The 72,089-nt window shown below is 44.3% G+C and overlaps 1 protein-coding gene and 2 long non-coding RNA genes across 3 annotated transcripts; all 3 read right to left on the bottom strand.

Moving 5' to 3' along the window:
* Nucleotides 1-40,704: 40,704 nt before the first annotated feature.
* On the bottom strand, nucleotides 40,705-45,844 carry LOC143142202 (uncharacterized). The gene is made up of 5 exons (XR_012990906.1): nucleotides 45,664-45,844; nucleotides 44,879-45,322; nucleotides 42,359-43,679; nucleotides 41,878-42,180; nucleotides 40,705-41,699 (listed from the first exon to the last, which is right to left on the bottom strand). It is a non-coding gene; the product is annotated as an uncharacterized LOC143142202 (long non-coding RNA).
* Nucleotides 45,845-52,281: 6,437 nt separating this feature from the next.
* Nucleotides 52,282-54,923, bottom strand: LOC143141870 (uncharacterized). The gene is made up of 4 exons (XR_012990811.1): nucleotides 54,857-54,923; nucleotides 54,420-54,449; nucleotides 53,358-53,447; nucleotides 52,282-52,790 (listed from the first exon to the last, which is right to left on the bottom strand). It is a non-coding gene; the product is annotated as an uncharacterized LOC143141870 (long non-coding RNA).
* A 4,430-nt stretch (nucleotides 54,924-59,353) lies between these two features.
* On the bottom strand, nucleotides 59,354-60,620 carry LOC143141706 (uncharacterized). Its single transcript, XM_076302437.1, has 3 exons — nucleotides 60,383-60,620; nucleotides 60,145-60,293; nucleotides 59,354-60,046 (listed from the first exon to the last, which is right to left on the bottom strand). Exons 1-3 carry the CDS (start codon nucleotides 60,618-60,620, stop codon nucleotides 59,354-59,356), a joined length of 1,080 nt encoding a protein of 359 aa, XP_076158552.1.
* Between the last annotated feature and the right edge of the window lie 11,469 nt (nucleotides 60,621-72,089).

Here is a 72,089-nt window from a genome sequence, read left to right as displayed (position 1 = left end):
GTCACAAATTTCAGCTGATCCTCACCAAAATTGGCAGAGACCATCTTCAGACCATGCCTTATCAGTGTATTTTTTTCTGGAACAATTGATAGAAGCGTTCGCCTGTAACAGCCAATCGAAATTTGCGGCGAAGCCGCCAAACAGGAAGTGAGCTCATATCTCAGCAACGCTTTCATGTATCAAAACCAAACTTAGTACATGGTCCTCAGGACCCACCAGGAGGACGCTCAAGAAATTTGGTGACCTTTGACCTCTAGGGGGCTCTGTAATTGGCAAAAATGTATTTTGGCCTGTAGTTGCTGCATTATTCTGCAATGGAGGTCAATGGCAGCCCATAGAACCGTCTGGTTCATCCTGATGATGCACAAATAATTTGGTGACCTTTGACCTCTATGGGCATTGAAATCATAGCAAGCATGATCATATCTCAATCAATCTTTTATTTTTGATGTGAAACTGATGACGGCGAGTTCAATCCAGTTAATTCTAAAGCGTGCGTGCAAGGTTGGGGCAGGGTGGGACGGGCACGGGCGATTGCGGCGGTGGGTTGCCTGGCTGAGGGGGCGGCGACACTCAGCCCTGGTTCAGCCGCACAAAATCAGTTATGTTTTGATGTGAAACTTGACCTTGTAACTCAGCCAATCTTGGGTTGTTTGACATGGAACTTGCTGTGACTGCTTAATGCTATATGCCTGATGCCACGGCATTGAGTTGCATGGCAAATCTGGACTGCTGAGCTGTCTGCTTGGCCCCCACATTGCTGCTTGCAGCTATATTTATTATTATTACGCTTCCGTCATTGAAGTCAATGGCAGCCCATAGAACCGTCTGGTGAAAAGTTGTGAAATTTGGCACACTGATTAGGGACAGTCCCATGATTAATGTCACCAAGTTTCATGATGGCACCTAGAGCACTCTAGCGCCACCAACAGGCCAAAGTTGGACGTGCGTTCACGTACGTAACTTTTGACCCGTATTGCCGATTGTCAAAAATGAGATATCATTGGAATCCTTGGACCAAGCCGAGTTCAACGCACCCTATGACGTCAATTTCCGCCATGATGGATTTTCCGCCATATTGGATTTCATCAAAAACACTAAAAAGTCTTCAAAGGTCACAAATTTTGTCCGATCGACACCAAACTTCACAGATATCATCTACAGACCACGACTCATTAATGCATTGCTTTTTGTCTTCGGAACTAAAACCGTTTGCGAGTAACCGCCAATCGAAATTTGCGGCGAAGCCGCAAAACAGGAAGTGAGCTCATATCTCAGCAACCCATTCATCTATCATAACCAAACTTAGGACATGGACTCAGGACCCAATCAGGAGGACGCTGGAGAAATCTGGTGACCTTTGACCTCTAGGGGGCGCTGTAATTGAGAAACATGCCTTTTGGCCTGTAGCTGCTGTTGTGCTTAGAATTCAAATGCACTACTGGTGTCTGGTAATAATGTTGGAGGTCCTTAGGCCGACCCAAGCCAATTTGTGATGTCATCGTAATTGATTCGGCCGCCATATTGGATTTAATCAAAAACACGTACAAGTTTTCGCAGGTCACACATTTCAGCGGATCCTCACCAAAATTGGCAGAGACCATCTTCAGACCATGCCTTATCAGTGCCATGCTTTCTGGAACAATTGACAGAAGCATCCGGCTGTAACAGCCAATCGAAATTTGCGGCGAAGCCGCCAAACAGGAAGTGAGCTCATATCTCAGCAACCTTTGCATGTATCAAAGCCAAACTGGGTGCATGGACTCAGGACCCAATCAGGGGGACACTAAATAAATCTGGTGACCTTTGACCTCTAGGGGGCGCTGTAATTAAGAAACATGCCTTTTGGCCTGTAGCTGCTGTTCTGTTTGGAATTAAAATGTACTAGTGGTGTCTGGTAATACTGTTGGAGGTCCTTAGGCCGACCCAGGCCAAGAAAAGCATTCGCCCGTAACAGCCAATCGAAATTGGTGGCGAAGCCGCCAAACAGGAAGTGAGCTCATATCTCAGCAACCCTGCCATGTATCATAACCAAACTTACTACATATATTCATGACCCCATTAGGAGGACGCTCAAACAATTTGGTGACCTTTGACCTGTAGGGGGTGCTGCAATTAGCAATATTGCATTTTGATGTGTAGTTGCTGATGTGTTATATCAATCTTTTATTTTTTGATGTGAAACTGATGACAACATGTTCCATCCAGTTAATTCTAATGCGTGCGTGCAAAGGCAGGGCAGGGAAGGACGGGGTGGGACGGGCTGGGGTGATTAGGTGGGGGGGGGGGCTGGCTTGCGGAGGCAGTGGCAATACTCAGCCCTGTTTCAGCCCTGTTTATCCCGGGTGTCTGCTGAGTTCTATCTAGTCACCGTGGCTACTCCGGCCTATACTGCTTGGCCCCCTCATTGCTGCTTGCAGCTATATTTGGGGGCCAAGCAGCGAAGCTGCGAAGGCACCCATTGTGTTTGTTAGTTTTCTTATTATTATTATTACGCTTCCGCCATTGAAGTCAATGGCAGCCCATAGAACCGTCTGGTGAAAAGTTGTGAAATTTGGCACACTGATTAGGGACAGTCCCATGATTAATGTCACCAAGTTTCATGATGGCACCTCAAGCACTCTAGCGCCACCAACAGGCCAAAGTTGGACGTGCGTTCACATACGTAACTTTTGACCCGTATGGCCGATTGTCAAAAATGATGTATCGTTGGAATCCTTGGACCAAGCCGAGTTCAACGCACCCTATGACGTCAATTTCCGCCATGATGGATTTTCCGCCATTTTGGATTTCATCAAAAACACTAAAAAGTCTTCACAGGTCACAAATTTTGTCCGATTGACACCAAACTTCACAGATATCATCTATAGACCATCCCTCATTAATGCATTGCTTTTTGTCTTCGGAACTAAAACCATTCGCGCGTAACAGCCAATCAAAATTTGCGGCGAAGCCGCCAAACAGGAAGTGAGCTCATATCTCAGCAACCCTTGCATGTATCAAAGCCAAACTTGGTGCATGGACTCAGGACCCAATCAGGAGGACGCTCAAGGAATCTGGTGACCTTTGACCTCTAGGGGGCGCTGTAATTAAGAAACATGCCTTTTGGGCTGTAGCTGCTGTTGTGCTTAGAATTAAAATGCACTAGTGGTGTCTGATAATACTGTTGGAGGTCCTTAGGCCGACACAAGCCAACTTGTGATGTCATCGTATTTTATTCGGCCGCCATATTGAATTTAATAAAAAACATCAAAAAGTTTCCGCAGGTCACAAATTTCAGCGGATCCTCACCAAAATTGGCAGAGACCATCTTCAGACCATGCCTGATCAGTGCCTTTCTTTTGGGAACAATTGACAGCAGCATTCGGCTGTAACAGCCAATCAAAATTTGCGGCGAAGCCGCCAAACAGGAAGTGAGCTCATATCTCAGCAACCCTTTCATCTGTCATAACCAAACTTAGTACATGGACTTATAACCCCATCATTAGGGCACTCAAAAAATCTGGTGACCTTTGACCTCTAGGGGGCGCTGTAATTAAGAAATATGCCTATTGGCCTGTAGCTGCTGTTGTGCTTAGAATTAAAACGCACTAGTGGTGTCTGACAATACTGTGGAAGGTCCTTAGGCCGACCCAAGCCAACTTGTGATGTCATCGTAATTGATTTGGTCGCCATATTGAATTTAATCAAAAACATGAATAAGTATTCGCAAGTCACAAATTTCAGCTGATCCTCACCAAAATTGGCAGAGACCATCCTCAGACCATGCCTTATCAGTGTATTTTTTTCTGGAACAATTGACCAAAGCGTTTGCTTGTAACAGCCAATTGAAATTTGCGGCGAAGCCGCCAAACAGGAAGTGAGCTCATATCTCAGCAATGCTTTCATGTATCAAAACCAAACTTAGTACATGGTCCTCAGGACCCACCAGGAGGATGCTCAAGAAATTTGGTGACCTTTGACCTCTAGGGGGCTCTGTAATTGGCAAAAATGTATTTTGGCCTGTAGTTGCTGCATTATTCTGCAATTGAGGTCAATGGCAGCCCATAAAACCGTCTGGTTCATCCTGATGATGCACTGAAATTACAGCAAGCATGATCATATCTCAATCGATCTTTTATTTTTGATGTGAAACTGATGACAGCGAGTTCCATCAAGTTCATTCTAATGCGTGCGTGCAAGGGTGGGGCGGGGTGGGACGGGCAGTGGCGGTGGGTTGGCTGGGTGAGGGGGGAACTCAGCCCTGGTTCAGCCCCACAAAATCAGTTATGTTTTGATGTGAAACTTGACCTTGTAACTCAGCCATTCTTGGGTTGTTTGACATGGAACTTGCTGTGACTGCTTGATGCTATATGCCTGATGCCACGGCATTGAGTTTCATGCCAAATCTGGCCTGCTGAACTGCCTGCTTGGCCCCCACATTGCTGCTTGCAGCTATATTTTCTTATTATTATTATACCTTCTTCCGCCATGGAAGTCAATGGCAGCCCATAGAACCGTCTGGCAAAAAGTTCTGAAATTTGGCACACTGATTGGAGACAGTCCAATGATTCATGTCACCAAGTTTCATGTCGGCACCTCCCGCGCTATAGCGCCACCAACAGGCCAAAGTTGGACTTGCGTTCACGCACGTAACTTCTGACCTGTTGACCCGATTGTCAAAAATGAGGTATCGTTGGAATCCTTGGACCAAGCCGAGTTCAACGCACCCTATGACGTCATTTTCCGCCATGATGGATTTTCCGCCATATTGGATTTTAGTGAAAGTGAAACTAAAACTTCACAGGTCACAAATTTTGTCCGATCGTCACCAAACTTGACTCACATGATCTTCAGACCAAGCCTCACAAAAGTTGTGGTGTTTTGTCTTCGGAACTATAACCGTTCACCCGTAATATCCAATCGAAATTTGCGGCGAAGCCGCCAAACAGGAAGTGAGCTCATATCTCAGCAACCCATTCATCTATCATAACCAAACTAAGTACTTAGACTCAGGACCCAATCAAGGGGACAATCAAAAAATCTGGTGACCTTTGACCTCTAGGGGGCGCTGTAATTTAGGAACATGCCTTTTAGCCTGTAGCTGCTGTTGTGCTTAGAATTAAAACGCACTAGTGATGTCTGGTAATACTGTTGGAGTTCCTTAGGCCGACCCAAGCCAACTTGTGATGTCATCGTAATTGATTCGGCCGCCATATTGGATTTAATCAAAAACACGTACAATTTTTCGCAGGTCACAAATTTCAGCGGATCCTGAACAAATTTGGCAGAGACCATCTTCAGACCATGCCTGATGAGTGCATTGATTTCTGGAACAATTGAAAGAAGCATTGGCCTGTACCAGCCAATCGAAATTTGTGGCGAAGCCGCCAAACAGGAAGTGATTTCATATCTCAGCAACGCTTTCATGCATCAAAACCAAACTTAGTACATGTACCTCGGACCCCATCGGAAGGACGCTCAAGAAATTTGGTGACATTTGACCTCTAGGGGGCTACGTAATTGACAAAAATGCATTTTGGCCAGTAGTTGCTGATGCGCATTATTTTGCAATGGAAGTCAATGGCAGCCCATAGAACCGTCTGGTAAAAAGTTATAAAATTTTGCACACTAATTGGGGACAGTCCAATAATTCATTTAACCAAGTTTCATGCCGGCACCTCAAGCGCTCTAGCGCCACCAACAGGCCAAAGTTGGATTTGTGTTCACGGACGTAACTTTTGACCTGTTGACCCGAATGGCAAAATGAGGTATCATTGGAATCCTTGGGCCAAGCTGAGTTCAACACACCCTATGACGTCAATTTTTGACCTCTCTGTTTAAATCACAGCAAGTGTGATCATATCTCAGTCAATCTTTTATTTTTGATGTGAAACTGATGACAGCAAGTTCCATCCAGTTCATTCTAAAGCGTGCGTGCAAGGGCGGGGTGGGATGGGCAGGGGTGGTTGCGGCGGTGGGCTGGCTGGGGGAGGGGGTGGCGACACTCAGCCCTGGTTCAGCTCCACAAAATCAGTTATGTTTTGATGTGAAACTTGACCTTGTAACTCAGCCAATCTTGGGTTGTATGGCATGGAACTTGCTGTGACTGCTTAAGGCTATTTGTCTGATGCAACGGCATTGACTTACATGGCAAATCTGGCCTGCTGAACTACTGCTTGGCCCCCACATTGCTGCTTGCAGCTATATTTGGGGGCCAAGCAGCGAAGCTGCGAAGGCACCCATTGTGTTTCTATGTTTTCTTATTATTGGGGGCCAAGCAGCGAAGCTGCGAAGGCACCCATTGTGTTTCTATCTTTTCTTATTATTATTATACCTTCTTCCGCCATGGAAGTCAATGGCAGCCCATAGAACCGTCTGGTAAAAAGTTGTGAAATTTGGCACACTGATTGAGGACAGTCTCATGATTAATTTCACCAAGTTTCATACCGGCACCTTGAGCGCTCTAGCGCCACCAACAGGCCAAAGTTGGACGTGCGTTCATGCACGTAACTTTTGACCCGTTGACCCGATTGTCAAAAATGATGTATTGTTAGAATCCTTGGACCAAGCCGAGTTCAACGCACCCTATGACGTCATTTTCCGCCATGATGGATTTTCCGCCATTTTGAATTTAATCAAAAACACTAAAACGTTTTCACAGGTCACAAATTTTGTCCGATCGTCACCAAACTTGACACACATGATCTTCAGACCAAGCCTCACAAAAGATACTCCTTTTCGTCTTCGGAACTCAAACCGTTCGCCCGTAACAGCCAATCGAAATATGCGGCGAAGCCGCCAAACAGGAAGTGAGCTCATATCTCAGCAACCCATTCATCTATCATAACCAAACTTAGTACATGGACTCAGGACCCCATCAGGGGGAAGCTCAAGAAATCTGGTGACCTTTGACCTCTAGGGGGCGCTGTAATAAAGAAACATGCTTTTTGGCCTGTAGCTGCTGTTGTGCTTAGAATTAAAACGCACTAGTGGTGTCTGGTAATACTGTTTGAGGTCCTTAGGCCAATTCAAGCCAATTTGTGATGTCATCATAATTAATTCGGCCGCCATATTGGATTTAATCAAAAACACGTACAAGTTATCGCAGGGCACAAATTTCAGCGGATCCTTACCAAAATTGGCAGAGACTATCTTCAGACCATGCCTTATCAGTGCATTGCTTTCTGGACCAATTGACAGAAGCATTCGGCTGTAACAGCCAATCGAAATTTGCGGCGAGGCCGCCAAACAGGAAGTGAGCTCATATCTCAGCAACCTATTGATCTATCATAACCAAACTTTGTACATGGACTCAGGACCCCATCAGGGGGACGCTCAAGAAATCTGGTGACCTTTGACCTGTAGGGGGTGCTGCAATTAGCAATTGCCTTTTGATCAGTAGTTGCTGATGTGTTTTATCAATCTTTTATTTTTTGATGTGAAACTGATGACAACATGTTCCATCCAGTTCATTCTAATGTGTCCGTGCAACGGTGGGACGGGCAGGGGTGATTAGGTGGGGGGGCTGGCTGGCGGAGGCGGCAGCGGCATTACTCAGCCCTGTTTCAGCCCTACAAAGTCAGTTGTATTTTGATGTGACACTTGTTGAAAGTGTTGATGGCGGGTATCTGCTGAGTTTAATCTTGTCACCGTGGCTACTCTGGCCTATTCTGCTTGGCCCCCTCATTGCTGCTTGCAGCTATATTTATTATTATTACGCTTCCGTCATTGAAGTCAATGGCAGCCCATAGAACCGTCTGGTGAAAAGTTGTGAAATTTGGCACACTGATTTGGGACAGTCCCATGATTAATGTCACCAAGTTTCATGATGGCACCTAGAGCACTCTAGCGCCACCAACAGGCCAAAGTTGGACGTGCGTTCACGCACGTAACCTTTGACCCGTATGGCCGATTGTCAAAAATGAGGTATCGTTGGAATCCTTGGACCAAGCCGAGTTCAACGCACCCTATGACGTCATTTTCCGCCATGATGGATTTTCCGCCATTTTGGATTTCATCAAAAACACTTAAAAGTCTTCACAGGTCACAAATTTTGTCTGATCGACACCAAACCTGACACACTTGATCTTCACATCAAGCCGCACAAAAGTTATTCCTTTTCGTCTTCGGAACTCAAACCGTTTGCCCGTAACAGCCAATCGAAATATGCGGCGAAGCCGCCAAACAGGAAGTGAGCTCATATCTCAGCAACCCATTCATCTGTCATAACCAAACTTAGTGCATGGACTCAGGACCCAATCAGGGGGACGCTCAAGAAATCTGGTGACCTTTGACCTGTAGGGGGCGCTGTATTTAAGAAACATGCCTTTTGGCCTGTAGCTGCAGTTGTGCTTAGAATTAAAACGCACTAGTGGTGTCTGGTAATACTGTTGGAGGTCCTTAGGCCGACCCAAGTCAACTTGTGATGTCATCGTAATTGATTCGGCCGCCATATTGGATTTTATCAAAAACACGTACAAATTTTCGCAGGTCACAAATTTCAGCGGATCCTCACCAAAATTGGCAGAGACCATCTTCAGACCATGCCTTATCAGTGCTTTGCTTTTTGGAACAATTGACAGTAGCATTCGGCTGTAACAGCCAATCGAAACTTGCGGCGAAGCCGCCAAACAGGAAGTGAGCTCATATCTCAGCAACCCTTGCATGTATCAAAGCCAAACTTGGTGCATGGACTCGGGACCCAATCAGGGGGACGCTCAAGAAATCTGGTGACCTTTGACCTCTAGGGGGCGCTGTAATAATGAAACATGCTTTTTGGCCTGTAGCTGCTGTTGTGCTTAGAATTAAAACGCACTAGTGGTGTCTGGTAATACTGTTTGAGGTCCTTAGGCCAACCCAAGCCAACTTGTGATGTCATCTTAATTGATTCGGCCGCCATATTTGATTAATCAAAAATACGTACAAGTTATCGCAGGGCACAAATTTCAGCGGAACCTCGCCAAAATTGGCAGAAACCATCTTCAGACCATGCCTTTTCAGTGCATTGCTTCCTGGAACAATTGACAGAAGCATTTGGCTGAAACAGCCAATCGAAATTTGCGGCGAAGCCGCCAAACAGGAAGTGAACTCATATCTCAGCAACCCTGCCATGTATCATAACCAAACTTACTACATAGATTCATGACCCCATTAGGAGGATGCTTAAAAAATATGTTGACCTTTGACCTGTAGGGGGTGCTGCAATTAGCAATATTGCATTTTGATCTGTAGTTGCTGATGTGTTTTTATCAATCTTTTATTTTTGGATGTGAAACTGATGACAACATGTTCCATCCAGTTCATTCTAATGCGTGCGTGGAAGGGCGGGGTGGGACGGGCAGGGGTGATTAGGTGGGGGGGCTGGCTGGTGGAGGCTGTGGCAATACTCAGCCTTGTTTCAGCCCTACAAAATCAGATATGTTTGATGTGACACTTGTTGAAAGTGTTAATCGCGAGTGTCTGCTGAGTTCTATCTTGTCGCCGTGGCTACTCCGGCCTATTCTGCTTGGCCCCCTCATTGCTGCTTGCAGCTATATTTATACTTTCTTCCGCCATGGAAGTCAATGGCAGCCCATAGAACCGTCTGGTGAAAAGTTGTGAAATTTGGTACACTGATTGGGGACAGTCCAATAATTAATCTCACCAAGTTTCATGCCGGCACCTCCAGCGCTCTAGCGCCACCAACAGGCCAAAGTTGGACTTGCGTTCATGCACGTAACTTCTGACCTGTTGACCCGATTGTCAAAAATGAGGTATCGTTGGAATCCTTGGACCAAGCCGAGTTCAACGCACCCTATGACGTCATTTTCCGCCATGATGGATTTTCCGCCATTTTGGATTTCATCAAAATCACTTAAAACGTATCAGAGGTCACACATTTTGTCCGATCGACACCAAACTTCACAGATATCATCTACAGACCATGCCTCATTAATGCATTGCTTTTTGTCTTCGGAACTAAAACCGTTCGCGCGTAACAGCCAATCGAAATTTGCGGCGAAGCCGCCAAAAAGGAAGTGAGCTCATATCTCAGCAATCCATTGATCTATCATAACCAAACTTAGTCCATGGACTCAGGACCCAATCAGGGGGACGCTCAAGAAATCTGGTGACCTTTGACCTCTAGGGGGCGCTGTAATTAAGAAACATGCCTTTTGGCCTGTAGCAGCAGTTGTGCTTAGAATTAAAACGCACTAGTGGTGTCTGGTACTACTGTTGAAGTTCCTTAGGCCGACCCAAGCCAACTTGTGATATCATCATAATTGATTCGGCCGCCATATTGAATTTAATCAAAAACATGAATAATTATTCGCAAGTCACAAATTTCAGCTGATCCACACCAAAATTGGCAGAGACCATCTTCAGACCATGCCTTATCAGTGTATTTTTTTCTGGAACAATTGACAGAAGCGTTCGCCTGTAACAGCCAATCGAAATTTGCGGCGAAGCCGCCAAACAGGAAGTGAGCTCATATCTCTGCAACGCTTTCATGTATCAAAACCAAACTTAGTACATCGTCCTCTGGACCCACCAGGAGGACGCTCAAGAAATTTGGTGACCTTTGACCTCTAGGGGGCTCTGTAATTGGCAAAAATGTATTTTGGCCTGTAGTTGCTGCATTATTCTGCAATGGAGGTCAATGGCAGCCCATAGAACCATCTGGTTCATCCTGATGATGCACAAATAATTTGGTGACCTTTGACCTCTATCGGGGCATTGAAATCACAGCAAGCATGATCATATCTCAATCGAACTTTTATTTTTGATGTGAAACTGTTGACAGCGAGTTCCATCCAGTTAATTCTAATGCGTGCGTGCAAGGGTGGGGCGGGGTGGGACGGGCAGGGGCGATTGCGGCGGTGGGCTGGCTGGGTGAGGGGGCGGCGACACTCAGCCCTGGTTCAGCCACACAAAATCAGTTATGTTTTGATGTGAAACTTGACCTTGTAACTCAGCCAATCTTGGGTTGTTTGACATGGAACTTGTTGTGACTGCTTAATGCTATATGCCTGATGCCACGGCATTGAGTTGCATGTCAAATCTGGACTTCTGGACTGCTGAACTGACTGCTTGGCCCCCTCATTGCTGCTTGCAGCTATATTTATTGGGGGCCAAGCAGCGAAGCTGCGAGGCAACCATAGTGATTGTTAGTTTTCTTATTATTATTGGGGGCCAAGCAGCGAAGCTGCGAGGCAACCATTGTGTTTCTATGATTTCTTATTATTATTATTTAACATCTTTCTTCCGCCATTGGAGTCTATGGCAGCCCATAGAACCGTCTGGTGAAAAGTTGTGAAATTTGGCACACTGATTGAGGACAGTCTCATGGTCAATTTCACCAAGTTTCATGTTGGCACCTTGACCGCTCTAGCGCCACCAACAGGCCAAAGTTGGACGTGCGTTCACGCACGTAACTTCGGACCCGTATGACCGATTGTCAAAAATTAGGTATCGTTGGATTCCTTGGGCCAAGACGAGTTCAACGCACCTTATGACGTCATTTTCCGCCATGATGGATTTTCCGCCATTTTGGATTTTATCAAAAACACTAAAACGGCTTCTCTGGTCACAAATTTTGTCCAATCGACACCAAACTTCACACACATCATCTACAGAACACGCTACTTTAGCGAATTACTTTTTGTCTTCGGAAATAAAACCGTTCGCCCATAACAGCCAATCAAATTTTGCGGCGAAGCCGCCAAACAGGAAGTGAACTCATATCTCAGCAACCCTTTCATGTATCATAACGAAACGTAGTATATAGACTACTGACCCCATCAAGAGGACGCTCAAAAATTTTGGTAACCTTTGACCTCTAGGGGGCGCTGCAATTAAGACACATGCCTTTTGGCCTGTAGCTGCTGTTGTGTTTAGAATTAAAACGCACTAGTGGTGTCTGACAATACTGTGGAAGGTCCTTTGGTCAACAGAGGACAACTTGTGACATCAACATAATTGATTTGGCCGCCATATTGGATTTAATCAAAAACACGAATAAGTATTCGCAAGTCACAAATTTCAGCTGATCCTCACCAAAATTGGCAGAGACCATCTTCAGACCATGCCTTATCAGTGTATTTTTTTCTGGAACAATTGATAGAAGCGTTCGCCTGTAACAGCCAATCGAAATTTGCGGCGAAGCCGCCAAACAGGAAGTGAGCTCATATCTCAGCAACGCTTTCATGTATCAAAACCAAACTTAGTACATGGTCCTCAGGACCCACCAGGAGGACGCTCAAGAAATTTGGTGACCTTTGACCTCTAGGGGGCTCTGTAATTGGCAAAAATGTATTTTGGCCTGTAGTTGCTGCATTATTCTGCAATGGAGGTCAATGGCAGCCCATAGAACCGTATGGTTCATCCTGATGATGCACAAATAATTTGGTGACCTTTGACCTCTATGGGCATTGAAATCATAGCAAGCATGATCATATCTCAATCAATCTTTTATTTTTGATGTGAAACTGATGACGGCAAGTTCAATCCAGTTAATTCTAAAGCGTGCGTGCAAGGTTGGGGCAGGGTGGGACGGGCACGGGCGATTGCGGCGGTGGGTTGCCTGGCTGAGGGGGCGGCGACACTCAGCCCTGGTTCAGCCGCACAAAATCAGTTATGTTTTGATGTGAAACTTGACCTTGTAACTCAGCCAATCTTGGGTTGTTTGACATGGAACTTGCTGTGACTGCTTAATGCTATATGCCTGATGCCACGGCATTGAGTTGCATGGCAAATCTGGACTGCTGAGCTGTCTGCTTGGCCCCCACATTGCTGCTTGCAGCTATATTTATTTAACATCTTTCTTCCGCCATTGGAGTCTATGGCAGCCCATAGAACCGTCTGGTGAAAAGTTGTGAAATTTGGCACACTGATTGAGGACAGTCTCATGGTCAATTTCACCAAGTTTCATGTTGGCACCTTGACCGCTCTAGCGCCACCAACAGGCCAAAGTTGGACGTGCGTTCACGCACGTAACTTCTGACCCGTATGACCGATTGTCAAAAATTAGGTATCGTTGGATTCCTTGGGCCAAGACGAGTTCAACGCACCCTATGACGTCATTTTCCGCCATGATGGATTTTCCGCCATTTTGGATTTTATCAAAAACACTAAAACGGCTTCTCTGGTCACAAATTTTGTCCAATCGACACCAAACTTCACACACATCATCTACAGAACACGCTACTTTAGCGAATTACTTTTTGTCTTCGGAAATAAAACCGTTCGCCCGTAACAGCCAATCAAATTTTGCGGCGAAGCCGCCAAACAGGAAGTGAACTCATATCTCAGCAACCCTTTCATGTATCATAACCAAACGTAGTATATAGACTACTGACCCAATCAGGAGGACGCTCAAAAATTTTGGTAACCTTTGACCTCTAGGGGGCGCTGCAATTAAGACACATGCCTTTTGGCCTTTAGCTGCTGTTGTGCTTAGAATTAACATGCACTAGTGGTGTCTGACAATATTGTGGATGGTCCTTAGGTCAACAGAGGACAACTTGTGACATCAACATAATTGATTTGGCCGCCATATTGGATTTAATCAAAAACATGAATAAGTATTCGCAAGTCACAAATTTCAGCTGATCCTCGCCAAAATTGGCAGAGACCATCTTCAGACCATGCCTTATCAGTGTATTTTTTTCTGGAACAATTGACTGAAGCGTTCGCCTGTAACAGCCAATCGAAATTTGCGGCGAAGCCGCCAAACAGGAAGTGAGCTCATATCTCAGCAACGCTTTCATGTATCAAAACCAAACTTAGTACATGGTCCTCAGGACCCACCAGGAGGACGCTCAAGAAATTTGGTGACCTTTGACCTCTAGGGGGCTCTGTAATTGGCAAAAATGTATTTTGGCCTGTAGTTGCTGCATTATTCTGCAATGGAGGTCAATGGCAGCCCATAGAACCGTCTGGTTCATCCTGATGATGCACAAATAATTTGGTGACCTTTGACCTCTATGGGGGCATTGAAATCACAGCAAGCATGATCATATCTCAATCTATCTTTTATTTTTGATGTGAAACTGATGACAGCGAGTTCCATCCAGTTAATTCTAATGCGTGCGTGCAAGGGTGGGGCAGGGTGGGACGGGCAGGGGCAATTGCGGCGGTGGGATGGCTGGGTGAGGGGGCGGCGACACTCAGCCCTGGTTCAGCCACACAAAATCAGTTATGTTTTGATGTGAAACTTGACCTTGTAACTCAGCCAATCTTGGGTTGTTTGACATGGAACTTGCTGTGACTGCTTAATGCTATATGCCTGATGCCACGGCATTGAGTTGCATGGCAAATCTGGCCTGCTGAACTGCCTGCTTGGCCCCCACATTGCTGCTTGCAGCTATATTTGGGGGCCAAGCAGCGAAGCTGCGAAGGCACCCATTGTGTTTCTATTTGTTCTTATTATTATTATTATTGGGGGCCAAGCAGCGAAGCTGCGAAGGCACCCATTGTGTTTCTATCTTTTCTTATTATTATTATACCTTCTTCCGCCATGGAAGTCAATGGCAGCCCATAGAACCGTCTGGCAAAAAGTTCTGAAATTTGGCACACTGATTGGAGACAGTCCAATGATTCATGACACCAAGTTTCATGTCGGCACCTCCCGCGCTCTAGCGCCACCAACAGGCCAAAGTTGGACTTGCGTTCACGCACGTAATTTCTGACCTGTTGACCCGATTGTCAAAAATGAGGTATCGTTGGATTCCGTGGACCAAGCCGAGTTCAACGCACTCTATGACGTCAATTTCCGCCATGATGGATTTTCCGCCATATTGGATTTTAGTGAAAGTGAAACTAAAACTTCACAGGTCACAAATTTTGTCCGATCGTCACCAAACTTGACTCACATGATCTTCAGACCAAGCCTCACAAAAGTTGTGGTGTTTTGTCTTCGGAACTATAACCGTTCACCCGTAATATCCAATCGAAATTTGCGGCGAAGCCGCCAAACAGGAAGTGAGCTCATATCTCAGCAACCCATTCATCTATCATAACCAAACTAAGTACATAGACTTAGGACCCAATCAAGGGGACGCTCAAAAAATCTGGTGACCTTTGACCTCTAGGGGGCGCTGTAATTTAGGAACATGCCTTTTAGCCTGTAGCTGCTGTTGTGCTTAGAATTAAAACGCACTAGTGATGTCTGGTAATACTGTTGGAGTTCCTTAGGCCGACCCAAGCCAACTTGTGATGTCATCGTAATTGATTTAGCCGCCATATTGGATTTAATCAAAAACACGTACAAGTTTTCGCAGGTCACAAATTTCAGCGGATCCTGACCAAAATTGGCAGAGGCCATCTTCAGACCATGCCTGATAAGTGCATTGATTTCTGGAACAATTGAAAGAAGCATTGGCCTGTACCAGCCAATCGAAATTTGTGGCGAAGCCGCCAAACAGGAAGTGATTTCATATCTCAGCAACGCTTTCATGCATCAAAACCAAACTTAGTACATGTACCTCCGACCCCATCGGAAGGACGCTCAAGAAATTTGGTGACATTTGACCTCTAGGGGGCTACGTAATTGACAAAAATGCATTTTGGCCAGTAGTTGCTGATGCGCATTATTTTGCAATGGAAGTCAATGGCAGCCCATAGAACCGTCTGGTAAAAAGTTATAAAATTTTGCACACTATGTCCAATAATTCATTTAACCAAGTTTCATGCCGGCACCTCAAGCGCTCTAGCGCCACCAACAGGCCAAAGTTGGATTTGTGTTCACGGACGTAACTTTTGACCTGTTGACCCGAATGGCAAAATGAGGTATCATTGGAATCCTTGGGCCAAGCTGAGTTCAACACACCCTATGACGTCAATTTTTGACCTCTCTGTTTAAATCACAGCAAGTGTGATCATATCTCAGTCAATCTTTTATTTTTGATGTGAAACTGATGACAGCAAGTTCCATCCAGTTCATTCTAAAGCGTGTGTGCAAGGGCGGGGTGGGATGGGCAGGGGCGGTTGCGGCGGTGGGCTGGCTGGGGGAGGGGGTGGCGACACTCAGCCCTGGTTCAGCTCCACAAAATCAGTTATGTTTTGATGTGAAACTTGACCTTGTAACTCAGCCAATCTTGGGTTGTATGGCATGGAACTTGCTGTGACTGCTTAAGGCTATTTGTCTGATGCAACGGCATTGACTTACATGGCAAATCTGGCCTGCTGAACTACTGCTTGGCCCCCACATTGCTGCTTGCAGCTATATTTATTATTATTATTCCGCCATTGAAGTCAATGGCAGCCCATAGAACCGTCTGGTGAAAAGTTGTGAAATTTAGCACACTGATTAGGGACAGTCCAATGATTAATGTCACCAAGTTTCATGATGGCACCTAGAGCACTCTAGCGCCACCAACAGGCCAAAGTTGGACGTGCGTTCACGCACGTAACTTTTGACCCGTATTGCCGATTGTCAACAATGAGATATCGTTGGAATCCTTGGACCAAGCCGAGTTCAACGCATCCTATGACGTCGATTTCCGCCATGATGGATTTTCCGCCATATTGGATTTCATCAAAAACACTAAAAAGTCTTCAAAGGTCACAAATTTTGTCTGATCGACACCAAACCTGACACACTTGATCTTCAGACCAAGTCTCACAAAAGTTATTCCTTTTCGTCTTCGGAACTCAAACCGTTCGCCCGTAACAGCCAATCGAAGTTTGCGGCGAAGCCGCCAAACAGGAAGTGAGCACATATCTCAGCAACCCATTCACCTATTATAACCAAACTTAGTACATGGACTCAGGACCCAATCAGGGGGACGCTCAAGAAATCTGGTGACCTTTGACCTCTAGGGGGCGCTGTAATTAAGAAACATGCCTTTTGGCCTGTAGCTGCAGTTGTGCTTAGAATTAAAACGCACTAGTGGTGTCTGGTAATACTGTTGGAGGTCCTTAGGCCGACCCAAGTCAACTTGTGATGTCATAATTGATTCGGCCGCCATATTGGATTTCATCAAAAACACGTACAAATTTTCGCAGGTCACAAATTTCAGCGGATCCTCACCAAAATAGGCAGAGACCATCTTCAGACCATGCCTTATCAGTGCTTTGCTTTTTGGAACAATTGACAGTAGCATTCGGCTGTAACAGCCAATCGAAACTTGCGGCGAAGCCGCCAAACAGGAAGTGAGCTCATATCTCAGCAACCCTTGCATGTATCAAAGCCAAACTTGGTGCATTGACTCGGGACCCAATCAGGGGGACGCTCAAGAAATCTGGTGACCTTTGACCTCTAGGGGGCGCTGTAATAAAGAAACATGCTTTTTGGCCTGTAGCTGCTGTTGTGCTTAGAATTAAAACGCACTAGTGGTGTCTGGTAATACTGTTTGAGGTCCTTAGGCCAACCCAAGCCAACTTGTGATGTCATCTTAATTGATTCGGCCGCCATATTGGATTAATCAAAAATACGTACAAGTTATCGCAGGGCACAAATTTCAGCGGATCCTCGCCAAAATTGGCAGAAACCATCTTCAGACCAAGCCTTATCAGTGCATTGCTTCCTGGAACAATTGACAGAAGCATTTGGCTGAAACAGCCAATCGAAATTTGCGGCGAAGCCGCCAAACAGGAAGTGAACTCCTATCTCAGCAACCCTGCCATGTATCATAACCAAACTTACTACATAGATTCATGACCCCATTAGGAGGATGCTTAAAAAATTTGTTGACCTTTGACCTGTAGGGGGTGCTGCAATTAGCAATATTGCATTTTGATCTGTAGTTGCTGATGTGTTTTTATCAATCTTTTATTTTTGGATGTGAAACTGATGACAACATGTTCCATCCAGTTCATTCTAATGCGTGCGTGGAAGGGCGGGGTGGGACGGGCAGGGGTGATTAGGTGGGGGGGCTGGCTGGTGGAGGCTGTGGCAATACTCAGCCTTGTTTCAGCCCTACAAAATCAGATATGTTTGATGTGACACTTGTTGAAAGTGTTAATCGCGAGTGTCTGCTGAGTTCTATCTTGTCGCCGTGGCTACTCCGGCCTATTCTGCTTGGCCCCCTCATTGCTGCTTGCAGCTATATTTGGGGGCCAAGCAGCGAAGCTGCGAAGCCCCATTGTGTTTCTATGATTTCTTATTGGGGGCCAAGCAGCGAAGCTGCGAAGCCCCATTGTGTTTCTATGATTTCTTATTATTATTATTATTTAACATCTTTCCTCTGCCATTGGAGTCTATGGCAGCCTATAGAACCGTCTGGTAAAAAGTTGTGAAATTTGGCACACTGATTGGGGACAGTGCCATGATTAATTTCACCAAGTTTCATGTTGGCACCTTGACCGCTCTAGCGCCACCAACAGGCCAAAGTTGGACGTGCGTTCACGCACGTAACTTTTGACCCGTATGTCCGATTGTCACAAATGAGGTATCGTTGGAATCCTTGGACCAAGCCGAGTTCAACGCACCCTATGACGTCATTTTCCGCCATGATGGATTTTCCGCCATATTGGATTTTAGTGAAAGTGAAACTAAAACTTCACAGGTCACAAATTTTGTCCGATCGTCACCAAACTTGACTCACATGATCTTCAGACCAAGCCTCACAAAAGTTGTGGTGTTTTGTCTTCGGAACTATAACCGTTCACCCGTAATATCCAATCGAAATTTGCGGCGAAGCCGCCAAACAGGAAGTGAGCTCATATCTCAGCAACCCATTCATCTATCATAACCAAACTAAGTACTTAGACTCAGGACCCAATCAAGGGGACAATCAAAAAATCTGGTGACCTTTGACCTCTAGGGGGCGCTGTAATTTAGGAACATGCCTTTTAGCCTGTAGCTGCTGTTGTACTTAGAATTAAAACGCACTAGTGATGTCTGGTAATACTGTTAGAGTTCCTTAGGCCGACCCAAGCCAACTTGTGATGTCATCGTAATTGATTCGGCCGCCATATTGGATTTAATCAAAAACACGTACAAGTTTTCGCAGGTCACAAATTTCAGCGGATCCTGACCAAAATTGGCAGAGACCATCTTCAGACCATGCCTGATGAGTGCATTGATTTCTGGAACAATTGAAAGAAGTATTGGCCTGTACCAGCCAATAGAAATTTGTGGCGAAGCCGCCAAACAGGATGTGATTTCATATCTCAGCAACGCTTTCAGGTATCAAAACCAAACTTAGTACATGTACCTCCGACCCCATCGGGAGGACGCTCAAGAAATTTTGTGACATTTGATCTCTAGGGGGCTCCATAATTGACAAAAATGCATTTTGGCCAGTAGTTGCTGATGCGCATTATTTTGCAATGGAAGTCAATGGCAGCCCATAGAACCGTCTGGTAAAAAGTTATACAATTTTGCACACTAATTGGGGACAGTCCAATAATTCATTTCACCAAGTTTCATGCCGGCACCTCAAGCGCTCTAGCGCCACCAACCGGCCAAAGTTGGATTTGTGTTCACGGACGTAACTTTTGACCTGTTGACCCGAATGGCAAAATGAGGTATTATTGGAATCCTTGGGCCAAGCCGAGTTCAACACACCCTATGACGTAAATGTTTGACCTCTCTGTTTAAATCACAGCAAGTGTGATCATATCTCAGTCAATCTTTTATTTTTGATGTGAAACTGATGACAGCAAGTTCCATCCAGTTCATTCTAAAGCGTGCGTGCAAGGGTGGGGCGGGGTGGGATGGGCAGGGGCGGTTGCGGCAGTGGGCTGGCTGGGGGAGGGGGTGGCGACACTCAGCCCTGGTTCAGCTCCACAAAATCAGTTTTGTTTTGATGTGAAACTTGACCTTGTAACTCAGCCAATCTTGGGTTGTATGGCATGGAACTTGCTGTGACTGCTTAAGGCTATATGTCTGATGCAACGGCATTGACTTACATGGCTGATCTGGCCTGCTGAACTGACTGCTTGGCCCCCACATTGCTGCTTGCAGCTATATTTGGGGGCCAAGCAGCGAAGCTGCGAAGGCACCCATTGTGTTTCTTAGTTTTCTTATTATTATAAATCCTCTGCCATTGAAGTCTATGGCAGCCCATAGAACCGTCTGGTGAAAAGTTGTGAAATTTGGCACACTAATTAGGCAGTACTCCATGATTAATTTCACCAAGTTTCAAGTCCGCACCCCGAGCGCTCTAGCGCCACCAACAGGCCAAAGTTGGACATGCTTTCACGCACGTAACTTCTGACCCGTTGCCTCGATTTTGAAAAATGACCTATCCTTGGAATCCTTGGACCAAGCCGAGTTCAACGCACCCTATGACGTCATTTTCCGCCATGATGGATTTTCCGCCATATTGGATTTTAGTGAAAGTGAAACTAATCTTTCACAGGTCACAAATTTTGTCCGATCGTCACCAAACTTGACACACATGATCATCAGGCCATGCCCCATTAATGCATTGCTTTTTGTCTTCGGAACTAAAACCGTTCGCGCGTAACAGCCAATCGAAAATTGCGGCGACGCCGCCAAACAGGAAGTGAGCTCATATCTCAGCAACCCATAAATCTATCATAACCAAACTTAGTACAAGGACTCAGGACCCAATCAGGGGGACGCTCAAGAAATCTGGTGACCATTGACCTCTAGGGGGCGCTGTAATTAAAAAACATGCCTTTTGGCCTGTAGCTGCAGTTGTGCTTAGAATTAAAACGCACTAGTGGTATCTGGTAATGCTGTTGGAGGCCCTTAGGCCGACCCAAGCCAACTTGTGATGTCATCGTAATTGATTCGGCCGCCATATTGGATTTAATCAAAAACACGTACAAGTTTTCGCAGGTCACAAATTTCAACGGATGCTCACCAAAACTGGCAGAGACCATCTTGAGACCATGCCTTATCAGTGCATTGCTTTCTGGAGCAATTGACAGAAGCATTCGGCTGTAACAGCCAATCGAAATTTGCGGCGAAGCCGCCAAACAGGAAGTGAGCTCATATCTCAGCAACGCTTTCATGTATCTAAACCAAATTTAGTACATGTACCTCAGACCCCATCGGGAGGACGCTCAAGAAATTTGGTGACATTTGACCTCTAGGGGGCACCGTAATTGACAAAAATGCATTTTGGCCAGTAGTTGATGATGCGCATTATTTTGCAATGGAAGTCAATGGCAGCCCATAGAACCGTCTGGTAAAAAGTTATACAATTTTGCACACTAATTGGGGACAGTCCAATGATTCATGTCACCAAGTTTCATGTCGGCACCTCCCGCGCTCTAGCGCCACCATCAGGCCAAAGTTGGAGTTGCGTTCACGCACGTAACTTCTGACCCGTTGACCCAATTGTCAAACATGAGGTATCGTTGGAATCCTTGGACCAAGCCGAGTTCAACGCACCCTATGACGTCATTTTCCGCCATGATGGATTTTCCGCCATATTGGATTTTAGTGAAAGTGAAACTAAAACTTCACAGGTCACAAATTTTGTCCGATCGTCACCAAACTTGACATACATGATCTTCAGACCAAGCCTAACAAAAGTTGTGGTGTTTTGTCTTCGGAACTATAACCGTTCACCCGTAATATCCAATCGAAATTTGCGGCGAAGCCGCCAAAAAGGAAGTGAGCTCATATCTCAGCAACCCATTCATCCATCATAACCAAACTTAGTCCATGGACTCAGGACTCCATCAGGGGGAAGCTCAAGAATTTTGGTGACCTTTGACCTCTAGGGGGCGCTTTAATTAAGAAACATGCCTTTTGGCCTGTAGATGCTGTTGTGCTTAGAATTAAAACGCACTAGTGGTGTCTGATAATACTGTTGGAGTTCCTTAGGCCGACACAAGCCAACTTGTGATGTCATCGTAATTTATTCGGCCGCCATATTGGATTTAATCAAAAACATCAAAAAGTTTTCGCAGGTCACACATTTCAGCGGATCCTCACCAAAATTGGCGGAGACCATCTTCAGACCATGCCTTATCAGTGCCTTGCTTTTTGTAACAATTGACAAAAGCATTCACCCGTAACAGCCAATCGAAATTGGTGGCGAAGCCGCCAAACAGGAAGTGAGCTCATATCTCAGCAACCCTTTCATGTATCATAACCAAACTTACTACATATATTCATGACCCCAATAGGAGGACGCTCAAAAAAATTGGTGACCTTTGACCTGTAGGGGGTGCTGCAATTAGCAATATTGCATTTTGATGTGTAGTTGTGCTTTATCAATCTTTTATTTTTTGATGTGAAACTGATGACAACATGTTCCATCCAGTTAATTCTAATGCGTGCGTGCAAGAGCAGGGCAGGGCAGGACGGGGTGGGACGGGCTGGGGTGATTAGGTGGGGGGGGGCTGGCTGGCGGAGGCGGTGGCAAAACTCAGCCCTGTTTCAGCCCTACAAAGTCAGTTATGTTTTGATGTGAAAGTTGTTGAAAGTGTTAATCGCGGATGCCTGCTGAGTTCTATCTTGTCGCCGTAGCTACTCCGGCCTATTCTGCTTGGCCCCCTCATTGCTGCTTGCAGCTATATTTGGGGGCCAAGCAGCGAAGCTGCGAAGCCCCATTGTGTTTCTATGATTTCTTATTGGGGGCCAAGCAGCGAAGCTGCGAAGGCACCCATTGTGTTTGTTAGTTTTCTTATTATTATTATTACTCCTCTGCCATTGAAGTCTATGGCAGCCCATAGAACCGTCTGGTGAAAAGTTGTGAAATTTGGCACACTAATTAGGCTGAGTCCCATGATTAATGTCACCAAGTTTCATGTCGGCACCTTAAGCGCTCTAGCGCCACCAACAGGCCAAAGTTGGATGTGCGTTCATGCACGTAACTTTTGACCCGTATGGCCGATTGTCAAAAATGAGGTATCGTTGGAATCCTTGGACCAAGCCGAGTTCAACGCACCCTATGACGTCATTTTCCGCCATGATGGATTTTCCGCCATTTTGAATTTCATCAAAAACACTAAAAAGTTTTCACAGGTCACAAATTTTGTCCGATCGTCACCAAACTTGACACACATGATCTTCAGACCAAGCCTCACAAAAGTTGTGGTGTTTTGTCTTCGGAACTATAACCGTTCACCCGTAATATCCAATCGAAATTTGCGGCGAAGCCGCCAAACAGGAAGTGAGCTCATATCTCAGCAACCCTTGCATGTATCAACGCCAAACTTGGTGCATGGACTCAGGACCCAATCGGGGGGACGCTCAAGAAATTTGGTGACCTTTGACCTCTAGGGGGCGCTGTAATTAAGAAACATGCTTTTTGGCCTGTAGCTGCAGTTGTGCTTAGAATTAAAACGCACTAGTGGTGTCTGGTAATACTGTTGGAGGTCCTTAGGCCGACCCAAGCCAACTTGTGATGTCATCGTAATTGATTCGGCCGCCATATTGGATTTAATCAAAAACACGTACAAGTTTTCGCAGGTCACAAATTTCATCTGTTCTTCACCAAAATTGGCAGAGACCATCTTCAGACCATGCCTTATCAGTGCGTTGCTTTCTGGAACAATTGACAGAAGCATTCGGCTGTAACAGCCAATCGAAATTTGCGGCGAAGCCGCCTAACAGGAAGTGATTTCATATCTCAGCAACGCTTTCATGTATCAAAACCAAACTTAGTACATGTACCTCCGACCCCATCGGGAGGACGCTCAAGAAATTTGGTGACATTTGACCTCTAGGGGGCTCCGTAATTGACAAAAATGCATTTTGGCCAGTAGTTGCTGATGCGCATTATTTTGCAATGGCAGCCCATAGAACCGTCTGGTAAAAAGTTATACAATTTTGCACACTAATTGGGGATAGTCCAATAATTCATTTCACCAAGTTTCATGCCGGCACCTCAAGCGCTCTAGCACCACCAACAGGCCAAAGTTGGACTTGTGTTCACGGACGTAACTTTTGACCTGTTGACCCGAATGGCAAAATGAGGTATCATTGGAATCCTTGGGCCAAGCCGAGTTCAACACACCCTATGACGTCAATTTTTGACCTCTCTGTTTAGATCACAGCAAGTGTGATCATATCTCAGTCAATCTTTTATTTTTGATGTGAAACTGATGACGGCAAGTTCCATCCATTTCATTCTAAAGCGTGCGTGCAAGGGTGGGGCGGGGTGGGATGGGCAGGGGCGGTTGCGGTGGTGGGCTGGCTGGGGGAGGGGGTGGCGACACTCAGCCCTGGTTCAGCTCCACAAAATCAGTTATGTTTTGATGTGAAACTTGACCTTGTAACTCAGCCAATCTTGGGTTGTATGGCATGGAACTTGCTGTGACTGCTTAAGGCTATATGTCTGATGCAACGGCATTAACTTACATGGCAAATCTGGCCTGCTGAACTGCCTGCTTGGCCCCCACATTGCTGCTTGCAGCTATATTTGGGGGCCAAGCAGCGAAGCTGCGAGGCAACCATTGTGTTTCTATGATTTCTTATTGGGGGCCAAGCAGCGAAGCTGCGAAGGCACCCATTGTGTTTCTATCTTTTCTTATTATTATTATACCTTCTTCCGCCATGGAAGTCAATGGCAGCCCATAGAACCGTCTGGCAAAAAGTTCTGAAATTTGGCACACTGATTGGAGACAGTCCAATGATTCATGTCACCAAGTTTCATGTCGGCACCTCCCGCGCTCTAGCGCCACCAACAGGCCAAAGTTGGACTTGCGTTCACGCACGTAACTTCTGACCTGTTGACCCGATTGTCAAAAATGAGGTATCGTTGGATTCCTTGGACCAAGCCGAGTTCAACGCACCCTATGACGTCATTTTCCGCCATGATGGATTTTCCGCCATATTGGATTTTAGTGAAAGTGAAACTAAAACTTCACAGGTCACAAATTTTGTCCGATCGTCACCAAACTTGACTCACATGATCTTCAGACCAAGCCTCACAAAAGTTGTGGTGTTTTGTCTTCGGAACTATAACCGTTCACCCGTAATATCCAATCGAAATTTGCGGCGAAGCCGCCAAACAGGAAGTGAGCTCATATCTCAGCAACCCATTCATCTATCATAACCAAACTAAGTACATAGACTCAGGACCCAATCAAGGGGACATTCAAAAAATCTGGTGACCTTTGACCTCTAGGGGGCGCTGTAATTTAGGAACATGCCTTTTAGCCTGTAGCTGCTGTTGTGCTTAGAATTAAAACGCACTAGTGATGTCTGGTAATACTGTTGGAGTTCCTTAGGCCGACCCAAGCCAACTTGTGATGTCATCGTAATTGATTCGGCCGCCATATTGGATTTAATCAAAAACACGTACAAGTTTTCGCAGGTCACAAATTTCAGCGGATTCTGACCAAAATTGGCAGACACCATCTTCAGACCATGCCTGATGAGTGCATTGATTTCTGGAACAATTGAAAGAAGCATTGGCCTGTACCAGCCAATCGAAATTTACGGCGAAGCCGCCAAACAGGAAGTGATTTCATATCTCAGCAACGCTTTCATCTATCAAAACCAAACTTAGTACATGTACCTCCGACCCCATCGGGAGGACGCTCAAGAAATTTGGTGACATTTGACCTATAGGGGGCTCCGTAATTGACAAAAATGCATTTTGGCCAGTGATGCGCATTATTTTGCAATGGAAGTCAATGGCAGCCCATAGAACCGTCTGGTAAAAAGTTATACAATTTTGCACACTAATTGGGGACAGTCCAATAATTCATTTCACCAAGTTTCATGACGGCACCTCAAGCGCTCTAGCGCCACCAACCGGCCAAAGTTGGATTTGTGTTCACGGACGTAACTTTTGACCTTTTGACCCGAATGGCAAAATGAGGTATCATTGGAATCCTTGGGCCAAGCCGAGTTCAACACACGCTATGACGTCAATTTTTGACCTCTCTGTTTAAATCACAGCAAGTGTGATCATATCTCAGTCAATCTTTTATTTTTGATGTGAAACTGATGACAGCAAGTTCCATCCAGTTCATTCTAAAGCGTGCGTGCAAGGGCGGGGTGGGATGGGCAGGGGTGGTTGCGGCGGTGGGCTGGCTGGGGGAGGGGGTGGCGACACTCAGCCCTGGTTCAGCTCCACAAAATCAGTTATGTTTTGATGTGAAACTTGACCTTGTAACTCAGCCAATCTTGGGTTGTATGGCATGGAACTTGCTGTGACTGCTTAAGGCTATTTGTCTGATGCAACGGCATTGACTTACATGGCAAATCTGGCCTGCTGAACTACTGCTTGGCCCCCACATTGCTGCTTGCAGCTATATTTGGGGGCCAAGCAGCGAAGCTGCGAAGCCCCATTGTGTTTCTATGATTTCTTACTATTATTATTATTATTTAACATCTTTCTTCCGCCATTGGAGTCTATGGCAGCCCATAGAACCGTCTCGTAAAAAGTTGTGAAATTTGGCACACCGATTGGGGACAGTCCAAAAATTAATTTCACCAAGTTTTAGTCCGGCACCTCGAGCACTCTAGCGCCACCAACAGGCCAAAGTTGGACGTGCATTCACGTACGTAACTTTTGACCCGTAAGGCCAATTGTCAAAAATTAGGTATCGTTGGAATCCTTGGACCAAGCCGAGTTCAACGCACCCTATGACGTCATTTTCCGCCATGATGGATTTTCCGCCATATTGGATTTTAGTGAAAGTGAAACTAAAACTTCACAGGTCACAAATTTTGTCTGATCGACACCAAACTTGACATACATGATCTTCAGACTAAGCCTCACAAAAGTTGTGGTGTTTTGTCTCCGGAACTAAAACCGTTCTTCCATAATATCCAATCGAAATTTGCGGCGAAGCCGCCAAACAGGAAGTGAGCTCATATCTCAGCAACCCATTCATCTATCATAACCAAACTAAATACCTGGACTTAGGACCCAATCAAAGGGACGCTCAAGAAATCTGGTGACCTTTGACCTGTAGGGGGCGCTGTAATTAAGAAACATGCCTTTTGGCCTGTAGCTGCTGTTGTGCTTAGAATTAAAACACACTAGTGGTGTCTGGTAATACTGTTGGAAGTCCTTAGGCCGACTGAAGCCAACTTGTGATGTCATCGTAATTGATTCGGCCGCCATATCGGATTTAATCACAAACATGAATAAGTATTCGCATGTCACAAATTTCAGCTGATCGATCCTCACAAAAATTGGCAGAGACCATCTTCAGACCATGCCTTATCACTGTATTTTTTTGTGGAACAATTGACAGAAGTGTTCGCCTGTAACAGCCAATCGAATTTTGCGGCGAAGCCGCCAAACAGGAAGTGAGCTCATATCTCAGCAATGCTTTCATGTATCAAAACCAAACTTAGTACATGGTCCCCAGGACCCACCAGGAGGACGCTCAATAAATTTGGTGACCTTTGACCTCTAGGGGGCTCTGGAATTTGCAAAAATGTATTTTGGCCTGTAGTTGCTGCATTATTCTGCAATGGAGGTCAATGGTAGCCCATAGAACCGTCTGGTTCATCCTGATGATGCACAAATAATTTGGTGACCTTTGACCTCTATGGGGGCATTGAAATCACAGCAATCAATCAATCTTTTATTTTTGATGTCAAACTGATGACAGCGAGTTCCATCCAGTTAATTCTAAAGTGTGCGTGCAAGAGTGGGGCAGGGTGGGACGGGCAGGGGCGGTTGCGGCGGTGGGCTGGCTGGGGGAGGGGGTGGCGACACTCAGCCCTGGTTCAGCTCCACAAAATCAGTTGTGTTTTGATGTGAAACTTGACCTTGTAACTCAGCCAATCTTGGGTTGTATGGCATGGAACTTGCTGTGACTGCTTAAGGCTATATGCCTGATGCAACGGCATTGACTTACATGGCAAATCTGGCCTGCTGAACTGCCTGCTTGGCCCCCACATTGCTGCTTGCAGCTATATTTGGGGGCCAAGCAGCGAAGCTGCGAAGGCACCCATTGTGTTTCTATGATTTCTTACTATTATTGGGGGCCAAGCAGCGAAGCTGCGAAGGCACCCATTGTGTTTCTATGATTTCTTACTATTATTATTATTATTATTAAACATCTTTCCTCTGCCATTGGAGTCTATGGCAGCCCATAGAACCGTCTGGTAAAAAGTTGTGAAATTTGGCACACTGATTGGGGACAGTCCCATGATTAATTTCACCAAGTTTCATGTTGGCACCTTGACCACTCTAGCGCCACCAACAGGCCAAAGTTGGACTTACGTTCACGCACGTAACTTTTGACCCGTATGCCCGATTGTCACAAATGAGGTATCGTTGGAATCCTTGGACCAAGCCTAGTTCAACGCACCCTATGACGTCATTTTCCGCCATGATTGATTTTCCGCCATTTTGGATTTCATCAAAATCACTTAAAATGTATCAGGGGTCACATATTTTGTCCAATCGACACCAAACTTCACAGATATCATCTACAAACCATGCCTCATTAATGCATTGCTTTTTGTCTCCGGAACTAAAACCGTTCGCGCGTAACAGCCAATCGAAATTTGTGGCGAAGCCGCCAAACAGGAAGTGAGCTCATATCTCAGCAACCCATTGATCTATCATAACCAAACTAAGTACATGAACTCAGGACCCAATCAGGGGGACGCTCAAGAAATCTGGTGACCTTTGACCTCTAGGGGGCGCTGTAATTAAAAAACATGCCTTTTGACCTGTAACTGCAGTTGTGCTTAGAATTAAAACGCACTAGTGGTGTCTGGTAATACTGTTGGAGGTCCTAAGGCCGACCCAAGCCAACTTGTGATGTCATCGTAATTGATTCGTCCGCCATATTGGATTTAATCAAAAACACGTACAAGTTTTCGCAGGTCACAAATTTCAGCGGATCCTCACCAAAATAGGCAGAGACCATCTTCAGACCATAACCTATCAATATATTGCTTTCTGGAACAATTGACAAAAGCATTCGCCCGTAACAGCCAATCGAATTTGGTGGCGAAGCCGCCAAACAGGAAGTGAGCTCATCTCAGCAACCCTGCCATGTATCATAACCAAACTTACTACATGGATTCATGACCCCATTAGGAGGACGCTCAAAAACGTTGCTGACCTTTGACCTGTACTGGGTGCTGCAATTAGCAATATTGCATTTTGATCTGTAGTTGCTGATGTGTTTTATTGATCTTTTATTTTTTGATGTGAAACTGATGACAACATGTTCCATACAGTTCATTCTAATGCGTGCGTGTGTGCAAGGGCGGAGCGGGGTGGGGCGGGGCAGGACGGGGTGGGACGGGCAGAGGTGATTAGGTGGGGGGGGCTGGCTGGCGGAGGCGGTGGCAATACTCAGCCCTGTTTCAGCCCTGTTTCAGCCCTGTTGATCCCGGGTGTCTGCTGAGTTCTATCTTGTCACCGTGGCTACTCCGGCCTAACTGCTTGGCCCCCTCATTGCTGCTTGCAGCTATATTTATTATTATTATTAAACATCTTTCCTCTGCCATTGGAGTCTATGGCAGCCCATAGAACCGTCTGGTAAAAAGTTGTGAAATTTGGCACACTGATTGGGGACAGTCCCATGATTAATTTCACCAAGTTTCATGTTGGCACCTTGACCACTCTAGCGCCACCAACAGGCCAAAGTTGGACTTGCGTTCACGCACGTAACTTTTGACCCGTATGCCCGATTGTCACAAATGAGGTATCGTTGGAATCCTTGGACCAAGCCGAGTTCAACGCACCCTATGACGTCATTTTCCGCCATGATGGATTTTCCGCCATTTTGGATTTCATCAAAATCACTTAAAATGTATCAGGGGTCACATATTTTGTCCAATCGACACCAAACTTCCCAGATATCATCTACAGACCATGGCTCATTAATGCATTGCTTTTTGTCTCCGGAACTAAAACCGTTCACGCGTAACAGCCAATCGAAATTTGCGGCGAAGCCGCCAAACAGGAAGTGAGCTCATATCTCAGCAACCCATTCATCTATCATAACCAAACTTAGTCCATGGACTCAGGACCCAATCTGGAGCACGCTCAAGAAATCTGGTGACCTTTGACCTCTAGGGGGCGCTGTAATTAAGAAACATGCCTTTTGGCCTGTAACTGCAATTGTGCTTAGAATTAAAACACTCTAGTGGTGTCTGGTAATACTGTTGGAGGTCCTTAGGCCGACCCAAGCCAATTTGTGATGTCATCGTAATTGATTCGGCCGCCATATTGGATTTAATCAAAAACATCAAAAAGTTTTCGCAGGTCACAAATTTCAGCGGATCCTCGCCAAAATTGGCAGAGACCATCTTCAGGCCATGCCTGATGAGTGCTTTGATTTCTGGAACAATTGCCAGAAGCATTGGCCCGTAACAGCCTTTCGAACTTTGCGGCGAAGCCGCCAAACAGGAAGTGAGCTAATATCTCAGCAACGCTTAAATGTATCAAAACCAAACTTGGTACATGCACCTCTGAGCCCATCGGTAGGACGCTCAAGAAATTTGGTGACCTTTGACCTCTAGAGGGCTCTGTAATTGACAAAATTGCATTTTGGCCAGTAGTTGCTGATGTGCATTATTCTGCAATGGAAGGCAATGGCAGCCCATAGAACCGTCTGGTACAAAGTTATACAATTTGGCACACTGATTGGGGACAGCCCAATAATTAATTTCACCAAGTTTCATGCCGGCTCCTCAAACGCTCTAGCGCCACCAACAGGCCAAAGTTGGACATGTGTTCACAGACGTAACTTTTGACTCGTTGACCCGAATGTCAAAATGAGGTATCATTGGAATCCTTGGGCCAAGCCGAGTTCAACACACCCTATGACGTCAATTTTTGACCTTTGTGTTTAAATCACAGCAAGTGTGATCATATCTCAGTCAATCTTTTATTTTTGATGTGAAACTGATGACAGCAAGTTACATCCAGTTAATTCTAATGCGTGCGTGCAAGGGTGGGACGGGGTGGGATGGGCAGGGGCGGTTGCGGCGGTGGGCTGGCTGGGGGAGGGGGAGGCGACACTCAGCCCTGGTTCAGCCACACAAAATCAGTTATGTTTTGATGTGAAACTTGACCTCGTAACTCAGCCAATCTTGGATTGTATGGCATGGAACTTGCTGTGACTGCTTTAGGCTATATGTCTGATGCAACGGCATTGACTTACATGGCAAATCTGGCCTGCTGAACTGCCTGCTTGGCCCCCTCATTGCTGCTTGCAGCTATATTTATTATTATTATTATTATTTAACATCTTTCTTCCGCCATGGGAGTCTATGGCAGCCTATAGAACCGTCTGGTAAAAAGTTGTGAAATTTGGCACACTGATTGGGGACAGTGCCATGATTAATTTCACCAAGTTTCATGTTGGCACCTTGACCGCTCTAGCGCCACCAACAGGCCAAAGTTGGACGTGCGTTCATGCACGTAACTTTTGACCCGTATGTCCGATTGTCACAAATGAGGTATCGTTGGAATCCTTGGACCAAGCCGAGTTCAACGCACCCTATGACTTCATTTTCCGCCATGATGGATTTTCCGCCATATTGGATTTTTGTGAAAGTGAAACTAAAACTTCACAGGTCACAAATTTTGTCCGATCGTCACCAAACTTGACTCACATGATCTTCAGACCAAGCCTCACAAAAGTTGTGGTGTTTTGTCTTCGGAACTATAACCGTTCACCCGTAATATCCAATCGAAATTTGCGGCGAAGCCGCCAAACAGGAAGTGAGCTCATATCTCAGCAACCCATTCATCTATCATAACCAAACTAAGTACATAGACTCAGGACCCAATCAAGGGGACATTCAAAAAATCTGGTGACCTTTGACCTCTAGGGGGCGCTGTAATTTAGGAACATGCCTTTTAGCCTGTAGCTGCTGTTGTGCTTAGAATTAAAACGCACTAGTGATGTCTGGTAATACTGTTGGAGTTCCTTAGGCCGACCCAAGCCAACTTGTGATGTCATCGTAATTGATTCGGCCGCCATATTGGATTTAATCAAAAACACGTACAAGTTTTCGCAGGTCACAAATTTCAGCGGATTCTGACCAAAATTGGCAGACACCATCTTCAGACCATGCCTGATGAGTGCATTGATTTCTGGAACAATTGAAAGAAGCATTGGCCTGTACCAGCCAATCGAAATTTACGGCGAAGCCGCCAAACAGGAAGTGATTTCATATCTCAGCAACGCTTTCATCTATCAAAACCAAACTTAGTACATGTACCTCCGACCCCATCGGGAGGACGCTCAAGAAATTTGGTGACATTTGACCTATAGGGGGCTCCGTAATTGACAAAAATGCATTTTGGCCAGTGATGCGCATTATTTTGCAATGGAAGTCAATGGCAGCCCATAGAACCGTCTGGTAAAAAGTTATACAATTTTGCACACTAATTGGGGACAGTCCAATAATTCATTTCACCAAGTTTCATGACGGCACCTCAAGCGCTCTAGCGCCACCAACCGGCCAAAGTTGGATTTGTGTTCACGGACGTAACTTTTGACCTTTTGACCCGAATGGCAAAATGAGGTATCATTGGAATCCTTGGGCCAAGCCGAGTTCAACACACGCTATGACGTCAATTTTTGACCTCTCTGTTTAAATCACAGCAAGTGTGATCATATCTCAGTCAATCTTTTATTTTTGATGTGAAACTGATGACAGCAAGTTCCATCCAGTTCATTCTAAAGCGTGCGTGCAAGGGTGGGGCGGGGTGGGATGGGCAGGGGCAGTTGCGACGGTGGGCTGGCTGGGGGAGGGGGTGGCGACACTCAGCCCTGGTTCAGCTCCACAAAATTAGTTATGTTTTGATGTGAAACTTGACCTTGTAACTCAGCCAATCTTGGGTTGTATGGCATGGAACTTGCTGTGACTGCTTAAGGCTATATGTCTGATGCAACGGCATTGACTTACATGGCAAATCTGGCCTGCTGAAACTGCCTGCTTGGCCCCCACATTGCTGCTTGCAGCTATATTTGGGGGCCAAGCAGCGAAGCTGCGAAGCCCCATTGTGTTTCTATGATTTCTTATTATTATTATTATTTAACATCTTTCTTCCGCCATTGGAGTCTATGGCAGCCCATAGAACCGTCTCGTAAAAAGTTGTGAAATTTGGCACACCGATTGGGGACAGTCCAAAAATTAATTTCACCAAGTTTTATGCCGGCACCTCGAGCACTCTAGCGCCACCAACAGGCCAAAGTTGGACGTGCATTCACGTACGTAACTTTTGACCCGTAAGGCCAATTGTCAAAAATGAGGTATCGTTGGAATCCTTGGACCAAGCCGAGTTCAACGCACCCTATGACGTCATTTTCCGCCATGATGGATTTTCCGCCATATTGGATTTTAGTGAAAGTGAAACTAAAACTTCACAGGTCACAAATTTTGTCTGATCGACACCAAACTTGACATACATGATCTTCAGACCAAGCCTCACAAAAGTTGTGGTGTTTTGTCTCCGGAACTAAAACCGTTCATCCATAATATCCAATCGAAATTTGCGGCGAAGCCGCCAAACAGGAAGTGAGCTCATATCTCAGCAACCCATTCATCTATCATAACCAAACTAAATACCTGGACTTAGGACCCAATCAAAGGGACGCTCAAGAAATCTGGTGACCTTTGACCTGTAGGGGGCGCTGTAATTAAGAAACATGCCTTTTGGCCTGTAGCTGCTGTTGTGCTTAGAATTAAAACACACTAGTGGTGTCTGGTAATACTGTTGGAAGTCCTTAGGCCGACTGAAGCCAACTTGTGATGTCATCGTAATTGATTCGGCCGCCATATCGGATTTAATCACAAACATGAATAAGTATTCGCATGTCACAAATTTCAGCTGATCCTCACAAAAATTGGCAGAGACCATCTTCAGACCATGCCTTATCACTGTATTTTTTTGTGGAACAATTGACAGAAGCGTTCACCTGTAACAGCCAATCGAATTTTGCGGCGAAGCCGCCAAACAGGAAGTGAGCTCATATCTCAGCAATGCTTTCATGTATCAAAACCAAACTTAGTACATGGTCCCCAGGACCCACCAGGAGGACGCTCAAGAAATTTGGTGACCTTTGACCTCTAGGGGGCTCTGGAATTTGCAAAAATGTATTTTGGCCTGTAGTTGCTGCATTATTCTGCAATGGAGGTCAATGGTAGCCCATAGAACCGTCTGGTTCATCCTGATGATGCAGAAATAATTTGGTGACCTTTGACCTCTATGGGGGCATTGAAATCACAGCAATCAATCAATCTTTTATTTTTGATGTCAAACTGATGACAGCGAGTTCCATCCAGTTAATTCTAAAGTGTGCGTGCAAGAGTGGGGCAGGGTGGGACGGGCAGGGGCGGTTGCGGCGGTGGGCTGGCTGGGGGAGGGGGTGGCGACACTCAGCCCTGGTTCAGCTCCACAAAATCAGTTATGTTTTGATGTGAAACTTGACCTTGTAACTCAGCCAATCTTGGGTTGTTTGACATGGAACTTGTTGTGACTGCTTAATGCTATATGCCTGATGCAACGGCATTGACTTACATGGCAAATCTGGACTTCTGGACTGCTGAACTGCCTGCTTGGCCCCCTCATTGCTGCTTGCAGCTATATTTATTATTATTATTTAACATCTTTCTTCCGCCATTGGAGTCTATGGCAGCCCATAGAACCGTCTCGTAAAAAGTTGTGAAATTTGGCACACCGATTGGGGACAGTCCAAAAATTAATTTCACCAAGTTTTATGCCGGCACCTCGAGCACTCTAGCGCCACCAACAGGCCAAAGTTGGACGTGCATTCACGTACGTAACTTTTGACCCGTAAGGCCAATTTTAAAAAATGAGGTATCGTTGGAATCCTTGGACCAAGCCGAGTTCAACGCACCCTATGACGTCTTTTTCCGCCATGATGGATTTTCCGCCATATTGGATTTTAGTGAAAGTGAAACTAAAACTTCACAGGTCACAAATTTTGTCTGATCGACACCAAACTTGACATACATGATCTTCAGACCAAGCCTCACAAAAGTTGTGGTGTTTTGTCTCCGGAACTAAAACCGTTCATCCATAATATCCAATCGAAATTTGCGGCGAAGCCGCCAAACAGGAAGTGAGCTCATATCTCAGCAACCCATTCATCTATCATAACCAAACTAAATACCTGGACTTAGGACCCAATCAAAGGGACACTCAAGAAATCTGGTGACCTTTGACCTGTAGGGGGCGCTGTAATTAAGAAACATGCCTTTTGGCCTGTAGCTGCTGTTGTGCTTAGAATTAAAACACACTAGTGGTGTCTGGTAATACTGTTGGAAGTCCTTAGGCCGACTGAAGCCAACTTGTGATGTCATCGTAATTGATTCGGCCGCCATATCGGATTTAATCACAAACATGAATAAGTATTCGCATGTCACAAATTTCAGCTGATCCTCACAAAAATTGGCAGAGACCATCTTCAGACCATGCCTTATCACTGTATTTTTTTGTGGAACAATTGACAGAAGTGTTCGCCTGTAACAGCCAATCGAATTTTGCGGCGAAGCCGCCAAACAGGAAGTGAGCTCATATCTCAGCAATGCTTTCATGTATCAAAACCAAACTTAGTACATGGTCCCCAGGACCCACCAGGAGGACGCTCAATAAATTTGGTGACCTTTGACCTCTAGGGGGCTCTGGAATTTGCAAAAATGTATTTTGGCCTGTAGTTGCTGCATTATTCTGCAATGGAGGTCAATGGTAGCCCATAGAACCGTCTGGTTCATCCTGATGATGCACAAATAATTTGGTGACCTTTGACCTCTATGGGGGCATTGAAATCACAGCAATCAATCAATCTTTTATTTTTGATGTCAAACTGATGACAGCGAGTTCCATCCAGTTAATTCTAAAGTGTGCGTGCAAGAGTGGGGCAGGGTGGGATGGGCAGGGGCGGTTGCGGCGGTGGGCTGGCTGGGGGAGGGGGTGGCGACACTCAGCCCTGGTTCAGCTCCACAAAATCAGTTATGTTTTGATGTGAAACTTGACCTTGTAACTCAGCCAATCTTGGGTTGTATGGCATGGAACTTGCTGTGACTGCTTAAGGCTATATGCCTGATGCAACGGCATTGACTTACATGGCAAATCTGGCCTGCTGAACTGCCTGCTTGGCCCCCACATTGCTGCTTGCAGCTATATTTGGGGGCCAAGCAGCGAAGCTGCGAAGCCCCATTGTGTTTCTATGATTTCTTATTATTATTATTATTTAACATCTTTCCTCTGCCATTGGAGTCTATGGCAGCCTATAGAACCGTCTGGTAAAAAGTTGTGAAATTTGGCACACTGATTGGGGACAGTGCCATGATTAATTTCACCAAGTTTCATGTTGGCACCTTGACCGCTCTAGCGCCACCAACAGGCCAAATTTGGACGTGCGTTCACGCACGTAACTATTGACCCGTATGTCTGATTGTCACAAATGAGGTATCGTTGGAATCCTTGGACCAAGCCGAGTTCAACGCACCCTATTACGTCATTTTCCGCCATGATGGATTTTCCGCCATATTGGATTTTAGTGAAAGTGAAACTAAAACTTCACAGGTCACAAATTTTGTCCGATCGTCACCAAACTTGACTCACATGATCTTCAGACCAAGCCTCACAAAAGTTGTGGTGTTTTGTCTTCGGAACTATAACCGTTCACCCGTAATATCCAATCGAAATTTGCGGCGAAGCCGCCAAACAGGAAGTGAGCTCATATCTCAGCAACCCATTCATCTATCATAACCAAACTAAGTACTTAGACTCAGGACCCAATCAAGGGGACAATCAAAAAATCTGGTGACCTTTGACCTCTAGGGGGCGCTGTAATTAAGAAACATGCCTTTTGGCCTGTAGCTGCAGTTGTGCTTAGAATTAAAATGCACTAGTGGTGTCTGGTAATACTGTTGGAGGTCCTTAGGCCGACCCAAGCCAACTTGTGATGTCATCGTAATTGATTCGGCCGCCATATTGCATTTAATCAAAAACACGTACAAGCTTTCGCAGGTCACAAATGTCCTCTGTTCTTCACCAAAATTGGCAGAGACAATCTTCAGACCATGCCTGATGAGTGCATTGCTTTCTGGAACAAATGACAGAAGCATTGACCTGTACCAGCCAATCGAAATTTGCGGCGAAGCCGCCAAACAGGAAGTGATTTCATATCTCAGCAACGCTTTCATGTATCAAAACCAAATTTAGTACATGTACCTCAGACCCCATCGTGAGGACGCTCAATAAATTTGGTGACATTTGACCTCTAGGGGGCACCGTAATTGACAAAAATGCATTTTGGCCAGTAGTTGCTGATGCGCATTATTTTGCAATGGAAGTCAATGGCAGCCAATAGAACCGTCTGGTAAAAAGTTATACAATTTTGCACACTAATTGGGGACAGTCCAATAATTCATTTCACCAAGTTTCATGCCGGCACCTCAAGCGCTCTAGCGCCACCAACAGGCCAAAGTTGGATGTGCGTTCACGCACGTAACTTTTGACCCGTATGGCCGATTGTCAAAAATGATGTATCGTTGGAATCCTTGGACCAAGCTGAGTTCAACGCACCCTATGACGTCAATTTCCGCTATGATGGATTTTCCGCCATATTGGATTTCATCAAAAAACCTGAAATGTCTTCACAGGTCACAAATTTTGTCCAATTGATACCAAACTTCACAGATATCATCTACAGACCATGCCTCATTAATGCATTGCATTTTGTCTTCGGGACTATAACTATTCGCGCGTAACAGCCAATCGAATTGTGCGGCGAAGCCGCCAAACAGGAAGTGAGCTCATATCTCAGCAACCCATTAATCTATCATAACCAATCTTAGTATATGGACTCAGGACCCAATCAGGGGGACGCTCAAGAAATCTGGTGACCTTTGACCTCTAGGGGGCGCTGTAATTAAGAAACATGCCTTTTGGCCTGAAGCTGCAGTTGTGCTTAGAATTAAAATGTACTAGTGGTGTCTGATAATACTGTTGGAGGTCCTTAGGCCGACCCAGGCCAACTTGTGATGTAATCGTAATTGATTCGGCCGTCATGTTAGATTTAATCACAAACATCAAAAAGTTATCACAGGTCGCAAATTTCATCTGATCTTCACCAACATTGGCACAGACCATCTTCAGACCATAACCTATCAATATATTGCTTTCTGGAACAATTGACAGAAGCATTCGGCTGTAACAGCCAATCGAAATTTGCGGCGAAGCCGCCAAACAGGAAGTGAGCTCATATCTCAGCAACCCTGCCATGTATCATAACCAAACTTACTACATATATTCATTACCCCATTAGGAGGACGCTAAAAAAAAATATGGTGACCTTTGACCTGTAGGGGGTGCTGCAATTAGCAATATTGCATTTTGATGTGTAGTTGCTGATGTGTTATATCAATCTTTTACTTTTTGATGTGAAACTGATGACAACATGTTCCATTCAGTTAATTCTAATGCGTGCGTGCAAGGGAAGGGCAGGGCAGGACGGGATGGGACGGGCTGGGGTGATTAGGTGGGGGGGGGGCTGGCTGGCGGAGGCGGTGGCAATACTCGGCCCTGTTGATCCCGGGTGTCTGCTGAGTTCTATCTTGTCACCGTGGCTACTCCGGCCTATACTGCTTGGCCCCCTCATTGCTGCTTGCAGCTATATTTGGGGGCCAAGCAGCGAAGCTGCGAGGCAACCCTTAGTGTTTCTATGAATTCTTACTATTATTATTATTATTATTTAACATCTTTCCTCTGCCATTGGAGTCTATGGCAGCCCATAGAACCGTCTGGTAAAAAGTTATGAAATTTGGCACACTGATTGGGGACACTCCAATATTTTATTTCACCAAGTTTCATACCTCCCTGTCGAACCCTCTAGCGCCACCAACAGGCCAAAGTTGGATGTGCGTTCACGCACGTAACTTTTGACCCGTTTGCCCGATTGTCAAAAATGTGGTATCGTTGGAATCCTTGGACCAAGCCGAGTTCAACGCACACTATGACGTCAATTTCCGCCATGATGGATTTTCCGCCATTTTGGATTTTGTCAAAAACCTTTAAAAAGTTTCACGCCTCACATAGTTTGTCCGATTTTCACGAAACTTAGCACGTAACATCTTCAGACCAAGCCGCACAAAAGTTATCGATTTTCATCTTCGGAACTAAAACCGTTTTCCCGTAACAGCCAAACGAAATATGCGGCGAAGCCGCCAAACAGGAAGTGAGCTCATATCTCAGCAACCCTTTCATCTGTCATAACCAAACTTAGTACATGGACTTATAACCCCATCATTAGGGCACTCAAAAAATCTGGTGACCTTTGACCTCTAGGGGGCGCTGTAATTAGCGAAAATGCATTTTGGCCTGTAGCTGTTCATGTGTTTGGAATTAAAAAGTACTAGTGGTGTCTGCTAGTACTTTTGGATGTCCTTAGGCCGACCCAGTCCAACTTATGATGTCAATTTAATTAATTCGGCCACCATATTGGATTTAATCAAAAACACGTAAACATTTACACAGGTCACACATTTCATCTGATGTTCACCAAAATTTGCACAGATCATCTTCAGACAATGCCATAATCATGTATTTCTTTCTAGAACAATTGACAAAAGCATTTGCCCGTAACGGCCAATCGAAATTGGTGGCAAAGACGCCAAACAGGAAGTGAGCTCATATCTCAGCAATCCTGCCATGTATCATAACCAAACTTACACCATAGATTCATGACCGCATTGGGAGGATGCTCAAGAAATCTGGTGACCTTTGACCTCTAGGGGGCGCTACAATTAGCAAAAATGCATTTTGGCCTGTAGTTGTTAATGTGTATTATTCTGCAATGGATGTCAATGGCAGCCCAAATAACCTTCTGGTAAAAAGTTCACACCGATGGCACAAAGTGGCACACCGATTGGGGACAGTCCAATAATTAATTTCACCAAAGTTTCATGCCGGCACCTCCAGCGCTCTAGCGCCACCAACAGGCCAAAGGTGGATGTGCGTCCACGCACATTACCTTTGACGCGTATTCCCGATGTTCAAAAATGAGGTATCTTTGGAGTCCTCCTCTTTGGGGGGCCAAATGGAGTTCAACACACACAATGATGTCAATTTCCGCCATGATGGATTTTCCACGATATTGGATTTTATCAAAAGTAAAACAAAATTTTCACAGGTCATACATTTTGACCAATCATCAAGAAACTTGACACACATTATCTTCAGATCATGACTTATTCATGTATTCATTTCTGGAGCCATTTTTGAAAGCATTCACCCGTGACAGCCAATCAAAATTTCCAGCGAAGCGGCCAAACAGGAAGTGAGCTCTTATCTCCGCAACCCTTTCATTTATCAAAACCAAAATTAGTACATGTACTCAAGACCCCATCAGGAGGTCACTCGAAATGTTTGGTGAGCTTTGACCTTTAGGGGGCACTGCAATTAGGAAAAAGGCATTTTGGCCTGTAGCTGTTGATGTGTTTGAAATTAAAACTTAAGTGTAGTGTCTTTTAATACTGTTCAGACTTAGCCTTAGATATGTCTTGTTTTTGAAGCCATATTCACAAGCGTTTGCACAACACAGCCAATCAAAATTGGCAGTGAAGCTGCCAAACAGGAAGTGGGCTCATTATCATATCTTAGCAACCCTTTCATGTATCAAAACCAAAGACAGAAGGCTCAAGAAATGTGGTCACCGTTGACCTTTAGGGGCCATTGCAATTAGCAAAAATGCATTTTGGCTTGTAAGTGTTCATGTGTTTGGATATAAACCTTACTGGTTATTGAAAAAGATCCTTTGGCTGACACGTGCCAACATTTGATATCAATGCAATTTAGTTTGATAACAGTCTATGTATAAGGATGTAAAACTTGACGTATTGAAGTTCAGTCATTTAAAAATTAACTGAGTAATCAGTCTTTTTTTAAGTAAAGATAAGGCAAAAAACGTTTGTACTTTATTAATCACAATTTCATTATAGCATAGCTAGTGATATGTAATTACATTTTACATAGATTTTACAATCTTACAATCTCACAGGTTAGTTAGGTGAGTTAATCCCTGAGTGTGGTTAGTCTGTTAACTTTCAGGCTATTTATGGACTAAAAGTCATTACTGCAGTCATTGATAATCTGCTACAACTCTGGTAGACAAAACAATCTTTAAAAATGTGTCCTTTTTGTTATGTGATTCACATCATCACATCTTTTCTATCCTTAATATATAAACATCTTAACATATTTTCTGAACTATTCTGGTTTGTTATCAAAACATTATTAACAATAAGTGTTCCAATTGAAGAGGTAGAAATTGCATGATGTTAGGCAAACAAATATAATATCAAATGTAATGTCACAAATAGAAAGTTCCGCATAAAACAATGATAGAACAAAAAGCAAAGATGTCCAAAATAGTAAAAAAATAAAACTGAGAAAAAGCAAAAACATGAAGTCATTAAAGCCCCAATTACTTCTATTTCCATTGTATTACTAAATGGTCCAATAATAATCTACAGAACAAAGTCAATCTTCTTAACCGGGCTTGTCATCCCTTAGTCAGTAGATGGCCACATCTACTGCTCATTGCTCTTTGTAATGCTGTCCTGTAGTGCTGTTGTAGATTGCCAAGATCAGCTGCATGAGCCTCAGCAGGTCACAAGGCTGGTGAGAGTCCTGAGCCTCAAGCACCCTGACAAGTACAAGTCCGTCTGCACCACCACAACCACCAATGGAAAATGAGGATGAGTCTCAGCAGGCTCTTCGTCTGGTACAGTTGAGGTTCGATAGGCTGTGTGGCTTGTGAATGTCCTCAGCAGTCCTCACCATTGGCGTGTCCCATGGAACAGACGCATGGACCAGTTCTGTGCATACCACAGCTCTGAAGCATCTCAGCAGGTATATTCCTTTAGATTGGGCAACTTTTATCTGTAAGGTAATTTTAGAGCAGATGTAAATTTACAATAAAAGTATACATTCTTTTGTTCCACAGGTGTAAGAAAGCAAAATGCCTATTCATTGACAGTGTATAAAATGTACATCCTACTAAAATATGCATAAACTTTTAGATTGCATCTTTTGGGAAAAGAAAAGCATGGATACTCACATAACCTCATAAGATGTTGATAGGCTGCGATGCTGGTGGATGTCCGTGATCCTCAGCAGGCCCTGTGATTGGTGTAGGTCCCTTGCAAGGCTGCGTTCCTGGCGGATGTCCGTGATCAGCAGCAGGACTGGTGCAGGTCACTCGGAAGGCCATGTTGCTGGCGGATGTCCATGATCCACAGCAAGACTGGTGCAGTTCAGTCGGAAGGCCGCATTGCTGGCGGATGTCCGTGATCCTCAGCAGGCCCACCATCTGGTGCAGGTCACTCAAAAGGCTGTGTTGCTGGGCCTGGGCCAACATTTTCTGTGGTTATTTGAGAGCAGATGTACATTTACAATAAAAGTCTACATGCTATTGTTGCACAGGTGAAATAAAGCAACATGTCTTTTTCTTAAAGTTAACATCCTGTCAAATGTGTATGAATCAGAATTAGGATGCCTGTTTTTGAAAAAATGTACAGTTGAATATAATGGGTACTCACATAAAGTCAATATGTCAGAAGATCTCATGACAGCATTTCCGACTCCACACCTCTGAAGTGGTTGGTTCAGTTTTGTCTTACAAAGTAAGACTTCTTGCCCTCCATATTCAGTCCATTGTTTTGTGGTGGTTAATTTTACAGATCCAGCAGTGAAATGTAGCAATATGTTAGTGAACAGATTCCATATATCCCATTATGAAATGAAATTCATAGATCATCAGTAACTCTTTTGATATAATATCAATAACTCTTCCTTCTTTTTCCTTCTTTGTAATTATTCATGCCAAATAATACTTCACAATAATTGACAATAATATAACAAAACAAAAACAAAACAAAATAAAAATAGTTCATGCAATGTATCAACAAGTAAAGTAACATGTTACACACCATCTAAATTACAATGCTTGGTGTGGTAACAAAATACTTATAGTACAGTCGCAGCTAAAACAAATCAGTCCCACATAAAAGAACAGCCTAATACAAAATCAGACCCAAATGAAAAACAAAGAACACATCACACAGGCAAAAAAAATAAAACTTAAACCATTAAATATAGTTATTTCAAGTAGTTGTACAGGACTAATGGCTGAAAATGGTCCTGGGTTGATTAACTGAATTGTCCTCACCCAATCTAAGACTTAGAAACAAAAATAAACTTTTTTCTCTGAATTTTTCATGTCAAGACATAGCATTTTCACATTAACAAAATAATTAACTAAAGTCTGGCAATGTATAGTAACACATTTGTAAATGAAATGATCAACTGATGCATATCTGAACTACTTTAACAATGCAATTTAGTTCGATTCACCATGTGAATTAGACCCTGTTTACAGAACTGCATACCAAGTGGACAATGATAAATATGTAGATTACTTCTAACATGTATTTTCATCACTCAAACAAAAATGGTAAGGTGTTCAGTTCAATTGGTATGAAAGATATACACAGTGCTAAGATGCCACCTGTCAGTCTTGGTAGACATAGAAATCAATGCTTAGAATGGCTGTGTAGTCCCACATAGGAATAATGGCTGTTGCTGTCTTTTTTTTTTATCCAGATTATTCTTCTGAACGTGTCTTCTGAATTTGCCCCCTTTACATATCACCTGTCTCCAGCAAGCATGTTTACTCACATGCTTCTCTCAGGAGATTGCATTGCTGTCCATGGCTTTCATGTCCTTCAACCGCCCTGGAGCTGGTGGCAACTCCACCAAACAGAATGTCCTTGGAGATCCTGCCCTTTTCCAAGAAATAGTGGTGTTGTAGCGAGATGTGGGCTGGGCCTCGGACCTGTTTTTATCTTAAAGGCAACAGAACTGATCCCACAGTAAATAACAGAGGTTGTCTGTAATCAGCACTATTCAAGTGATCTTGTACATATTGTATCATGACTTTACTGTGCCAAAGCATACGTCAGTAAGACAACAATAAGGGTGAGGCAGGAACACTTTTTGTGTCACACTACTGTATATATTGAAAACTGTGGGTTAGCTGCAAATTGGTGGTGAATTGGACACCTTCGATATGCATGATAAACAGCAATGTCCACTTGGTATAATTCCATAATTCATGAAAATGTTGAACAAAAAAGTTCCCTGTATAGGGGCCATTTCCCAAAAGAAGTTGCGCTTAAGATCTGTTTTCTTTGTTTGTTTTCACCACTCTTACACAATCTTGAGACAAAAATACACAATTTATTCTTTCACTTCATTGAAGATTTAAGGTATTGTTGTCCTTTAACTCAGTGTTGCAATAATACTACCAGTCTTCAACTGACTGTATATCTGTGTAAAATAATATGGTTAATTTAATTGTACTGTACTAAACTTGAACAGCTGTGTTTGCTGTTATTGATTGTTATCATCCTAACTGTAATTCACTGATAATGTTAAGGTTTTACAATAACGGTAAAGATAAAAACATTCAATACGCTATATATACAGTGCTATGTCTGTCCATTCATTATATAACTTTAATTTTGATTCTTTTTAGCATTTAAAGCATTACACATAACTTGGTGTAATGGTGGTGTAATACAACGAAAATGAAATAATTCAACAAACATTTACAAGACAAAGTCTAAAATGCTTGAGACAATTAAGGAATGATCCACTGACTTAAAAAAAATAATCTACATAATAAATCAACTGTAGTGCTTCCTGATATTTACACATTCATCTGTATCTTTACCGTTATTTGCAACTTCTTTTGGAAAATGGCCCCTATACCCCTCCCATCCCCTGCAAGGAGCCGTCCAGTGTTACGCTCTCTCCTTGCCACCACCCACCCACCCGAACCCCACTTAGCGGACGGAATATGGAGTGAACTCATAATGACATCATGTGTATCATAGCCAGAATATACATACCTACCTATTCAAAGACAAATATCATTAATCACAGAAAACATTACAACAGTGAGATCAGTATGGCTTCATGAAAACTGTAGTATGTCTGCACAACTTCAACAACAACATCGTCTGTGCCTTTAATGTAGACATGATCTATTAATGTACCTTTTTCAGTCGTAGCTGCTTGCACATGTTGAGTGTATCCATGCCGTTCCAGTAACTTGAGAATTGTAGACGATACAAAGATGTCCTCATTGAAGTCTCCCATGATGAGTTTCCTCCCTGGATGCTTCTCAAGTTCAAAGATTACCTGTAATAACTGTTCTCGAAACATGTCAATCTTATAAGAGCTGGGCCTGTACAACACAGCAGCAGTCAAATTTGCATGAGGTATTTCAAAATACAGACATTCCAAATTGCAACTTTCTGGAATTGTCACCTGCATGTCAATGTTTTCTGAACAATACAGACCAACTCCACCTCTTTGTTGTTGTTTCAACGCTGCAAAGGCTGGCTCGGAGTCATCGTAACAGTTTCCTCTCGGATTGTGTTTGAAGACGTATCCTGGAAGTTGTGGCTCTTCTTCAGTGTCTACATTGAGCCACGTCTCTGTTAAGCAAATACAGTCAGCGTTCATTAGAGCTTTGTAGGATTGAACATCCTGAATGTGAGCATTCAAACTCTGTACATTGTGAAGTGCTATTGTGCACACAGGGTTCATGTTGGATGAAACAGACATTCCAAAGTTAAACTTAGGCAAGTTTTTCATAGCCGAATCTACTTTGTTATCACAAAATATGGCAGATTCTTTGAAGTCCTCAATCATCAGCCCACCGAGAGTTCTCACGCGACTCAACGCAACATATGCTTGCCCTGGAGCAAAGATCTTCTTGAGTGACACAACAGCCCTTTCAACAGTAAGCCCTTGACATTTGTGTACAGTTACTGACCAGGCCAGGCTAATCGGCAGTTGCCTTCGTACTCCACCATTATTAGCCACTTGTTCCTCTTGCACTTCCACTATCGTTGAACTTTCGCAAACCCTTTTTGCTTTTGACCTCTGGATCTTTCCTACATTAGGGTCTTCAAACTCCACGTGGATAGCTGCAGGCATGTCATCGCCTTGTTGACTTTGAACGATTTCCACGACTGTGCCACATGCTCCGTTGACAAGGCCATCAGACACATCTATGTTTTTCTTTAACATGACCCTTGCTCCAACGCCCAACGAAACACATTTAGGCAAGCAAGAGTTGAAAACTTTTGTGTGAAAGCCAGCTTTCCGTTCCATTCTTCCAGTTTTGGGATTTCGGACAAAGTCTTGAGCATGTATGCTGATTGCGTCTGGGCAGGTGTCTTGCAGTCTCTTCACGTTATATTCATCAACCTCTGCATTTGTAGCATACACATGAATGTCTGTAGATTCCTCACCAGTTTCACGCTGCCTCAATGTGAGAACATCACAGTCGGTGAGAGGTTCGTTCTTTTTACGGACTCTGAGACGATTAAGCATTTCAGCAAATGCTGCATTTTCTTGTCTAACGACTTTGGTCAGTTCTGCAACCTCAAAGTTGTTGTCCCACAGGTTGGCTCCTTTGTTGTCAGCAAAAAGAGGCGTGCCTTTCACAGGCTTGAGTTGAAAAAAATCACCCACACAAATCAGGGAAACCTTTGCAAACAAGGAATAATCACCAGTCTGCTTGATTTGACGCAGTCTACCATGAATGTAGGCCAGAAGACGGTGGTCAACCATGGACACTTCATCAATGATAAGAATTTGCAAGCTGCCCATTTTGGTTCGCAAAGAGTTGACTTTCTCATCACCTAGTGGTTGATATGGTAGTTTGACATTTGCACCAATGGAGAATGTATTGTGAATTGTTGCAGCTCCAATGTTATATGCAGCCACTCCTGTAGGTGCTGTTAGAAGCACAGTGAGATCCTCAGGGTTTTCAGCTATCTGTGACAACAGCCTTGTAGATTCGTAATGTATTGCTTTGATTAAATGGCTTTTCCCAGTTCCTGCTCCACCAGTAATGAATAATCGCAACGGTTCAGGATTTTGTCCAAACAGTTTCTGCAAACACCACTTACGAACAGCATAGAATATGGCAGACTGTTCTTCATTTAATGATCGCAATAAATGCAATGCATCCTGTCTGGGCATTGACACATGATTTGTTTCCAAAGTGCATGTAGTCTGTGGGTTTGCTGTCAGGTCAGGAATGAGTTTGTCATCATCATCACCTTCATCATCTACAACTTTTTCTTTCATCAGATCCAAACAACGAAGACGCTCCCTTTCTGTTTCAGGACATATCTGAGCCCAGGCATCTTCTAAATCAATCTGGTCTTCCAGCAACTGTTTAGCTCTGTCAATCTCATCACTTTCTTTTTCAAATAAAGCTTTGTTGGTATCCACAATCGACTGCACTCTTTGGACATCAACGCCACATTTCACTGCACCATTTTTATAGAAATGCTCATATGTATCAAACTGGGGCGGTTTGAGGTGACAGTCTTCATAGTAAGGCAGAAACAGTTGCAGCAACGAATGGAAGTACTTTTCTGGGTTTTTTGTGGGAGAAAATCTGGGATACCTCACAACAGCAGGTTCAGTTCGGGTCCTTCGTTTCACAAAGCCGCAGTTGTTGTTGAGCTGTACAATGTCATGTGAATCTCTTTCAGTCGGAACCTGTGACTTTGATAGAACTCTGTATTCAGAACAAAAACTGGCCAGGCATAAATCCTCAAATTGTGCATCCTGGGGTCTGTTCTTATACCTCTCGATCACATTGGTCATCCAAATGCTGCTTTCATCATTACACTGAGCTTTAGTTTGGAGGACATGCAATGGAAAACTCATCCTAACAGGATTATCACCTACTGGAATGAACTGTACATCACGAGAGCATTCTTTCAAGTGCATGTGTGTTAATCGATACACTGCCTCTTGGGCTGAAACTTCTCTGTTGTGTAGGTATACGCTCCCAAGCTGTTTGAATGCTGCTTTTGCATCAAGGTTGCCATTCATTGACTCGTCTTGGGCACGTTGTAAGAGCAAACCCATTTCCTGTTCTGCTTTTGTGATGTACGACAGTATGTAGACCACAACTGAAAAGGCATCTGTGACATACTGGATATCCATGTTGCCTTGCCAAGCACGGAGTAAGTCTTTGTTGTACTGGTTCACCCAAATGTCTCCAGGATTTCGTTTCAGGACAATGCTTTTCTTTTTGGAACATATGTTGTACGCCTTTTCAAACAAACCTTGATCTATCCCAAGAGACTCAAAAAATGCATCAGCTGTATCAAAATTCATGTCAGGCATGGTCAACGCAGTTTTAACATTCTTTATTATTGCACTCGCACTTGTATTGTCATCATTGCCATTCAGCTCCTCACAGTTACCGCCTCTTGTGATGAAAGTACAGCTTGATGGTGGTCGTGGGAAGTTGAACCTGCACACTGTGTTTTTCTTGCGGCAAGTCTTAGAGTGTCTTGTGCTGTGCCTCTGTACGCTTCTCACAACCTCGTTAAGCTCTGCATCAGTTTCTGGTGGAATTTCACAGGTGATGTATGTATCTATGAACTGTGCTACTTCATCATCACTCTCTTTATCAATCTTGGGAGCATTTTCAACCCAAAAAAGACAGTGGACATGAGGAGAGCCACGCTGTTGAAATTCAACACGATAAAAGTAGTCCTTTATTTTCCCTATGGGTTCTGCTGGTGACATGATTACATCACGTAGAAAGCAATGCCATCTGTGATCAAACATTCTTGCCGCTGTCACAGGGTTTCGACGTATGAGTCCACATTTGTCAGACCAGTCAAGATTGTCAACCGACGTTTGTTTACCTTCTATTCTTAGAATAGAGTTCAGCATTTCAGGCCATCTCAAATCTGCAGAGCTAAAAGATGCAAAGAACGTGGGTATGGACAGTTGTCTTATAATGGCAAATAAATCTTTCTGAACTGACATCCAGTATGGAGGTGTGCCACGAATTCCTCGTAAGAACTTGTATCCTTCGTCATTGCGCAATATTTTACCCAACGACTCTGAGTCCAACAACATGTCTGGCGATGCATCTTTCAGAGAGGAGTTGCCGCCACCTTTGCGTAATGCCACTGATACACTAGATACAACTTGATGCACCTCTGATATGTATTGTGCGTAAAAAATGAAGTCTGTGTTCTGTGCAAAACGCCCATCTGCATTCAGAATGCGTGTATTCAGGTATCGTGACAGAGTTATTTTGGACTCTCTTTCATCATGGAATGTAGGTCCACCAGATGGATACAAAACAGGGAAACATTTTGCCTCGTTGGTTTTATCGGACAGCAACCTCACTGGACTGTTACCTTCACCTGGTGCCACATTAAGTATATCCTGAAAATTCTGATCAATGATCTCTGAACCCAGATCGACAGGTTGTAATGATGTATCTGACAAAAGCCCATTCTGGTCTTTGATATAAGTCACATCTTCCTCTGCTTGCTCTTCAGGAACATTGTCATCATCACTGTTAGCAGGTGTTTCCTGTTTGGTACTTTCCTCATGCTGGTCAGTGCCATTCAGAGAGTTTACCCATTCGTCATTAAAAGTCACATCACCGTACCATTTATTGTTTGCCATCAAATACCTCAGTGCATTTCTGACACGATCAGTGTGGACATACATGTACTCGTAATGACCTTTATACGTCAACTTGCGTTTCAGTTTCACTCTTATCATCTTGTCATCACATTCATTTCTTGGGAGTATATTTGTCACACCTGCGTTATTAACTGGAACAGAGACGCAAGGACCATGGCAAGCTCTCTGGCGGCCTCGAGGCAAACACAACAGCTTCATGAAGGGAATGTGACGTGCAATGAGATGTTGTTCCAAAGAGTTCAGACATTTAAGTTCCGCTGGAATATCATCCAAATGCATGTTGTTGGTAACACTTTCTTCGGGAAGTTTTCCTCCAAGTATTTTACGATGACATGTATGGCAAATCCATAATTTGCTTGATGGACTATCAGACAAATGACATTTCTGATCACATTCAACATCACACACATGTAAATATTGCAATGTCATGCATCTATTAGCCAATGCAGCCACTTCTGCTCCTTTTCTTTCATAGCAATGTCTTTTACACTCAACCACTTGCTTCCTGAAGAGTAAACGGTGACATACTGAGCATACATATTCAGGACCACAGCTGACCTCCTGACGAAAATGATCAATAGCTAGGCCAATGTCTTCCTGTTTCTTCTGCCATATTAAACAACTCTCACGACTTGTTTTGATTTTATTTATACGGATGTTTTCATTTTCTTGATACTTCCTCTTGTTATGCTCTTTAATTTTGTTCTGGAATCCAATGTTTTTCTTGTATTTAATATGACTGTAATCACGGACAAGTCTCTGAAATTTGCTGTTTGTTTTATATTTAACTTTAGAGTAATCACGGACAGCATTCTGATGTTTCTGGTTTCTCTTGTATTTGTCCTTAGAATAAGCACGGACAGCATCCTGATGTTTCTGGTTTCTCCTGTATTTGTCCTTAGAATAAGCACGGACAGCATTCTGATGTTTCTGGTTTCTCCTGTATTTGTCCTTAGAATAAGCACGGACAGCATTCTGATGTTTCTGGTTTCTCCTGTATTTGTCCTTAGAATAAGCACGGACAGCATTCTGATGTTTCTGGTTTCTCTTGTATTTGTCTTTGGAATACTCTCGTACCTTTGCTTGAAAATCTGTATTTTCCTTATATTTCTTTTGAAAATAAACACTTCGTAATTTCTGATATGTTGGATTAGTTTGATATTTTCGCTGAAAACGCTGAAGCACGAATTTCCTAAAGTCCATATTTGTTCTGTATTTCTTTAGAAAATAGTCACGAGAGCAGTGACGCTTAGTCTGTTTGGCAAGCTCATCTTTATGGTACTTATCTTTGTCATACTGAAGTTTTCTCCGTCTGTAACTATCATTTTGATATCGTTGGCGTTCTTTCTTTGCTTTCACATTTTCTGATTCATCTTTAAACTTTCTTTTCCGTTGTGGCCTCAAGTTGTCATCAATCTTGACTGGCTGGCATGTTCCTGCACAAGGCCTTCCTGCATCTTTGTGTTGTACACATTCAACAACTTCATAATGATTACCAGTGTGATTTAAATAGATGCAATTCTCTGTAGGCCTACATGTCTGTGAGTCTGCAGGTCTGTGCATATTCCATCTACCATCATTGAAAGTAAAGATAGTTGTTTGCAACAAGTCAGCAGCAGCAAAAATATCAATTTCTTTTGCCCATGAACCACAGTAATAGATCCTTGATTTAGTCACATAATCCTGCACAGATGTGTATTCCTCCCTCAGATATGTTTCAAATTTGGTGCCGTTTCTCTGAAGGTGTTGCACGACAGCCCGTCTTATTTTCAAATGCTTGTCTTCATTGTGGCAAATGCTAAAGGCTAGGCTACGGTAAAAGCAATTCCCATCAGGTTTTATACTTTTTATCTTACAGGGACATCCCATGTCATCAATATCAGTTGTCATTAGGCCTACATCAACATTTCCATTTTGAAGCTCTAAACGCATACACAGTGCATCCTGGTCCTGACGAGTTAAAGGTTTAAAACCATGTTTGGGAACTCTTACATCACTTACAATGACATCATCAGTTGCCTGCACATCACACTTTAAAGGTTGAAAAGACTGATCGGGCGCACCTGCATCAATTAGAATGACATCGTCTGTTGCAGTTTTGTTTTGCTTAACACCCTTACTGGAACCTTGTTTCAAAACATCACTGTAGAGTGGTCTGCTGTTTACATTAGAACAAGCATTTGTGTCTGGTATGGTCTGTGAACATTCTGTGCCACTTGTGAAATTAGCTGCAACTGTAGACGACCCGCTTACAACTCGTTCATACACTTTAGGCTTACGCTTCACCACATCGCTGTAGAGAGGACGGCAACTTGCAGAGCTCGTTGAACAGCTGGATGAATCGTCCATCTGGGCGTTGGCATCAGTTATTACCGTGACTCCAGTTACCTCAAACCGTGGTGTGCTTACGCCAAAAGATCTCGCAAAGTCATAAACGAACGTGAACAGGGAGTGTACAGAGCTGAAATACGCAACACAACTTGTCCTTTCACCTTTCTGGTTGACGTTTCTGTTAGCGTGTGAATCAACAAAGGCAAACCTTGCTCCTACATTCACTATAGCACACGTGTTAGCACAAACGGTTAACAAACAAGCATCATTGCTAAACAGTGCCCGCTGCAGTGCTACATCAAAAGGCATGGCAACATCACGTAAAGCATGGTCATAGTCATCAACCTGAATAAATCCAGTGTAAGATTCAGCAAAGTTTATTGCAAAATCACAATTCCACACTTCATATTGCCTCGGCAATTCAGACACAGCAATGTAACCCCTTCCGTGGTCTCTGATTTTACCCTGTGCACTCATTGACCTGTAAAGAACAGTTCCCTTAATCAAAACATCATCAAGATCTCTAGTATCCCAGCTCCACACGTTCTTCATCTTGGACTTCAAAACAGCAGTCAAACTGATGGCACCACACTGCTTGTTGCGCACATTTCCAAACCGTGGATGACCTTGATGAAAGGACCCCATCAGCACAGATTTATCTGGAAAGTCATCAGATTGAGTCAAACAGGAACAATCATTAGTTACAGTTTGTTTATTGACACAGTATGGCACTGCGTTTCCATAAGAGGCATGAGACTTTGGAAGAGAGTCAGACAGAGTGAGTGGAGAGTTTGGCATATAGTCAGCATATTTGTCTGCCAAAGGGTTTGGCAAAGGGTTTGGCAAAGGGTTTGACACCAGATTTTGAACCAGATTTGAAACCAGATTTGAAACGAGGTTCGACGAAAGGTTCGGCAAAGGGTTCGACAAAGGGTTCGGCAAAGGGTTTGGCAAAGGGTTCGGCAAAGGGTTTGGCATATCGTTTGGCATATCGTTTGGCATATCGTTTGGCATGTTTTCAGAAAGTGATTGAAGGTCAGCTTCTTTCTTCTCAGCTGCCAGGAACGGCTTACTCAGACGTGGCATCTGTAACACACAGAGAGTCCATATAAAATATTGAGTCTAACTTAACATTTCCTTAATCATCTCTTACAGTTACACTGTAATCATTTAAGCAGTTCTAAGATAAACATACTTTCAAAGTCTGCTTTATTGTCAATTTCTTCACATGTCAAGACATAAAGAGATCGAAATTACGTTTCCCACTATCCCACAGTGGAGACGAGACATATTTTACCAATTAAGTCCACAGACAAACATAACATTCAAGTAAACAATATAAAAAGTAAAGAAGGCACATACAATGAAGAAATTGCAGTATTTCGGTATTGCAGTGCATATATTTATATCGGAGATTTTTTAACAACTCCCTAACTTTAATTTATAATCCATTATTATAATATATATATATATATATATATATATATATATATATATATATATATATATATATATATTAATCATTCTGCAGCATACTGAAAAATTCTGCTACTTCCTCACTGTGAATAACAATTGGAGCGATGTTTAAAGTGTACAATGCATACTACACAATCATAATACTTCTGGACAAAAAAAGTCAAATGGACACCAGACCTTGTCAGAGGACCCCTGGTCCTGTGATTGTGATCCACAGTCAACATATCTCTTCTTGGCTGCCAGAGACCTTTTGCTTGAACGTGGCATCTGTAAAACACAAAGAAAACACACGAGAAATATAGTCAGGTCTAATATGCCACATCTACTTAATTGACTCAAACAGCTACACTATAATCATTTTTCATATACAGAAATATTAAAAGATAGCAATGCACGCATGAACAACTTCAAGACTTTTTAAAGCTTTTCATTTCAAGCAAATACATTCAAAAGCAATAATTAGAGTCAAAAAAACAGAATACTGCAATCCATTTGTGAATAAAAACTAAGACTAAGGGCTCCTGCACACTGTCTGTGTGGCCATTTTTATTTTTGGGTCCCATGTTAACAGGTTAGAGCTTGCACACTACCTGTGTGAGGCACAGCTCGAGCCGTGCCAAAAACTTGTGCATGCTAGAAATGGGATCCATTCCTATTTTTCACGCAACACACAAGCATGTTGGAAGCGTTTCCATTCAAAAGCGAAAGTGAAGAGATGTTTTAATAGGCAGAGGGGCCGCCACAGCGCAGCATCAGACACATTTCGGGTGTTCAAAAACACAGAAAACACCACGCAACAGAAACGCCACAGGCAGTGTGCAGGAGCCATAACACTAAATATGTGTTCAACATTGCATGCCTTTAAATAAAAACACAATTGTCCATACTGCTGGATAAATCAATTTCAGTGCTTACTTGCATACTCTACCAGACCTGATATATTGTTTTTTCCAATTCAAAAGGTTACATGTCTAATCACTGATATCTTACAAGTGCGGAGACCAGTCACCTCAACCTGCCTCTGACCTCAGGTCTACAATGCCTGCTAATATTTAAGCAATTTTAGCTATGGCGCTCTCTAGCATTGCAGTGACAATGCTAGAGAGCGCCATAGCTAAAATTGCTTAAATATTGTAGGCTACATTTACATAATGCTTAATTCCACAGCCCTTAATCCTGCTTCTCTACTTTCATGTGCAAGGGTAGGTCACTCCACATTCATTAAGAACACATGCTTACCTTTCAAAAGGAGGGACACAATTTCAGTATCTGCAAAGGATAAAATAATACAAAGCAAAAGTAGTAATGTTTTAGAGCCATTATTAATATCAACTCAAACATTCCATTGTGTTCTTAATTTTACCTGATATTTCATGCACATACACTAGTGAAAACAAAACCCAAGAGGCTTGCTTATCATCATTAGACCTACACCAGACCTGATATATTGTTTTTCCAATTGAAAAGGTTACGTGTCTATTGACTATATCTTACAAGTGCAGAGACCAGTCACCTCAACCAGCCTCTGAGGTCAGGTGTACAATGCCTTCACTGCAATACTAGAGAGCCTCATAGCTAAAAAATGCTTAAATATTGTAGGCTACATTTACATTGCAATAATCTACAGCCCTCAATCATGCTTCTCTACTTCCATGTGCAAGAACACCCATGCTTACCTTTCAAAAGGAGGGACACAATTTCAGTATCTGCAAAGGATAAAAGAGCCATTATTAATATCAACTCAAACATTCCATTGTGTTCTTAATTTTACCTGATATGTCATGCACATATACAAGTGAAAAAGCCCAAGAGGCTTGCTTAACATTAGGCCTATAAAATGGAACCTTTGTTGTACATATTTACAGCTACAGCTTAGACAGATGTTGACCAACTGGAAAAGTCATGACACAGGAATAAAAACGAATTATGCATACAAATCAAGTCCAGAATGTGTGCTGCCCATTGAGACCTTATCAATGACGCCGACTAAGAGTTGGGCGATCCAAACGATTGAACATATTTCTCCAATTGAATCATGAAAAGTTTCCAGTTTGAGTCGGAAAGTCGATCATTGTCAAAAGCAATACAGCATAGAAAGAACGTGATTATAAGCTTAGTGTAACATTACTAACTCATCATATATATAAATAAAAGTACTCCGACAGACATTTCAAATTTGCAACGTTAAGTTAACGTTATCGAACACGCTAGCTGCTAAGTTACCTTCCGTTAATCAGCTAGCAGCTAACGTTAATTTAGTTGGCAATTTAAAATACTCTCTTACAACAGTAAACCAACGTGATAACAGTAAACGACCAGTTATTAAACTCATACTAGTTTGCTCCAATCTGCTCATAATATTAATTGCTGATTAGCACTTCAAGTTAAGACCCCCCCCCCCCTCCCCAGCTAACTTTTCTCAATGTTCACTTAGCAGGCTAGGCTAACGTTAACGTTAAGTTACTTCAATATATGACTCGACATTAACGTTCATGAAGTGAACTAATGTCACTCTCCAGAGACACCAACTAATATATAATGTTATAACTGCTAGTTCACTCATGCTTAGTATAAGTAGGTCAATGCAAAATATACAAACATCAATTCCCTCCCCTATTCAAGACACGTCTTACCTGCCGATGGCAATCAGGTTAAAGGAAGAGCATCTGTTAAACCAGACCAATTATAGTAAGATTGCACGTCATAATAAAAGTCACGATAAATGTCACGTGTGACTGTAAATATTTCTAATCACAACCACAAATTATCTATCCACTTACAAATGAGAAGCAAACATATTTAAGAGTATACATACAGTTATATAGTTTAAATTAATTAAATAGTTTAATTTTACGTTTCGAAGTAGATAGATAAGATATGGTATTCAAATCATTGTCGCCACAATTGGGATGTGTAGGTATGCCTATTTAACACGCCCTACCACGAAATAATGACATACAAATCACTGTCTTTATTTGATATAGCCTAATACACCACGCAAATGTCAGATTTATCCTTTGCCCACTAAAAATCAGGCTGTTGAAAAAAGCATGAGTTTACAACTAAGAAGCCTAGGCTATCACATGTTTGTGTCACTGTCACGTTCAAGCCCACCGTCAGTTTATCAAACTGCAGCTAAAGCCAGTTTTGCGAGAGCATTAACACAAAAGCAGCCCAGCTGTGATTCAAACACAATACTAAACTAAAAGCTCAACCACACAACAACCACAGCAATAAAGCCCACGGATTATTTTTTGTTTTGTTTTAAATGCTATTCAATTACTGCCTATAAACTATCACCCATGGACACTGCAGCCACCACCACCCTTCCCTCACCCTACCACCAAACAAAACATGATTGAAAGAAGATTGAAAGAAATCGTGAACTTTATTTAAATTAAACAAATACGTAAATGCATACAAAGAGTCAAACAGAACAACGTTTTTCCCCCAAACACAACAAACTTTTTTCCCCCAACAAAAGTCAATGAAAACTGAGCAAAAACACACAACATCAAACAGTCGGTTCTGCGGCAAACAAACGCTCAAGTTCCTCGCCAGTAATTTCTCCTTCAGCCGCAGTTTCTCCTTCAGGCAACGGCTCAATGGACAAAGTCAGTCCGCTACAGTTCACGTGAACCTCGATGTTCCCGGTGCAGAGGAGGTGCTCCTCAATTACCTCCGCCTCGTTAACGTCGCCCAGGTGCTGCTTAGCGTAACTCCAAATGGCGGAGTTAGGCAGGCTGACGGAGTGGTCCTCGCCGTCGCATGTCAGCTCCAACGAGCCGCTGTATGTGGCTTGAAAGGACAAGGACTTCTGAAGCATCTTGCAGCCCTCGCACCTGTACGTTGTGCAGCGCTTGGGGAACTCCTCCTGGTTCTTGTGGCACCTCCGAAAGCGCTGCTTTTGTGCGATGTACACCGCGCTGACGCAGCCGCGGAGAGTGGTCGTGGTGTCACTGGAGTCGTCCAGGGGCTCCAGGGAGTCGGGCTCGCCCACGTCCTCGATCGCGGTCGCGGTTGTGATCGGAGTGCTGGTCAGTACCGTCAGGTCACCCGACTTCCGTGTCACCAGGTGGCACAACTTGAACGACTTGGAAGGCTTGACGTCCAGGATGCTGCTCTCCCACAGCGTCAGCTTAGTCTGGCCGCTCCTGTCGCAAATCCCGAACTCTTTAAGCTCCTTCATAGTCCCGTCCACCGACACCACCCGGCTCACGACGCCGTCTGCCAGTATCTTTGCGTGCAACTCGCTGACCTGTAACACCACACAACAAAGGCAAAACGAGTTAGTGAGGCGCAGAGTGTGTCCAGGAAGACCGTAGGCTGTGTGACTCTAGGCGCTCTCCGCTTACTTTTTGTCTCGGTCCGAGGGCCAAGACGTCTGAGATCTGCTGGCGGGTGGTTCCGGGGGGCTCTCTCCATATGAAGGGCGCCGTCTCCACCGCGTCCAAACCGCTGGCGCTGGAGAAGAGCACATCGTAGCCGGTGGGGTCGCTGTAACCTGAACAGAAATGCCAAAGTTACATCACTGGTCGTCTCGTTGGGCACATAAGCAAATTAAATCACTACAGGTGCGGGCTACTTACTGACGGTTTTCCTGACGTTGGCCAGCTTCACTGATCGCTTCGCCAGCGAGGACTGCGCGAAAGCCTGCCGCTTGTCAGCTGAAAACGCCACCAGCCGATGATACTCTTCGCGGCCGGTCTGCAGGGTGGCCTCGAAGTATCTCACGTTCCTCTTGGACATCTTTATGGGGGACACAGAGTGAACGTATCCTACCGCGGTCTCGAACTCGGATCTCGCTCGTTTCGCCGGGCTGGCCATTCTGCTGTTCTTCACCTGATTCCTTCTCCCTCTGACCAAGCAGCGCTTCGGCCGCAGCATTTAAACTCTCTCCTCGCATTTGTTACTTTGTTTCTTTCAAACCAGACTAACGCAGCCCCTTGACCCAGACGTCCCTGCACCTTGAATTGATACATCTCTTCACCAGTCCCGAAAGTATCGTTCTCGAGCCGCCAGCAATCAGACTGTCGGCGTTAATTAAAGCGCTTTACTTCGCATCAGCAGATGCAAAACGGCAAGACCCTCGGACAACGTTTTCAGCGGGGTCAACCGAAGCACATTAGGCCTATAAGATAATCGTTTGCCTACTCGATCTATTAGCTACGCTACTTTAATAAAAGTCATTAGTTCGATATCACTGCCGATGCAATAGTGCAAACGACATGATCCTTTCCTGCACTCTGTTGACATTGCACGCTCACTATTCGGGCTATACAGTCTGCGCTGGGAGCGTCATTTTCATGTCTGGCAGTTGTCAAATGCTTCGCTCACGTTTTTCATACAGAATATACACAATTCAAGCCACGGTCTCCCCCACGAAACACGCGTGCATTCTGCTCTGTTTTATACCTCCTGCAAAGCAAGCGGTACGAATCGTCATGTTTCAGAACCATGGACAATTCACTAGGCTACGTTGGCAACATTCATTAAATTAGCCTGTAGGGGGCTGCGCTAGGCCTATACTCATTTAATGTAGCCTGTTTTGGTTCAAGTCACTGGCCTACTCAAACAGCTAAAGATACCAAGCTTAATGTGTTTGCCCCCCCACCCCTTGCCCATTCAAAGTCAGGCTGTTAAAAAAAGCAAGAGTTTACAACCCGGTAGCCTACACCATCACTTCTGTTTGTGTAACTGTCACGTTCAAGCGCACAGTCATTGTTGATATTAACCTACGGCGTCATGGAACTTTTCTTTGAATATTGCAAGGGTGGCCTAAGTTTATCAAATATATTGCAGCTATAGCCAGTGTTTTGCGACAGCATTAACACAAAAGCAGCCCAGGTCTAGGCTAATTGTCAAACACAATGCTAAACTAAAGCCCAAGGATTTTTTTTAAAATGCTATTCAATTTCTGCCCATAAACCATCACCCATGGCCAGTGCAGCCACCACCCCTTTCCCTCACCTACCACCAAACAAAACATGATTGAAAAAGATTGAAAGAAATCGTGAACTTTATTAAATTAAGCAAATGCATAAATGCATACAAACAACAAACGTTTTCAAACAGAACCCCCCCCCCCCCAAAAAAAAAAAAAACAGAACAAACTTTTTTTTTTTTTTTTTTTTAAACAAAAGTCAATGAAAACTGAACAAAGACACAACACATCAAGCGGTCGTTTTTTTTGTTTCAGGCAACGGCTCAATGGACAAAGTCAGTCCGCTACAGTTCACGTGAACCTCGATGTTCCCGGTGCAGAGGAGGTGCTCCTCAATTACCTCCGCCTCGTTAACGGAGTCGCCCAGGTGCTGTGTAGCGTAACTCCAAATGGCGGAGTTAGGCAGGCTGACAGAGTGGTCCTCGCCGTCGCATGTCAGCTCCAACGAGCCGCTGTATGTGGCTTGAAAGGACGGGGACTTCTGAAGCATCTTGCAGCCCTCGCACCTGTGCGTTGTGCAACGCTTGGGGAACTCCTCCTGGTTCTTGTGGCACCTCCGACAGCGCTGCTTTTGTGCGATGTACACCGCGCTGACGCAGCCGCGGAGAGTGGTCGTGGTGTCACTGGAGTCGTCCAGGGGCTCCAGGGAGTCGGGCTCGCCCACGTCCTCGATGGCGGTCGCGGTTGTGATCGGAGTGCTGGTCAGTACCGTCAGGTCACCCGACTTCCGTGTCACCAGGTGGCACAACTTGAACGACTTGGAAGGCTTGACGTCCAGGATGCTGCTCTCCCACAGCGTCAGCTTAGTCTGGCCGCTCCTGTCGCAAATCCCGAACTCTCTAAGCTCCTTCATAGTCCCGTCCACCGACACCACCCGGCTCACGACGCCGTCTGCCAGTATCTTTGCGTGCAACTCGCTGACCTGTAACACCACACAACAAAGGCAAAACGAGTTAGTGAGGCGCAGAGTGTGTCCAGGAAGACCGTAGGCTGTGCGACTCTAGGCTCTCTCCTGCTTACTTTTTGTCTCGGTCCGAGGGCCAAGACGTCTGAGATCTGCTGGCGGGTGGTTCCGGGGGGCTCTCTCCATATGAAGGGCGCCGTCTCCACCGCGTCCAAACCGCTGGCGCTGGAGAAGAGCACATCGTAGCCGGTGGGGTCGCTGTAACCTGAACAGAAACGCATGGCAAAGTTACATCACTGGTCGTCACGTTGGGCACATAAGCAAATTAAATCACTACAGGTGCGGGCTACTTACTGACGGTCTTCCTGACGTTGGCCAGCTTCACTGATCGCTTCGCCAGCGAGGACTGCGCGAAAGCCTGCCGCTTGTCAGCTGAAAACGCCACCAGCCGATGATACTCTTCGCGGCCGGTCTGCAGGGTGGCCTCGAAGTATCTCACGTTCCTCTTGGACATCTTTATGGGGGACACAGAGTGAACGTATCCTACCGCGGTCTCCAACTCGGATCTCGCTCGTTTCGCCGGGCTGGCCATTCTGCTGTTCTTCACCTGATTCCTTCTCCCTCTGACCAAGCAGCGCTTCGGCCGCAGCATTTAAACTCTCTCCTCGCATTTGTTACTTTGTTTCTTTCAAACCAGACTAACGCAGCCCCTTGACCCAGACGTCCCTGCACCTTGAATTGATACATCTCTTCACCAGTCTCGAAAGTATCGTTCTCGAGCCGCCAGCAATCAGACTGTCGGCGTTAATTAAAGCGCTTTACTTCGCATCAGCAGATGCAAAACGGCAAGACCCTCGGACAACGTTTTCAGCGGGGTCAACCGAAGCACATTAGGCCTATAAGATAATCGTTTGCCTACTCGATCTATTAGCTACGCTACTTTAATAAAAGTCATTAGTTCGATATCACTGCCGATGCAATAGTGCAAACGACATGAGCCTTTCCTGCACTCTGTTGACATTTCACGCTCACTATTCGGGCTATACAGTCTGCGCTGGGAGCGTCATTTTCATGTCTGGCAGTTGTCAAATGCTTCGCTCACGTTTTTCATACAGAATATACACAATTCAAGCCACAGTCTCCCTCACGAAACACGCGTGCATTCTGCTCTGTTTTATACCTCCTGCAAAGCAAGCGGTACGAATAGTCATGTTTCAGAACCATGGACAATGCACTAGGCTACGTTGGCAACATTCATTAAATTAGCCTGTAGGGGGCTGCGCTGGGCCTACTGACTCATTTAACCCGGTAAGAGTCTTCAGGGACATAGGCGGCCGCGTATCTTCTACCTGCCAGTGTTAATTTAGCCTACAGTTTTGGTTCAAGTCACTGACCTTATTCAAACAGCTAATTCAAACCATGACCGGCCACTAACAACCGCAGTAGGAGCACGACAATGGACAAAATCCACAAAGAAACATTATACAGAACGAATTAAAGACGGACATTCCTGTCCGTATAGTCAGCGAGACTCCTCTGTCTAGCTGAAGATGAGATTTCTTCGGCATCGGTGGTGCTAGCCAGCCACAGACGCTTCCAAACTACGTGTGTTAACTATGTCTCCAGAATAGCCAACCCTCCACCCATTTAAACCCTCAGTCTCATCTTGTCCAGGTGCATCATTTCAGCAATCATGACTAATTAGTGACAGTGATCCTTGCAGTGCGCCTGTAGGCCTATTGCCACAGTCAATCTGCATTCTCACCACAGTATTAACGATTTTTATATTATGTCATATTTCATGATGCCTTTCAACACTCCAAGCCAACTTCCAGCATCATATAGCATAATATTTTGTACCAATTTATAGCATAACCCTATGTCTTTGCTTTTCTATATGTAAGCACATTTGTTTGTGTTTGGTTTGCATGCAGTTTACACTTTCTATTCTAACCCTTATGGACAAGGCAAGGCAATGCAAGGGAATTTTTATTTAGGCCTATAGCCTATATTATAGTCAGCGATGTAGTGGAAACTAAACACAAGGAAAATCAGTTTATCCATCTCTGAATTTCCAGAAATAGACTTTATCCCCCTCTTATTAGAGTTTAGCCACCTCTCAAAAGAGTTTATTCACCAATTGCAACTTTTAACATTCAAAATCGCACTATATTATCTACATTCACAATATGTACATTCATCAACAATCTAGGAACCATTCAATACCACTGGTATTGTTATAGTAGTAGGACAATAACCTCCACCATCATCAAACATGTTCTGAATGCCTTTTTAAAAATCTGATACTGTATGGTGCAGTCCACTTCACCAAGATAACACAATTCATAGTTTACCACCTCATACTTTACCACTACATGCCTCATTATAGCGCAAGGCAATTCACTGTGTTCTCTAGGCTACAACAATATTTTATGATCACACGGGTGTACTATATATCATTTAATGAACGTGGTTACATTCATAACATAATACAAAATACTATTTTGCAATGCATGTTTCCATACTTTATTTAGACACACCAAAAACCAAAGACATCTTAAAGGAACTTAGCTCATATCTCTGCAACTTCATTCAACTCTTTCATCCATTGGTACATGTGCATCTAACCATAGGTGGTACTGCAAATAGCAAAATTATAGGCTAACTTTTGGCTAATAACTGTTGTATTTTAGCAACCCTTTCATGTATCGTAACCAAACTTAGTACATGGACCTATAACCCCATCAGTAGGGCACTCAAAAAATCTGGTGACCTTTGACCTCTAGGGGGCGCTGTAATTAGCGAAAATGCATTTTGGCCTGTAGCTGTTGATGTGTTTGGAATTAAAATGTACTAGTGGTGTCTGGTAGTACTTTTGGATGTCCTTAGGCTGACCCAAACCAACTTGTGATGTCAACATAAATGATTCGGCCGCCATATTGGATTTAATCAAAAACACTAAAATGTTTTCACTGGTCACACATTTCATCTGATTTTCACCAAAATTGGCTCAGACCATCTTCAGACCATGCCTTATCAGGTTTGACAAAAGCATTCACCCGTAACAGCCAATCGAAATTGGTGGCGAAGCCGCCAAACAGGAAATTACCTTGTAACTCAGCCAATCTTGGGTTGTTTGGCATGGAACTTGCTGTGACTGATTAATGCTATATACCTGATGCAACCGCATTGAGTTGCCTGACAAATTTGGACTGCTGAACTATCTGCTTGGCCCCCACATTGCTGCTTGCAGCTATATTTGGGGGCCAAGCAGCGAAGCTGCGAAGCCCCATTGTGTTTCTATGATTTCTTATTATTATTATTATTTAACATCTTTCCTCTGCCATTGGAGTCTATGGCAGCCTATAGAACCGTCTGGTAAAAAGTTGTGAAATTTGGCACACTGATTGGGGACAGTGCCATGATTAATTTCACCAAGTTTCATGTTGGCACCTTGACCGCTCTAGCGCCACCAACAGGCCAAAGTTGGACGTGCGTTCACGCACGTAACTTTTGACCCGTATGTCCGATTGTCACAAATGAGGTATCGTTGGAATCCTTGGACCAAGCCGAGTTCAACGCACCCTATGACGTCATTTTCCGCCATGATGGATTTTCCGCCATATTGGATTTTAGTGAAAGTGAAACTAAAACTTCACAGGTCACAAATTTTGTCCGATCGTCACCAAACTTGACTCACATGATCTTCAGACCAAGCCTCACAAAAGTTGTGGTGTTTTGTCTTCGGAACTATAACCGTTCACCCGTAATATCCAATCGAAATTTGCGGCGAAGCCGCCAAACAGGAAGTGAGCTCATATCTCAGCAACCCATTCATCTATCATAACCAAACTAAGTACTTAGACTCAGGACCCAATCAAGGGGACAATCAAAAAATCTGGTGACCTTTGACCTCTAGGGGGCGCTGTAATTTAGGAACATGCCTTTTAGCCTGTAGCTGCTGTTGTACTTAGAATTAAAACGCACTAGTGATGTCTGGTAATACTGTTAGAGTTCCTTAGGCCGACCCAAGCCAACTTGTGATGTCATCGTAATTGATTCGGCCGCCATATTGGATTTAATCAAAAACACGTACAAGTTTTCGCAGGTCACAAATTTCAGCGGATCCTGACCAAAATTGGCAGAGACCATCTTCAGACCATGCCTGATGAGTGCATTGATTTCTGGAACAATTGAAAGAAGTATTGGCCTGTACCAGCCAATAGAAATTTGTGGCGAAGCCGCCAAACAGGATGTGATTTCATATCTCAGCAACGCTTTCAGGTATCAAAACCAAACTTAGTACATGTACCTCCGACCCCATCGGGAGGACGCTCAAGAAATTTTGTGACATTTGATCTCTAGGGGGCTCCATAATTGACAAAAATGCATTTTGGCCAGTAGTTGCTGATGCGCATTATTTTGCAATGGAAGTCAATGGCAGCCCATAGAACCGTCTGGTAAAAAGTTATACAATTTTGCACACTAATTGGGGACAGTCCAATAATTCATTTCACCAAGTTTCATGCCGGCACCTCAAGCGCTCTAGCGCCACCAACCGGCCAAAGTTGGATTTGTGTTCACGGACGTAACTTTTGACCTGTTGACCCGAATGGCAAAATGAGGTATTATTGGAATCCTTGGGCCAAGCCGAGTTCAACACACCCTATGACGTAAATTTTTGACCTCTCTGTTTAAATCACAGCAAGTGTGATCATATCTCAGTCAATCTTTTATTTTTGATGTGAAACTGATGACAGCAAGTTCCATCCAGTTCATTCTAAAGCGTGCGTGCAAGGGTGGGGCGGGGTGGGATGGGCAGGGGCGGTTGCGGCGGTGGGCTGGCTGGGGGAGGGGGTGGCGACACTCAGCCCTGGTTCAGCTCCACAAAATCAGTTTTGTTTTGATGTGAAACTTGACCTTGTAACTCAGCCAATCTTGGGTTGTATGGCATGGAACTTGCTGTGACTGCTTAAGGCTATATGTCTGATGCAACGGCATTGACTTACATGGCTGATCTGGCCTGCTGAACTGCCTGCTTGGCCCCCACATTGCTGCTTGCAGCTATATTTATTGGGGGCCAAGCAGCGAAGCTGCGAAGGCACCCATTGTGTTTCTATTTGTTCTTATTATTATTATTATTATTATTATTATTATTATTATTCCGCCATTGAAGTCAATGGCAGCCCATAGAACCGTCTGGTGAAAAGTTGTGAAATTTGGCACACTGATTAGGGACAGTCCCATGGTTAATGTCACCAAGTTTCATGATGGCACCTCAAGCACTCTAGCGCCACCAACAGGCCAAAGTTGGACATGCGTTCACGCACGTAACTTTTGACCCGTATGGCCGATTGTCAAAAATGAGGTATCATTGGAATCCTTGGACCAATCCGAGTTAAACGCACAGTATGAAGTCATTTTCCGCCATGATGGATTTTCCGCCATATTGGATTTCATCAAAAACACTAAAAAGTCCTCTCAGGTCACATATTTTGTCCGATTGACACCAAACTTCACAGATATCATTTACAGACCATGCCTCATTAATGCATTGCTTTTTGTCTCCGGAACTAAAACCGTTCGCGCGTAACAGCCAATCGAAATTTGTGGCGAAGCCGCCACACAGGAAGTGAGCTCATATCTCAGCAACCCATTGATCTATCATAACCAAACTAAGTACATGGACTCAGGACCCAATCAGGGGGACGCTCAAGAAATCTGGTGACCTTTGACCTCTAGGGGGCGCTGTAATTAAGAAACATACCTTTTGGCCTGTAGCTGCAGTTGTGCTTAGAATTAAAATGCACTAGTGGTGTCTGGTAATACTGTTGGAGGTCCTTAGGCCGACCCAACCCAACTTGTGATGTCATCGTAATTGATTCGGCCGCCATATTGGATTTAATCAAAAACACGTACAAGCTTTCGCAGGTCACAAATTTCAGCGGATCCTCAACAAAATTGGCAGAGACCATCTTCAGACCATGCCTTATCAGTGCATTGCTTTCTGGAGCAATTGACAGAAGCATTCGGCTGTAACAGCCAATCGAAATTTGCGGCGAAGCCGCCAAACAGGAAGTGAGCTCATATCTCAGCAACCCTTGCATGTATCAAAGCCAAACTAGGTGCATGGACTCAGGACCCAATCAGGGGGACACTCAATAAATCTGGTGACCTTTGACCTCTAGGGGGCGCTGTAATTAAAAAAACATGCCTTTTGGCCTGTAGCTGCTGTTGTATTTGGAATTAAAATGTACTAGTGGTGTCTGGTAATACTGTTGGAGGTCCTTATGCCGACCCAGGCCAACTTGTGATGTCATCGTAATTGATTCGGCCGCCATGTTAGACTTAATCAAAAACATCAAAAAGTTTTCACAGGTCGCAAATTTCATATGATTTTCACCAACATTGGCACAGACCATCTTCAGATCATAACCTATCAATATGTTGCTCTCTGGAACAATTGACAAAAGCATTCGCCCCTACCAGCCAATCGACATTGGTGGCGAAGCCGCCAAACAGGAAGTGAGCTCATATCTCAGCAACCCTATAATGTATCATAACCAAACTTACTACATATATTCATGACCCCATTAGGAGGACGCTCAAAAAATGTGGTGACATTTGACCTGTAGGGGGTGCTGCAATTAGCAATATTGCATTTTGATGTGTAGTTGTTGATGTGTTTTATCAATCTTTTATTTTTTGATGTGAAACTGATGACAACATGTTCCATCCAGTTAATTCTAATGCGTGCGTGCAGGGGCAGGGCAGGGCAGGACGGGGTGGGACGGGCTGGGGTGATTAGGTGGGGGGGGCTGGCTGGTGGAGGCGGTGGCAATACTCAGCCCTGTTTCAGCCCTGTTCATCCCGGGTGTCTGCTGGGTGTCTGCTGAGTTCAATCTTGTCACCGTGGCTACTCCGGCCTATTCTGCTTGGCCCCCTCATTGCTGCTTGCAGCTATATTTGGGGGCCAAGCAGCGAAGCTGCGAAGGCACCCATTGTGTTTCTATGTTTTCTTATTATTATTATTATTACGCTTCCGTCATTGAAGTCAATGGCAGCCCATAGAACCGTCTGGTGAAAAGTTGTGAAATTTGGCACACTGATTAGGGACAGTCCCATGATTAATGTCACCAAGTTTCATGATGGCACCTAGAGCACTCTAGCGCCACCAACAGGCCAAAGTTGGACGTGCGTTCACGTACGTAACTTTTGACCCGTATTGCCGATTGTCAAAAATGAGATATCATTGGAATCCTTGGACCAAGCCGAGTTCAACGCACCCTATGACGTCAATTTCCGCCATGATGGATTTTCCGCCATATTGGATTTCATCAAAAACACTAAAAAGTCTTCAAAGGTCACAAATTTTGTCCGATCGACACCAAACTTCACAGATATCATCTACAGACCACGACTCATTAATGCATTGCTTTTTGTCTTCGGAACTAAAACCGTTTGCGAGTAACCGCCAATCAAAATTTGCGGCGAAGCCGCCAAACAGGAAGTGAGCTCATATCTCAGCAACCCATTCATCTATCATAACCAAACTTAGGACATGGACTCAGGACCCAATCAGGAGGATGCTGAAGAAATCTGGTGACCTTTGACCTCTAGGGGGCGCTGTAATTGAGAAACATGCCTTTTGGCCTGTAGCTGCTGTTGTGCTTAGAATTCAAATGCACTACTGGTGTCTGGTAATACTGTTGGAGGTCCTTAGGCCGACCCAAGCCAATTTGTGATGTCATCGTAATTGATTCGGCCGCCATATTGGATTTAATCAAAAACACGTACAAGTTTTCGCAGGTCACACATTTCAGCGGATCCTCACCAAAATTGGCAGAGACCATCTTCAGACCATGCCTTATCAGTGCCATGCTTTCTGGAACAATTGACAGAAGCATCCGGCTGTAACAGCCAATCGAAATTTGCGGCGAAGCCGCCAAACAGGAAGTGAGCTCATATCTCAGCAACCTTTGCATGTATCAAAGCCAAACTGGGTGCATGGACTCAGGACCCAATCAGAAGGACACTAAATAAATCTGGTGACCTTTGACCTCTAGGGGGCGCTGTAATTAAGAAACATGCCTTTTGGCCTGTAGCTGCTGTTCTGTTTGGAATTAAAATGTACTAGTGGTGTCTGGTAATACTGTTGGAGGTCCTTAGGCCGACCCAGGCCAAGAAAAGCATTCGCCTGTAACAGCCAATCGAAATTGGTGGCGAAGCCGCCAAACAGGAAGTGAGCTCATATCTCAGCAACCCTGCCATGTATCATAACCAAACTTACTACATATATTCATGACCCCATTAGCAGGACGCTCAAAAAATTTGGTGACCTTTGACCTGTAGGGACTGCTGCAATAAGCAATATTGCATTTTGATGTGTAGTTGCTGATGTGTTTTATCAATCTTTTATTTTTTGATGTGAAACTGATGACAACATGTTCCATCTAGTTAATTCTAATGCGTGCGTGCAAGAGCAGGGCAGGGCAGGACGGGGTGGGACGGGCTGGGGTGATTAGGTGGGGGGGGCTGGCTGGCGGAGGCGGTGGCAATACTCAGCCCTGTTTCAGCCCTGTTGATCCCGGGTGTCTGCTGAGTTCTATCTTGTCACCGTGGCTACTCCGGCCTATACTGCTTGGCCCCCTCATTGCTGCTTGCAGCTATATTTGGGGGCCAAGCAGCGAAGCTGCGAAGCCCCATTGTGTTTCTATGATTTCTTATTATTATTATTATTTAACATCTTTCTTCCGCCATTGGAGTCTATGGCAGCCCATAGAACCGTCTCGTAAAAAGTTGTGAAATTTGGCACACCGATTGGGGACAGTCCAAAAATTAATTTCACCAAGTTTTATGCCGGCACCTCGAGCACTCTAGCGCCACCAACAGGCCAAAGTTGGACGTGCATTCACGTACGTAACTTTTGACCCGTAAGGCCAATTTTAAAAAATGAGGTATCGTTGGAATCCTTGGACCAAGCCGAGTTCAACGCACCCTATGACGTCTTTTTCCGCCATGATGGATTTTCCGCCATATTGGATTTTAGTGAAAGTGAAACTAAAACTTCACAGGTCACAAATTTTGTCTGATCGACACCAAACTTGACATACATGATCTTCAGACCAAGCCTCACAAAAGTTGTGGTGTTTTGTCTCCGGAACTAAAACCGTTCATCCATAATATCCAATCGAAATTTGCGGCGAAGCCGCCAAACAGGAAGTGAGCTCATATCTCAGCAACCCATTCATCTATCATAACCAAACTAAATACCTGGACTTAGGACCCAATCAAAGGGACACTCAAGAAATCTGGTGACCTTTGACCTGTAGGGGGCGCTGTAATTAAGAAACATGCCTTTTGGCCTGTAGCTGCTGTTGTGCTTAGAATTAAAACACACTAGTGGTGTCTGGTAATACTGTTGGAAGTCCTTAGGCCGACTGAAGCCAACTTGTGATGTCATCGTAATTGATTCGGCCGCCATATCGGATTTAATCACAAACATGAATAAGTATTCGCATGTCACAAATTTCAGCTGATCCTCACAAAAATTGGCAGAGACCATCTTCAGACCATGCCTTATCACTGTATTTTTTTGTGGAACAATTGACAGAAGTGTTCGCCTGTAACAGCCAATCGAATTTTGCGGCGAAGCCGCCAAACAGGAAGTGAGCTCATATCTCAGCAATGCTTTCATGTATCAAAACCAAACTTAGTACATGGTCCCCAGGACCCACCAGGAGGACGCTCAATAAATTTGGTGACCTTTGACCTCTAGGGGGCTCTGGAATTTGCAAAAATGTATTTTGGCCTGTAGTTGCTGCATTATTCTGCAATGGAGGTCAATGGTAGCCCATAGAACCGTCTGGTTCATCCTGATGATGCACAAATAATTTGGTGACCTTTGACCTCTATGGGGGCATTGAAATCACAGCAATCAATCAATCTTTTATTTTTGATGTCAAACTGATGACAGCGAGTTCCATCCAGTTAATTCTAAAGTGTGCGTGCAAGAGTGGGGCAGGGTGGGACGGGCAGGGGCGGTTGCGGCGGTGGGCTGGCTGGGGGAGGGGGTGGCGACACTCAGCCCTGGTTCAGCTCCACAAAATCAGTTATGTTTTGATGTGAAACTTGACCTTGTAACTCAGCCAATCTTGGGTTGTATGGCATGGAACTTGCTGTGACTGCTTAAGGCTATATGCCTGATGCAACGGCATTGACTTACATGGCAAATCTGGCCTGCTGAACTGCCTGCTTGGCCCCCACATTGCTGCTTGCAGCTATATTTATTATTATTATTTAACATCTTTCCTCTGCCATTGGAGTCTATGGCAGCCTATAGAACCGTCTGGTAAAAAGTTGTGAAATTTGGCACACTGATTGGGGACAGTGCCATGATTAATTTCACCAAGTTTCATGTTGGCACCTTGACCGCTCTAGCGCCACCAACAGGCCAAAGTTGGACGTGCGTTCACGCACGTAACTTTTGACCCGTATGTCCGATTGTCACAAATGAGGTATCGTTGGAATCCTTGGACCAAGCCGAGTTCAACGCACCCTATGACGTCATTTTCCGCCATGATGGATTTTCCGCCATATTGGATTTTAGTGAAAGTGAAACTAAAACTTCACAGGTCACAAATTTTGTCCGATCGTCACCAAACTTGACTCACATGATCTTCAGACCAAGCCTCACAAAAGTTGTGGTGTTTTGTCTTCGGAACTATAACCGTTCACCCGTAATATCCAATCGAAATTTGCGGCGAAGCCGCCAAACAGGAAGTGAGCTCATATCTCAGCAACCCATTCATCTATCATAACCAAACTAAGTACTTAGACTCAGGACCCAATCAAGGGGACAATCAAAAAATCTGGTGACCTTTGACCTCTAGGGGGCGCTGTAATTTAGGAACATGCCTTTTAGCCTGTAGCTGCTGTTGTACTTAGAATTAAAACGCACTAGTGATGTCTGGTAATACTGTTAGAGTTCCTTAGGCCGACCCAAGCCAACTTGTGATGTCATCGTAATTGATTCGGCCGCCATATTGGATTTAATCAAAAACACGTACAAGTTTTCGCAGGTCACAAATTTCAGCGGATCCTGACCAAAATTGGCAGAGACCATCTTCAGACCATGCCTGATGAGTGCATTGATTTCTGGAACAATTGAAAGAAGTATTGGCCTGTACCAGCCAATAGAAATTTGTGGCGAAGCCGCCAAACAGGATGTGATTTCATATCTCAGCAACGCTTTCAGGTATCAAAACCAAACTTAGTACATGTACCTCCGACCCCATCGGGAGGACGCTCAAGAAATTTTGTGACATTTGATCTCTAGGGGGCTCCATAATTGACAAAAATGCATTTTGGCCAGTAGTTGCTGATGCGCATTATTTTGCAATGGAAGTCAATGGCAGCCCATAGAACCGTCTGGTAAAAAGTTATACAATTTTGCACACTAATTGGGGACAGTCCAATAATTCATTTCACCAAGTTTCATGCCGGCACCTCAAGCGCTCTAGCGCCACCAACCGGCCAAAGTTGGATTTGTGTTCACGGACGTAACTTTTGACCTGTTGACCCGAATGGCAAAATGAGGTATTATTGGAATCCTTGGGCCAAGCCGAGTTCAACACACCCTATGACGTAAATGTTTGACCTCTCTGTTTAAATCACAGCAAGTGTGATCATATCTCAGTCAATCTTTTATTTTTGATGTGAAACTGATGACAGCAAGTTCCATCCAGTTCATTCTAAAGCGTGCGTGCAAGGGTGGGGCGGGGTGGGATGGGCAGGGGCGGTTGCGGCGGTGGGCTGGCTGGGGGAGGGGGTGGCGACACTCAGCCCTGGTTCAGCTCCACAAAATCAGTTTTGTTTTGATGTGAAACTTGACCTTGTAACTCAGCCAATCTTGGGTTGTATGGCATGGAACTTGCTGTGACTGCTTAAGGCTATATGTCTGATGCAACGGCATTGACTTACATGGCTGATCTGGCCTGCTGAACTGACTGCTTGGCCCCCACATTGCTGCTTGCAGCTATATTTGGGGGCCAAGCAGCGA

Source organism: Alosa pseudoharengus, unplaced genomic scaffold (genome assembly GCF_046254945.1).
Source record: "Alosa pseudoharengus isolate Yale_2024_CS ecotype anadromous, Long Island Sound unplaced genomic scaffold, YU_APseudo_1.1 YU_APseudo_1.1_scf_24, whole genome shotgun sequence".
Classification (NCBI taxonomy): Eukaryota; Metazoa; Chordata; class Actinopteri; order Clupeiformes; family Clupeidae; genus Alosa; species Alosa pseudoharengus.
This window is presented reverse-complemented; position numbering and strand designations above follow the sequence as displayed.

Coding starts and splice junctions, on each gene's coding strand:
- LOC143141706 (XM_076302437.1), bottom strand. CDS start 60,620: ATGGCCAGCCCGGCGAAACGAGCGAGATCCGAGTTGGAGACCGCGGTA. Junction 60,294..60,382: donor CAACGTCAGGAAGACCGTCA/GTAAGTAGCCCG, acceptor GTTTCTGTTCAG/GTTACAGCGACCCCACCGGC. Junction 60,047..60,144: donor CCCTCGGACCGAGACAAAAA/GTAAGCAGGAGA, acceptor GTGGTGTTACAG/GTCAGCGAGTTGCACGCAAA.